General features: G+C 40.6%; 1 protein-coding gene across 2 annotated transcripts; it reads right to left on the bottom strand.

The window, feature by feature from the left end:
• Nucleotides 1-47,083: 47,083 nt before the first annotated feature.
• Nucleotides 47,084-70,572, bottom strand: LOC136870252 (signal peptide, CUB and EGF-like domain-containing protein 1). 2 transcript variants are annotated; one of them, XM_067144907.2, is made up of 6 exons: nt 70,431-70,572; nt 68,444-68,563; nt 62,425-62,556; nt 58,568-58,717; nt 54,142-54,276; nt 47,084-47,231 (listed from the first exon to the last, which is right to left on the bottom strand). In XM_067144907.2, the coding sequence occupies exons 1-6, from the start codon at nt 70,504-70,506 to the stop codon at nt 47,149-47,151; spliced, it is 696 nt and encodes a 231-aa protein (XP_067001008.2). In that variant the 5' UTR covers nt 70,507-70,572; the 3' UTR covers nt 47,084-47,148. The 2 variants fall into 2 exon arrangements, with proteins under 2 accessions (XP_067001008.2, XP_067001009.2); XM_067144908.2 differs by lacking the exons at nt 58,568-58,717; nt 62,425-62,556.
• Nucleotides 70,573-72,089: the final 1,517 nt, after the last annotated feature.

Genomic DNA, 72,089 nt, shown 5'->3' with positions numbered 1-72,089 from the left:
TAGTTGGCAGTCGCCTGCACTCATCATGACCTACTGCCTCATCCCTGGCGTGGAACTCAACATTCCCGAAGACCACATATATGAAGACCTCCAAGCAGACAACGTTCCAGTTCTCAACGCCTTCAGACTACAGGACGGCCAGACCACAGCACCATCTACTCACGTTTTAGTCCAACTAGAAGGAGAAGAAGCCCAACGCCGCCTGTTCACCACCAGAGTCAACATCCATAATAAAACCTACGCAGTGGTGCCACCCCCCCCCCCCCATGCATCCTGAACTAAATAAAAGCCGACCCTTATCACATCCCCATCATCCAGGTGCCCCCATCGCCCCTACCAACCTTACCCACATTCGGAACAACAACAACAACAACAACAACAACTACCCTCACAACCATAACTCCGTCAACATGTACCCCCTCCCCAGACATAGTCACCATCGTCACACCTTACCACCCATCCCCGGTAATGTCATCATCCTGCCTGATATCATCATCCCAGCAGACCCCAGCCACCCCACCACTGCTATTTCCGCCGGACGCCGTAGTCTCACCACCAGCAAACCAACAACAGACGCCCCCACCAGCCGTCTACGTGGGATGTCTCCAGAAGTCACCGAACAAGACATAATCCAAGAACTACGGAAAACTGGAGTCAATGTACTTAGAGCCATAAGAATTTACCACAGCCATGGACCTACATTCATGATGCGCCTCCAGATGTCCAGCAAAGAAGACGCCCAGCACCTCATCAGTACCGGCGCACAAGTCTATGGTCGCCGCCATCGAGTAGAGCCCTCCCACTCCCCACCCCTACCCCCACCCGACCGCCAACCATCGAACAATTCACACCGCCGCCCCCAGCCGACCCTCCCCTGTGTTCCCCCATATCCACAACAAACTCCGTTCCCTCTCACAACTGGACCCATCTCTCTACCTCTCCAAACATACGACCTTCTTCACCTCCTCATTCAATCTCTCCATAACATCACCACCACTCTCCAGTTCCTAACCTCCCATAGTTACCCCGGACCCTACTTCCGACCGACTTAGGCACATCATACTCATCGTTAAGAATTGTATCACCTCATCCATCACTCTGAATTGTAAAACTCACTAAAATATCAATAAAGTCTTATATACAAGCACTTAGACAAGACGCAAATCCTCTCCCATCTCCTACTTCTTCAAGTCTTATCCACCTCCTTCTTCCCTCACATCTCCCCAACCTGCCCGCATCTCTTGGCCAGAGAGAGGGCGACACCTCTAGGTGGCCCGCCCCACCCCTTCAGGGTGGGGAATGAAAGCATTTGATAGATAGATAGATAAACTCAATGTCTGAATAGTGGAAATCGGTTTCATTCACACAATGTCCTGAGTTCACAATTAATGTGAAACTATTTCACACGAAGGCTAGTACTGTCAAGTTAAGAAAGTTACTAGTATTTGAAAGTTTTATTCTTGAAAATTCTAAGTATCGATGCACTGTTTATAAATGTAAGAATTGTAAGTTATGAAACACCAAGTTTTAGTCACTTGAAAATGTTCAAAGTATCTCACTCGCTAACTACTCGGCTAAGTCGGTAGACAGATAAATATAACACATTTTTCCAGAGTATCGAAGACTTCTACTTTATAACTTCGCCGTATCGTAGCAATGACAACCACCAGCAGTCACCGTACAGGTTCGATTGTGCGATTAAACTGATATGTGTGCAATTCTTGCGTCTCTCTTATACTGGGGTCGCGGAGACTGCAGCTGTTTCATTCGCCTCAATCAATTTTTTAATCCATAGTGAATTTTAATTAAACTTGGTAGTACAGGAGGTATTAAAATGGGGTATACGGTGATGTTACTCTCATATTCGTACCATAATTAATGTACGAGTAATTAAGGGTAGAATGTATGGAAGGTTCTATGAATGACGTAACTTCGCCTTGGCGAGCTAGAGCTGGCTCCTACGTCACTTGCCACTTGTTCGCTGTAGCTGGCTGCTTGCTTGGCGCGCGTCGCATATTTTAAAGTTAGAAATACTTCAAAACCAATTCTAGATCAGAGTTTCTGGTACAATATATAGTACGAGTAATTAACAAATTATGGCTAGTTCTGGACCAATAGTACGAGTAATGGTGTTAATCTAATCTACACGCAACCTCATACTTGCAAGGTAAAGTCATGTGCCCGCTTCCGCATGCTCATATTGCGTACCGTCACACATCGCAGGAGTTCTTAGAACGGATCTGGATTTTATATAATTACATTTAGGAAACAGCTATTCACACAGTAGTAGTATCGAACATACCACAGATTTTGGCAGCCAGTCTATGTAACTGCGAAATCTTTTCTATAAAAGATTTGGTTGAAGTCGAGAAGATTTTCAGACGATAGTTATTTCGTATTTGCCAGTCATTTCTTAGAGTTTCGGATCTTGCATTCGGTCGGCGGAGAAGGAGGATCTGCGACTGCCATGAGGAAGGCAATGACGTAGCAGTAGATGCAAACGTGCAGAGAGAAGGAAATGATCCTGGGCTTGCCTTGGACGCCACGTTGCCCGGAATCGGCCAGCTGTGCAGATCTGATCTTGATTTTCTGCCCATCGAAACGCCCATGACTCTGGGTGGTACAAATATAGATTTAATTTTCGATCCTCATATTCACGTCGAGCTTTTCCCATAGACTATGTATGGTATTTTCACATCACGGATCCACTGCACTGTAACGGTTCAAATCCCGTTACAAGATGATATCTGTATTTTTATTATTGTATGATTTTATCTGTATTTTATTATTATTATTATTATTATTATTATTATTATTATTATTATGTCAGTATTATTATTATGTTATCTGTGATATTGTACTATTATTGTAATTATCCGTTTTATTCAATTTTGCAATTGCCTGTTGCTTGCAAGATTGCACTTAGATGTATACATATATACGTATGTGTAGTATAACACTCAATACCTGTACAGTGAGAATTGTTGTATATATCAGAGATTGGAAGTGACGTTGTTATATTGCGACACCACTGGCGATTCTGCCAAGTCATCGCCGCGCCTTGGCTACGTCATCGTATTTATTTAGCTATGCGCTCAGAAAGTCGATCGCCGCGGGGCTATTTCACCACTGTATGTAATATCTGTCGCGTAGGTGGGAGTATGTCATTGTTATTTTTGGAGATTACGTAGCTGTGTCAACCAACGTCTATATAAGGTGGATGCACATTGTAGCGTCAGTCATTACTTATACGGATGCAGTACAGTGAAGTAGTCTACTAGATCAAGAGGCCTTAGGTGGTCAGCCAACGAGTGTGAACGAGAGATGGAGAAGACTCAGTGAGCCATTAATTATTGGTCATTGAGAGAGTGAGACCAAATGGTTGGTCCGTCACTTAGTGGAAGACGCGGACGCAAGGCTTACCAAGGAGTCAGAGAGGGCAACCCTGGACCTGCCAAGAGGTCATACCACATTGACTTACAAAGAAGTCAGATGATATGGAGAAGAAGCAGTCTCAAGGATGTATCACCACGTTAGGCGTGACACATCTACAGTAAACACCAGAGCAATGGATTACGTCGTAATTACACTCAAAGTGTTAAAGGTACAGTCAAGTGAATCAGTGAGGGAAATATTTCGTATAAATTGTTAAATGTCCGGTCAAGAAGAATTCAAATTCATACCTAGTTTCTTTCAGTTGTAATGTCATAATTTCATATTCTCATCTGTTTTATCGCAACAAGACTCACTATTTTTTTGATATATTATTTAAAGAATATATATTGTTCTATCAAACGAATTCGTAGTTTCATTTCATTGACAGTAAAATCTCTTAACCTCAAAATTAATGGGGAAACCGAACGCCAATCTCCTTTTCCCAGAACTTATATGGTATGTTGTCAAAAGTAAGCTTATTACCCCACACCCTAGAGATGGTCAAGAGTCTCATTCTATTATTGCTGTACTGAGTGACAGCTGGCGCCCTTCAAATAACGTATGTGTAAGTAAGCAGGTAACAAGTAAGTGTGAGTACAGGGTTCGACGAGTGTGTATTTTATTTAATGAATGTTGATTTTCAGATTTTCCATTATAAATGCAGATATTCAGATTTTTCAATATAAATTCAGATTAACATGTTTGTAAATTTAGTCAGCAATTCAGGAACATCTCACAGCACATCGACCTATGCTTGAAGACTTGTGAATTTGTTTAGAAATGAAAAATGCAATTTCATACTCATGTAGAATAGATACTTTATGACGTGACTACCTATCACGCGATACGTATTCAAAGTCAAAACTTGTGACTGTGACCCCTGTGGGCATGTATTTAAATTTACCATTTCAGAGGTCATTTTTGGACGTTTATTAAGTTTTGAAAATCCGGGCCCTGCACATTACACTTTGTGATTCTTGTAAACTACGGAAGCTGAAATATCTGAAATATCTCTTGTTGTTTATAGACGAAAGAAACTACAATTCAGTTGACATCTAGAAGGCCTAGATGTTGTTAATGAATTAGTTTATCTTGGCTCCTTGCTGACCAATACCTCCTTGTGGATGGGGGCAGTAGAATAACACCCACGGTATTCCCTGCCTGTGGTAAGAGGCGACTAATAGGGACCCTAGGGGCTCTCAACTTGGAAGCGTGTGTTGGCGATCACGGGACTCTGAGCTGAATCCCGCCATTGCTTCCACTTACTTGTGCCAGGCTCTTCGCTTTCTTCTATCCTGTCCGATCTCCCTTGGTCAACTCTCGTTCTTTTCCGCCCCCGATGGTATTAGAGCACTCGAGACCTAGAGCACTCACGCCGTTCGTGCCTCTTCTCTTTCTCAAACTTTATATGTGCCCGCCCCCCCCCTCTCCAGTTCTGAATCATGAAATATCTAGCGCCACCCCATTCTTCTTTCCTTTCTTAGCGCTTCTCATCGGCTACTTCGCACAAAAACGGATCATGAGATCTATAGTATTTGCTTCTGTCTAATTACTGCACCTACCAGTTACAATAATAATAATAATACTAATAATAATAATAATAATAATAATATAAAACATAATTTACTATTCTTACAGCACTTCAGAGTTCAACAACTTTTTGTAAAATACCATTCAATTTTTTGTATTAGTACAAGGTGTTGAAAGTTAACTATAACTACTTGTTTATAAAAAAACAACAGCTGCAGGTGTAGTTATTGGAATTGAACAGATTTTGCTTATTTCACTAATTAGCTCTTTAGCTGTGGCGCTTGTGTTGCCTTTAGTTAATTTAGAGTGCTTTTCATATTTGGAAGCTCGTGACTTATAAATGACAGTAGCAAATTATATATACAATTTTCAATATTTGACTGTGAATTTGAAAAATGTTATGTTTTAACTCTTCACCCAAGGAAAAAGAAAGAGTAAAACAGAAGAATAAAATGGTACATGGTTCAGAATTCGGTAATGAAATGAAATGGCGTATGGCTTTTAGTGCCGGGAGTGTCCGAGCACATGTTGGGCTCGCCAGATGCAGGTCTTTTGATTTGACACCCGTAGGTGACCTGCGCGCCGTGATGAAGATGAAATGATGATGAAAACACATACACCCAGCCCCGTGCCAGAGAAATTAACCAATGATGGTTAAAATTCCCGACCCTGCCGGGAATCGAACCCGGGACCCTTGTGGCCAAAGGCCAGCACGCTAACCATTTAGCCATGGAGCCGGACTCAGAATTCGGTAATTCTCTGTTACTTACTGGGTTAGTGTGGTGGGTGAGCTTGAATTTGTGATGAAAGTAGATTCAGCCTTGGTTAGATAACAGCAAACCGCAGATTCCTTTCCAGCTGCAGTCGACACCGATGCTTCGTCTTGATGGATGCCATTGCGGAAAATATTGACTCACACAAGTAAGTTGAAGCGAAGGGTAATAACACGTCCATTGCTTTTATGACAAATTGTGATATTCATTCCGAATCTGCACCGAAAACGTTTCAAGGGACTTTGACTTGAATTCATTTCGAAGTGTTCTGTCACTTGAGAGTTCTATTAGTTCCTCCTGTTCTACCGTTGACAAGTGGGCTGTTACATTCGTATCGAACGGACTGCGAATCCAGTCATACTCAGCTGAAGGTTCTGGAAATATATCCTCGAATTGTAGACGGAGATTTTCGAGGTGTACCGCGGCAATTCCACTAATTTTACCAAAATCTAACTTATTTTCCTCCAGGAATTCATTCAGACAAGAAAACATCTTACATTTAGGCCTACCTTTGTCCATCTAGGTTCTCCAAAGTTCACGTTTCCTCTTAAACGCAAGCACTTTCTCGCTTAGAAAGACAATATTGTTATTTCGTCCTTGAAGTGGCATGTTAAGATCATTCAGTTTCTCAGATACGTCAGCCAGGTAGCACAGTATTAGGAGCCATTTTTCATCCAGAAACAGAGCTGCGAGTGTAGGAATGGTGTCCAGTAGGAAAAGACGAAGTTCATTCTTCAACTCCACAATGCGACAAAGGACGCGACCACGAGACAACCAACGTGTCTCCGTGTGCAATAGAAGCGAATCGTGTGGATCCCATCTTCTCGCAAAAAATGGAAAACATTCTACTGCTTAAAGCTCTTGCTTTCACAAAATTTACAACACTGACTGCATCGTTCAGCACTTTATTGACTTCTGGTTGTAATACTTTCGAAGCCAATGCCTCCCTGTTTATCATGCAATGTGTGAATTTTACGGAATTAGTAACAGCAATCACTCTTGCTCTGAACCCCTTTTTAGTTCCAGTAAATGCTGCCGCCCCATCGGTACATATACCGACACAATTTGTCCACGACAGATTGTTGTCAATGAAAAAGGAATTTACAAGAGAGAGAAAATATCTTCGCCTGTAGTTCTCCCTTCCAGAGCTTTACAAACTAGAAAATCCTCGTGTAATTCATTTTCATGACAGTAACGCACAAAAACAAGAAGCTGAGCACTATTTACGATATCAATACTGTCGTCAAGTTGCAGGGCATATTTTGCACTGTTATGAAGACGTGGTAACAATTGATGTTTAATGTCAGAGGCTATTGCATCAATACAACGAATCACTATGTCATCTGACAGCGGTATCGACTTCAGACACTGGCCGAACTTTTCTTCATGCATGATCGCGTACATCTTCACGGCTGCAGGAAGAAGTAATTTCTCACCAATGATAGGTGGTGATTTGGATTTTGCAATTAAATAGGATACCCCGTCCACGCTTCGAGGAGTCCCAGCCAGCTTCTCAGGGTTGATTCGATTACTTTTTACGTGGATTCCGAAAAAGGAAAGCGGATGCCGATGCGCCGTCTACTACGTTACCTATCATTCGCTCTGATGAATGCCCATCCAACCTATATGTGACTTAACTTAATGTAGCCGAAGACTTGCCATCTTAATACTAACGCATCTTATACTAACGTAGAATTCATAGACACCTCAAGATAAGTTTAAACTTAGAATTATTTATTATACAAAGTAGAAGAATAATATTTATGGAGAAAAGTAAAGTTAATATGGGTTATAAAACCCAGAATTGGTTAATAAATCGATGTCTCTTACATTAAATTCATTTGTAATGATCACCTCCATCCTGCCTCTCTCACTTATTTACATTGAAATTGCACTGAAATTAGCTAAAGTCTCTGTTATGTTCAACGTTAATGTTACAATATTAGATCTATACACTCTTCTCTTAAGAAAAAGGTAAATTAATTTACACAAACACTTGCTCAACTTATAACATTTCAATATCTGACCTATCTCTGTATGAAGCTAGCACAGGTCACTAATATGATATTTCACGGCTTAATTTTTTTCCTTTGGATTTGTGGCGTTATCTCATGCTCGTGCATGGTTTCACAAGCCGCAGGATATAAGGTAAGTTTCCATTTATTTCAGCTGAAAATACGCTGACAGTACCTATCTATCATAATATTTTAGAATTAGTATTGATGTGCACAACAACACAATTATAAAGTATCATCTAACATGTATCAAATTGAATGCATCTGAATAGAATAATAAGATCTCGCGTAAGACAACTAATGTTCATTTCTGAAGACATATTGACCTTCACCTACTTTCTTTAATCACAAACAGTTAGCCTAGTTCGATGCATAACCTTTATTTTGTGCCTTGGTTTGCTTATAAGAATACAGCTGTCTACCTCAAGTTCTATCTTACTAGTTCCAAGTCTAATAAGTTGCTTGTTCTAAGAGGGATATGCTGTTATTCGATGAATGTGGCCTATCTTCCTAATTCTTGCACGTTAACATACGTTGTAGTAACTCTACAGCATCTGGCTACTCGATAATACTCATGCCTTCTCAATTCAAAATTCCTGTGATCCTTATTTGCGTCATTTTTTCCAATACATATTCGACACATTCCATTTCTTGCTTCAACTAGACGTAGAATACCTTTATATTTACTCTTTAATTCATTTCCTTTACGTAACACATTACTGTCGTAAATCATCCATCTCCATTCATATTTCTTGAAATCTATACCTCTTCTTAATATTAATAACCTCTCTTGACGCATAAAAACCTTCCTACATATATATAAAACACTCTCAATTGGATCCTTAGCTTGTCAGTACATCGTAACATTTCTCTTCTCTGATGTTTTATATATCACATAACCTTCCTTAATACAACAACGTATTCCCTATATATGCGTTCTGAATCATATTGCCTACAATCATATGAGATTTTTACTTGGAGTATAATCCACTTGGTGCTGCATCTAGATTGGGATTTGCTTATATGTTAAAGAAGACTGCCTGACTCCTTACAAATCGATCTCTAGTGAAGTTACTCGCGAGAATATCTAGCACTGGTTAGATTTCTGACGACTTAAGTGGAACCACACCTAACTTTCAATCACATGAGGCCAGGACAAATATTATCTATAGACATGATACTCTATAGGCTTTTGAGCTTATGCCGTGTCAAGAAAATAAGGTGAAATTCTTAACGTTTCACGGAGAACTGTGCTCTGCGTCCTCAGAAGAAATCTCGACTATCCACGAGAAAGGCTTCTTAAACAAATATTGTGGCAAATATTATCTACTAAATATGTATATTTTGTATTAGAAAATCTTATTCCTGTTGCCTGGGGACTGGCCTAGGTCTGCTCCTTCTCCTTCATCTCTGAGCGACGACCATGGTTGTTATCTGGCCCTGCTGTCATCCACGGTTATGGTATCATCTTGGTTTGGCCCGGGTCGTCTCGTTAAGTCCACTCCCTCATCTTCTTATAGATTCGCCATGTTGTAGTACTCGGTCATAGAATCATAAAATACATTGGGAATCAGCTGACATAAGTCAAATATCTTCAAAGACTTCCAAGTAATTAATTCACTTTTTTAATGAAGTGCTTGGTTTGGTCTCTATTATAATATCATATTCTGCATATATCTACTGCCTTCACAAATTTTATGTGAGATATTCCTCTTTTCAGTAGATTTTGGTAATGTTAATCTGTATTACGATCTCTTTCTTCTTTTCAGCCGTCTCAATATGTTGGCGTTTCGTAGCTAGTTGGTCTTCCGATCTTGTTATTGATCTGCGTTGATATTAGTTATTTCTTGTGTATCCTTCACGATGTCTCGTGTTAGATTAATAATTCAGTTTCGCTAAGGTATTTCCTTTTAATATTCTACTTTTCTTGTCGCTATTTGGATATTAAATTTGCAGCTTCACTTTTATACTTCTGAATGCAAAGATTTCCAGTCGACATATTTTTTTCAGCGTTACTCCTCTTCAACAATTCGAATCTCATACTTTTGTTTTTTTATACACCGCCTTCATGATAACGTCTATTTCCGTACGGTATTAGCCCAGACTTGTGAGATTACTATGGTATGTCAATCTGCTTAATTTCGTCGCGGATAATTTCTTTTACTTTTACTCGACCGAAATATTACTTCTCTGAATACTGCAATGGCACACTCGAAGGATGCTCTGAGCGATTTTCTTTTAGAAACTGTTACGTGTTTTCAAGGAATCTGACGTTCCCTTTTAGATGTTGCTCATGACGCTTAAAAAATTCTATAGGTTTACTTACACGATCTGGATGTTTTGTCTGCAAATGTTTCTTAAGTTTCACAGGCTTCAAACTGTCGTTAGATAAAATCTTCAAACAAAGAACGTATTGAGGTAGTTCCTGATTGTTCAAAATAATGCTGGTAAAGCCTAATGTCAGAAAATCGTCATGATATTTACGCACTTTGCTTTTGAGTGTAGAATTAATGTTGCTGGTGGGAGAAGAAGTAGAAGCGGAAGAACAATGCACTTTGATTATATTCGAATCTTGTTCTTTATTAGGACGGAATATTTTCGAAGAAGGGCAAGCAGTCGATAAATCACTTTCATGGGATCTCTATTTACTACAGCTAATAAGCCATTTATCCATGGGTATGGCGATATTTGTAACAGTTTATTTTAAATCGGGTTAGTCACTTCCACTAATCGCACTAGAAGTCACTTGTTCCCTCACTGTCATTGAACTGACTGCAAAGGCCTGGCTGAAATCGAATCGACAATGGCAGAAACAGAAGAATCTATTCTTGTAAGGAAGTGGCGGTCACACTGTCAAGCGGCTTATTGTCGTTAGTGGTTGTGAAGTGTTTGTTAAGGTGATACCGATGCGGGTGGTGGGTGAAAGGGTGCTGTCCGGGAAATGTTATTCGCACATTTTCTCAGAATACGTGCTGGGCAGGATTACTGGTTAGTTCTTGTGAAATAACACAGCAAAAGTACTAGTTTACTAGCCTTGAATGGCGGTGAAGAGCTTCCTGCCGAGGTCAAAGGATGTGGGAATCTAAGGATAGCAATATTTGTTACAGAATGTCTGTATGTTAGGTCATCAGCCTACAGGCTGGTTGGATCCTCAAATAGCGCCATCAAAGGCTGTGCAGTTATAGGATAATTAAATATAAATATTTCAATCAGAGCCGGCGCCCTCCTTATCACTCTCTGCGCCCCCCACTTTGAGGACCACTGATATAGAGGATAGTTTATATAATGAGAATTATGTAAATTATACGTCAACACGGAAATGAAAATTATAACTTATGAAAGAGGATAGTTGCCTAGTTGTACTTCCTCTTAAAACAATAATCACCACCACCACCACCACCACCACAATCACCACCACCACCACCTACTGACCACGAGAAAGGGATCAGTAGAATTGCTCTTGGAAAAGTAGCTATGGACAAGCTCCGAAAGATATGGCATGACCGAGCCAGTAAAAACACAAACATCTGGTTTGTGTCTTGGTATTTTCATGATATAGATGTTGATTCCAGCTAACTCCTTCCTGGTTGCCAGCGTTTCGTCCCATTGTGCTAATTTGGGCTCATCAGTTGGTACATAGCACCAGTGGCGGCTGGTGTTTTAAAAGTTCAGCGGTGCACAATTTTTACCAATGATATAATATGATTACAGGCTAATTATCAAATCCAGATACATCAACAATACTTTTTTATTATTAAAAATAGAACAAACATTTTACATTTCTATTTTCAGGAATATTGCTATAACGCATTAACATTTTTCATTTAAAAATTATTTTACCATACTGAAATGAAACACTCTGAGGTAGCCTAATTCCTGTATGAAAAAATATCCTCTTGTAATGTATCTGGTTTCGAAATTAAACGTCGCATGGGCCTTCCCATTCGTTTCACCTCGGATTTTTCCTCGGCAGTCCGTTGCGGAAACGGCCTAGACATTAAAGACTGCACCGAATTCATGATCTGGCAAAATACCACTAACTGATAAAAACACACAATAATAAAAACACACATGCTGACACGAATGTTTGCACAATGAAATCAATAAGCTACTTAGCTTGTACGCACATAACAAAGCTCACGGCTATACTGAAAGAAATGGCGGTGTTTATTTTCAAATTCAGAGCCATTAGTTATATCAAATACAGTAGAGATAATACGCGACACTTACGGATTTCGCCTTGCTAAAATAGGAGACAATTCGACGGTGGCGCTCCCAGTGACTTGACCTGAACAAATCGAACTAAATTCAAATATCAATGGAAATGTATATACGGAAATGGATAAATAAATTACGTCTAGAAAGAAAGTGTTATTGAGATATTAACTTCGAAGTTGCTAAAGCAATTCTGGATAAATGAATGAAGAATTATTTAAAAGGTTATTATTCAAAGACTGAAATTAGACATATAAACAAGAAGTGAAATGGACTGGTGTGAAATGGCTTGATCTTTCATTTATACATTACTTTTTTAGCTTTAGCATTCCTGCCTGAACTCTTACGGTTGGATTTGTCTTTTTTTCTCATTTAAAAACATTGCATCATCACATTAAGACACTTGTTAATAAAAATATCGGCACATTCCTTACACATATGATGCAATGAATTAACATTTAATAATAATAATAATAATAATAATAATAATAATAATAATAATAATATTTTTTGTTTTACGTCCCACTAACTACTCTTTTACGGTTTTCGGAGACGCCGAGGTGCCGGAATTTAGTCTCGCAGGAGTTCTTTTACGTGCCAAATAAATCTACCGACACGAGGTTGACGTATTTGAGCACCTTTAAATACCACCGGACTGAGCCACGATCGAACCTGCCAGGTTGAGGTCAGAAGGACAGCGCCTTAACCGTCTGAGCCACTCAGCCCGGCGAATTAACATTTAATAGCCGGACAATTTTCCTCCTAACATGAAGCCTACTAACAGAAAGATAATCTATAAAATCCCGGCTTTAATCTGAGAAGAGGGATAAAGAAAGAAAAGTATGAAAATGTTGTCGATAGTGATGCTTTAAGGAATATTTACGTACAATTAGAGCAAAAATGTAACATACCCATGGCTGTCGCTGGCCTGGAAATGATCTGAACAGATCTTATAATTCTTATATAAGCGTAACGTCTCTTCTTTCTTGTACACCTTATCCAAATCGCTTCTGTGACTTTTCAAAAACCACAGATCACACCTACAACAACACATCGGTGTTGAAGGTTAACTGCTGCACTATAGAATAAAATATGCGTATTACATTTTATGCCAGTTAAAATATGGGTCGAGCAGGTCAGAAGATTATGAAGTACTATAAAAATCTCTGTCACTGGAAGAATATATATGCAAACACAATATTACTTACATGTTCTTGTCACGAGGGAATCTGAAGAACGACCGCGCATTTATCTCTACTTCGTAATTACTGCAGCCAAACACAGCACATACCTTTCCCCTCATGTTGAGAGGAGATATCAAGGAATGACACACACTACTGTTTATTTATGTCAACTCATTGAAAACGCATAAATAACACCAACAATTTCACACAAAAATGCACGTGCTCTTATGAGAGAATCAGTACTGTTCAGGTCTATCCGCTAGAGTGAGCTCCAGTAGCTGTCCCTCGATATCTCGCTCAGTGTCGCGTATTATCTCTACTGTATTTGGTCAAGACCGACTCCAATCCTCAGACCAGGACCAACTACAATTACATCAGACCGTAACCCAGAAGAAACATGGCGGACATCGGTGTGCGATATGAGAGGTTGAGGGGAAGGTTATGCATGTTTATTTCGAGTCACCTAAAGAAAATATCACAAGTCAAACGTCATGAAATGCAACTCACTGACTCAAAATACGAATAATTAAACACCAAAAGTAGCGTTATCGCGTATTGTAAGTCTAAATGTAATTTCAGGGGGGAAAATAATTGTATCAACGTCAGGTTGAAACAGACACAGAGTATAAAAATATTTCACATATGAATCTCCGGTCAGCAAATAAGATATATAGATGTCAACAAAGAACATTATTAACCTTACATGAAATACTATGTAACACCACCATTAACCACAGACCATTATGTAAAACATGCAAACAAATTTCTCCAATAAAATTTCAACCCCTCAGAATCCACCTGTATTGTTGGGTAGGTACAAGCGATATTTGTATGATACACATGACCATCTAAAACACTCGTTAACTTAAAACTAACCAGAATTGATGGCATAATTGTATTTTATATTTAAAAAAAAACATAATCCTCACGTTCACTCACGGGAAATGGGGTTAGGTTTAGTTTACGCATGTTCATTGTAAAACGTTGAAAATTAATTACATCATTCCTGTACCACCGTTTAAGATTAATTTAGTCTCTAAATCATAAATCTTGGTCATGTTTTTCCGGATCATTCTAGGACTGATTTAATTTTCTGTGTAGTAAGGTACGTTGGCTGATAGGGCAAATGCTAGGATAGGCATCATTAGTTTTAACTTCGGAAGTTTGCACGGCACTCGAATGAGATCACCACCTTCTATGGGTAAATACATATGATTTCAAAAATGATAAAATGATTAATGTAGACAACATTATTAGTCCTATGATTCGGACCGAAGTTTTCCTTACGAATGCTCTTAACCCAATTTTGCCGTAATACTAGGTCTTCTGGAAACGGGAACACTGACGTTCTTACTTACATCCAGGCACACAGCACATTAAACTATAAACATATTGCATACGAAACTAAAAATGAAGAAAATACTTTCAGAGAAGAACACGAGAATCAACATTAACCTATTGTTAGAATAAATCAGCTCTTTAAGAACAAACAACTTATTACGGCACTGAAAGAGGATCTATAACCTTCTTAAGACTAAAAATAAATATAATGTACATTTAATAATATTCAAATTTCCGTAAATATTTGGTAACAACACGGCATACACAAATCAAAACAAACGCATGCTAGTACTCCAGCTGCCGCCATTATGGACAGTTTCGATAGGTCGGTTAAGGTCTGAGATATTGTAGTTGGTCTTGCTCAGACCTTAATGCTACTCTCGATCGTTCAAAGATGGCGAATCGAGTAGCCGAAATTGTTGGAAATGTGGGTTTGTTTTGGTTTGTTGTTATCGTATGTAGTCGGTGTAATTTTATTAAATTTGACGATAAATATTAGTTTCTTTGTAGAATATGGGTGTGCGAGTATATTTATATGAGTCGGTGGGTACATAGGATCTGTAATTATACGCAGTAATGTGAGAATGTGCTTGTTTTGATCGTATTTTTACTCATTAAAAAACATGAGTGCACTAGGTGGACCAGTTTTTAGTCTAACTATGGCAATGCCTCTCATACAACTATTCTTAAGTTTCCTAAGAAATAGAACATTAGAAGAGAAATCGATTAGGAATATACATCGTGATTATTTTGAAGTCCATGGCAAAACCGTAGCGTGCATACATCATTTTGAGAATAAGTCTGAGGTTAGGAAATGTAGTCATCTACTTCCAAACTATTCGTGTTCCTCGAAAAATATTAACTTAGATAGAATATAATTGATATTGTGTTATTCCGTCAGTGTCTATGTGCTTCAAAGTGTCTAGTGATTTAGATGCAAGTGTATTTTACAATAATCTGTGCCTTGCCTGCGGAAATGTTTGGCTGGATCTTGGAGTATAACAAAACTTATAAGTCTGACGGATGGAGCAATCTGTATACTGATACACAAAAGAAATAGTGACTTAGAGGGATTAGCTGGGTTTGTAACGTAGGGTTTTACACTACCAACACCTTCCGATTCATGCTGTGGCTATCAGTTATTAAGCAGACTGTGCCGAACTGAAGCTCGCGCATGTGGTTAAATATCAATGTTTAGTCAATAGAGTTTTTCCACTCATGTTATTTAATGGGTAAAAACCTATTAGGCTATATCTTTAGTCTGAACGTTTCATTTGTTTTGCTAGGGGCTTTACGTCGCACCGACACAGATAGGTCTTACGGCGACGATGGGATAGGAAAGGCCTAGGAGTTGTAAGGAAGCGGCCGTGGCCTTAATTAAGGTACGGCCCCAGCATTTGCCTAGAGTGAAAATGGGAAACCACGGGAAACCATTTTCAGGGCTGCCGATAGTGGGATTCGAACCTACTATCTCCCGGATGCAAGCTCACAGACGCGTGCCTCTACGCGCACGGCCAACTCACCCGGCGAACGTTTCATTACTAAGGTTACTATCATTGCGTGAAGTGCTTGAGCCCAATTGGCTCATAGCATTGTCTTAAAATATTATAAATTACAGAAAAGTATAAGGGAATGGACTACAGTTTCATTAGAGGCCGGATGTGTGGCGCAATTTCGCATGTCCAAGCTTGGAGCTAAGTTCCACGTGTCAGGGTCATTTGATGACGCAATAGGAAGTAATGGAATATTCCGTGAGGTGTGTGATCAAGATACTCAGTTTTAAGTTGGCAACATTTTCGAGTAGCGAATAGCAGCATAGCAAGTTTGAAGTGATGGGGGAAAATTAAAGATGGATGCCGTACGAATGACCTCTAAAATTAATTAAATCCACCAAGGGACAATGTGAAATCAATGTTAAACTCTCCCGTGGACGAGAATTAAAGACGGCATATTTCTAATAATTTATAGTAATAAATGAATGCAGGCATACATGACGGGATATTACACCACTGTTGATGGGGTTCCCCGAGCTCCGTACCCGGAACCTCGTGTGCAGGAAGAAGACGCGTGCCTCTCTGAAGACTCTCACTTAGAGATGGGGAATCTGATTCTTTTAGAAGAACCGATTCATTTGAACCGATTCACTAAAGTGATTCGTTCATTTGATTCGTTCATGTAATTCGTTCACTCCAATACCACGCGATGGAGAGCCGAAAGCGAAACCATGGACTCAGATGAACCATCCCGTTATGTTCTTTATAACTGCTACTGCTTTACATGTTTACAGGTTACAAGATGTGAAATGCTCAAGGTATTAATAATAATAATTGATAGCATTTTAACAAGAGTAATATGCTTTTTAGAGGTTACAGTAGAAAAATGCTACACAACTGTCTGACTACAAACATAAGTAGCTACCATTCGAAACTATACGAGAATCGAATTTCAAATTTATAGTAGATATGAACATTTTTGTGGCCATGTTTCACGCGTTAGTTCACGAGAACAAGAACGTGAACGGGAACCTTGATTTAAACTTAACCTAACACTTCGCAACGAGCCGGAAATTGAGTGTATATTAAAGTTCCGAGAAGTGTGTGACTTGAAACTACGGGATAATTTCTTATTAAAAAATGTTTTTTCCTGTAAGGTTAGGTTAGGAGTATTTGACTTGTGGACCGACTTTTAGTTCAGGTTAAATAAAAAATAACAGAGTCGTTCTTCACAAGTAGTCATTGATTCAAAAATGGTGAATACCCGATTTGGCGATATGAATCAGAACGAACGAGGAACGAAGGAACGAATTGCCGCGTTGCGGCTGCCATCTCTCGATTCAGATTTCGATTCATAAACGAGTCGATTCATTTCGTTCACTGGATTGTGATTCAATCGTTCAGTGCAATGATTCGTTCATTTTGAATCACTCGTTCAGAATCTCCCCATCTCTACTCTCACTCTGCTACGTGAATTTGAATGGCTCGGACGGGAAGCGCATGGTAATCAACGCGGACTAACAATCTTGAGCATTTCTCAGTCCATTAACTATAATTGTCGATAGGATACAACGGGATCCGATAGACTACATTTTCAACTGAATAACGATGGAAAATTCTGTAGAATTTGGGAAGGCGATTTTACAATGGTAACTGTGACAAAGTAGAAAGACCGGAACGAGATCGATGCAAGGACGCTTTGCAGTGCTGCGTGTTAAACTCGTGAAAAGAGCAGAGACAAAGTATTCATTATTAGTGTAAATAAGTGTTTAATGTGCTATTATAAGTTACTTATATATGTGTTTGTGTGTATTTTAGTGTGTTAATGCGTGAAGCCTTCTGAATTCATTAAAGCCTGCAAGAATGAAGAACAGGGTCATGGAGAAAGGCATTGGTTCACGTGTTAAGGCCGCCTATATGATGGCTTAAGTTCATCATGGGGCCGACCTGAAACCATGAGGCCGTGGAGCTGAGTATGGAGCGTCGCCGAATCGATAAGTACCCTATTCATTATATCTGGCCTGTGCATGATTAGCTGTTAACTTGTAAATAATTTAATGCATCACAATTCATTTTATATTTTTTTCATTTTACTGTAGCAAGGATAGTTAGAGTTTTTAGGGCGTAAATTTTTATACTGATGCCTAGGGGGGAGTGAACATGTAAATAAGAGGCGTGTGTTAAATATGGTCTTCATAAATGGTGAAATAATGTGTGTGTATAAATAATGGTCTTCTATAGTGATAATACATGTGTGAAATATGGTTTTCCTTAGTGCGCGATCTTCTGATAAATACCAGCGTGTGTGTGAATATTTAAAGTGCTATAGGAGGCAATCAGCGGAAGTTTACGAATCAAGGGAATAGATAGATTAGCCTAGCATGTTGCATAACAACAAGATCGTCGAGAGGAATTTTATTGACCGAAAGATTCGAACCTTGGTTATTCCGGCACATTACAGTGAAATTTGAGAGTGTATGTCATTAGTAAGTAATATGTGTTGTTAACCAGTGGACGAAAAATGTGCTGTAGGGAATAGGTTTCATCATATAATTTATCTGAGATGTAGTTAGTCCAGTTTCGAAGTAGAGCCTTTAAGACATAAAATGCCAGCAGCAGGGGACGAACTAATGAGATTGTGTAGCGCAATATATGAATAAATACCGGCATAGTGATATACGTGTTTCTTAATAATGTTGAGCAAGGAATGTAGAATTAAACACGTGAGATATGGAACAAATAATGTGCATTGAGAGTGTTATATATAATGGTTACTGTTCGCCCAGAAAGCAAGGATACGAAAGAAGATTTAGAGGAAACATATGAGTTCATTATAGCGGAAAGAGAGAAATATTAATTGGGTGCGGACGAGTTGGAAATGAGCGAGGCGCTTGAGATAAGGTAGTCGCCCGGGTCGGCATGCTGTGCATTAGAGGAAGTCAGACAGCGTTGGCAGGGTCTTACAAGTAAAAGAATTAAAGTCATTCATAATATAGTCCTGTTTGAGGAATTTAAGACAGCACATTGAAATTAAAAAAATAATAGATATACTTCGTGACAGTTCATTGTGGTGAGTGGAATGATAGGTCACTGTAATGATGCTATGCTGAGGGTCGGAGTTCGATGCCCGGCGAAGGTCAATGAATGATGATTTTCCCTGTGATTATTTGGTTGACTGATGTTGTGTTTGTTTCAATGTTATATGTTCTACTGTGTGTTGAGCAATGCAAATTCTGGTTTGCAGTTGTATTATTTCTTGTTAATGTGTGAATTCAGTTCACGTATGGTTGATGTTATTTGCGACAATGAGGTTTTGTCCCATTGTTTTTAGAATCAGTGTAGATTAAGTTGTGTATTACAATAGTAGTGTAGGTTTCTTGCTACAGAGTAGGCATATGTTATATGTATTATGAAAACAGCTGATTATGTATGTGCGGGATATTTATTTTAAATGAATCAGAGTAGTAAATTAATTTATTTATGTCGGGGTTACTTTCGATTCGCGCGCGCGTTCCATATCATCAGCATTTTTAGGAGTGGAGGATGTTATGAGAACGAATAAGTCAGATAATTTTCGGACTTAAATAATATTAGGAATTATTTTATAAATTATTGAGACAAATAATTTAACAAATTTTGGAATTAAGGATTATCGGATTTTACAAAATGTAATTGAATAATTTAATTATTTCAGAGGTAACGATTATAATAACATGATAACCTCGAATTTGGTGAATAATAATAATTTAATGAATTTAATTAATTAGAATGAGGAGTTCACGAATTATACGGCGAATGTTGGATTTAATGACTTCATATAGCTTCATCAATTTCAGAATGGAAGATTGTAATAAAGTAAATAATTTGAAAGTATGGAAAGTAAATATGGATTTATTGATTCAAAGAATAAATGGATGAAGTTTGGTTTTATATTAACGATTTCAAAGGTCACTCTGACGAGCTAATGAATGTTATGATGGTAAATTATAATAACATTTTTTTATTATTAATAATTTTTGAAATATGGTGTTAACCAGATATGATTGAAATTGAATTGAATTAAAATTGGAGGTATTGAAGTAGAGTAACGGTGGTAAATAAAATGAGATGTAATATGAATCAGATTAAGTAATATGTTTGGAAGAAATTTTGAATTTATGAGTCATGTTGTTGATACCTCATAGTCAGAGTTGACAAAATTAACAAACATTATTTGGTAATTTACATTGTTGAATTCGTCACAAATGATGGCGTGAGGAGTGTCTCATAATGAATGATAATGAAATTTGAGCAGAATTCAGATGAATCGAATGATGTAGAGTGTGATGTACAAATATTTGGTCCGAAATTTTTGTTGATTTGTATAGGGATATTGCTCTGCCAAAGTTTAGAATTTCTTTTCAATAAATCTGTGTTCGTAAAAGGTTCTCATTCAGATCTCTTTATTTAATTATTTTTCTTCTCTTTTATCCTTCCTGCCTAATAATTTAAGGTTAGTTTATAACATTCGAAGATGTCTCTGTGGGTAGTACCCAGTCAGCGACCCTGTGATAGTCTTATGCCGGTGCCACATTTCAAAGGCTGGAAGGGTGAAGGGTTGATGCTGTTATGCCATATGTCAACATTATATTAACATCATGTTAACATAATCATTTCGGGTGTACTTGATCTGAGTGACACCGAGCTCGAAAGCTGCAGTCGCTTAAGTGCGCCAGTGTCCAGTATTCGGGAGATAGTAGGTTCGAACCCCACTGTCGGCAGCCCTTAACATGGCTTTCCTTGGTTTCCCATTTCCACACCAGGCAAATGCTGGGGCTGTACCTTAATTGAGGCCACGGCCGCTTCCTTCCCACTCCTAGACCTTTCCTGTCCCATCGTCGCCATAAGACCTATCTGTGTCGGTGCGACGTAAAGCAATTATCAAAAAACTAGCAATGATCTGAGTGACTCAGACGGTTAAGGCGCTGGCCTTCTGATCCCAAGTTGCTGGATTTGATCCTGACTCAGTCCGGTGGTATTTGATGGTGCTCAAATACGTCAGCCTCGTGTCGGTAGATTTACTGGCACGTAAAGGAACTATTGCTGGACTAAATTTCGGCATTTCGACGTTTCCGAAACCCGTAAAAAATGTAGTTTGTAGGACGTAAAACGAATAACATTATGATTTCGGGTGTACTTCCCATTCATTGGGTGGTGAATTTAAGAAATTATCTACCACTTCAAAACTAAGGCAACAAGTTATGTTTGTGTTTCACAGTTCTCATGAGAGCGAATAAATCGAGGAATTTTGCACCTTAATTTATTTTGAAATATTCAGAATGATGCTAGAAATATCATTTTAACAGTTTTATCACGTATTTTCATCTAACCAGCGAAGTGAAATCTAAGAGAAAACGTTATTTGACGAATTGAAATGTCTAAATAATCAGCTTGTTGGTCTCTTTTCTAGTAGAATATATGTGATTCTAGTTGATTATATGTGGTGCGTACTTGTTGGCGAAGCGATTTCATACGTGTAAAAGTGATTTTCCTTACGATGTTACATTTATCATATTAAATTACGGCCGTTTACATAAAATGCACGTGATATTTTCGTGTTAGCCAATACCAGCAATTCGGCTACTTCGGTCGCCATGTTTTTAATTGAGGATTGGAATCGGTCTTGATTTGGTTATATATCCAGCCGACTTGATGCGTCGCTCTAGCCAGGACGAATAGCTCCTTACGGATCGCAGCGAGGGATCCAACCGGCCGTGATCCAGCAGATGAACTTCCATCCGGTGTCTCTAGATGACACTCCTGTTCTATAACAGAATCTCACATTGAGCAGCAACGGTCTCTAGCGACTTTGCTAGTAGGAGCACGGCCGATTTGATGCTTCGCTCTGGCGAGCTCCTTAGCGCAGCGAGGGATCCAGTCGGCCGTGGTAGGAGGAGCCAGTTTGATAAACCTCCATTTAAGCAATGTATAAGAAGCCACGCCTATCTTTTCCTCCCCCCGCGCACCCCTCGAGCAGCCTAGGTTTCATCCTACCTCAGGTTGACTTCCCGCTGCAAACTTTTCGGCTCCTGCAGTGAACATCTACGGCTTGTAAAGTACCCTGTAGTCAATATTTGCTCTTTCAAGCTATTGAAAGGTTTGTCTTGTTGAATGAAAATACAGTAGTTGAGTAATCCAAATGATAAAACTTTACCTAAAATAAACATAAAAATTTAATGGGGGTAGCGCAAACCTGCAACCTTATGGACAAACCGCCCCTGCATACCACACCTACCAAGACGCATGGCTATTGCGTACCGTGGCGGCCACTGCGTAGGCTACTTGGAGACACCGGCAGTGCCAATGCACTGAGAGATTTTGTCTCATTTTCAAAAATTGATGCCTGCCTGGCCATCAGATGATATAGATACTGATTCTCATAGCGAACCTTTCATAGTGCATTGGCACTGTCGGTGGCTCAAAGTAGCCTACGCAATAGCCTCCACGTTATCCACTAGCCATGCGTCTTGGTAGGTGGGCTATTTACCAACTGATGAGCCCAAATTGGCACAATGGTGCGAAACGCTGCCAACCAGGAATGAGCTGGCTGGAAAATTTATAGTGTTCAATAACGGACCAATTATATTGGTATTATTGGTATTTTCAGTATTTGTCTATGGCTGTGAATCATGGACGGTGGAACCCAAGGATAAAAAGAGTATCGATTCATAATCGAAAAGCTGCTCCATGGCTAAATGGTTAGCGTGCTGGTCTTTGGTCACAGGAGTCCCGGGTTCGATTCCCGGCAGGGTCGGGAATTTTAACCATCATTGGTTAATTTCGCTGGCACGAGGGCTGGGTGTATATGTCGACTTCATCATCATTTCATCCTCATCACGACGCGCAGGTCGCCTACGGGAGTCAAATCAAAAGACCTGCAACTGGCGAGCCGAACTTGTCCTCGGACACTCCCGGCACTACAGTACAAGCCATACGTCATTTCATGTAATCGAAAAACTTGGTATCCCGAATCGACCTTCAACTCTTTTTAGATAAAGAACCCTGCAGTTCTTTGGACATGCTGTAAGGAGAGAAAATAGTCTTGAGAAACTAGTTGTCCAAGGAAAAGTAAATGGGGTCAGGCTTCGTGGAAGAGCTCCCAGAGGATGGATAGACTAGATCAGGGATAGCAAACCCTTTCCTACTAGCGTGTCAGTTAAGATTTTGTTTATTACTTTTTTAATGTCTAATGTGCCACCGGTTATTTTCCTTTAAAATCACGTATATATATATATCACATATAAATCCATTCCACTGAATGATTTTATTTTGCAAACACCACTGAAAATTGTGTTACAAAAAGCCTGTAGATTTTAAAAATATGATATATTTTGTGGAACTGTGTCCATATAATTAATTGTGAGATACATCTTTATTAAAGCATAATGCTGCACTATGCTATAATGGTAGATTTTTCGAACTATTTATTCTTTCTTTCTTTCTTTCTTCTTTCTTTCTTTCTTTCTTTCTTTCTTTCTTTCTTTCTTTCTTAATCAGTTTACCCTCCAGGATTGGCTTTTCCCTCGGACTCATCAAGGGATCCCACCACTACCACCTCAAGGGCAGTATCTGGGGCGTGAAACTTTGGGTCGCAGGAATTAAACTGGGAAGGAGGACCAGTACCTCGCCCAGGCGGCCTCACCTGCTATGCTGAACAGGGGCCTTTTGGAGGGATGGGAAGATTGGAAGTGATAGGCAAGGAGGAGGGAAGGAAGCGGCCGTGGCTTTAAGTTAGGTATCAACCCGGCAACTGCCTGGAGGAGAAGTGGGAAACCACGGAAAACGGCTGAGGTGGGAATCGAACCCCTCTTTACTCAGCTGACCTGCCGAACCTGAATGAATCCCATTCCAGCCCCCGTACCAATTTTCAAATTTCGTGGCAGAGCCGGGAATGGAACTCGGGCGTCCGGGGGTTGCAGCTAATCACACTAACCACTACAACGCAGAGGCGGACGATCTGTTTATTAGGTGTTAAAAGCAATCAAATGTGACAGTATATTGTGTGACGTGCCACAGAAGTAGTGTTCGCGTGTCACCTAGTGGCAACTCACTCATCTCTTTGAGTGACAAGCCAGAAAACTGAAGACAATGGCGACTGCTGGTAAACTCCATTGCAGAGTAAAATAAACATGAGATCACGATATCCCCCTGTGAGGTGGGGCGGTAGAACAACACCCATGCTATCCCTTGCCTGTCGTAAGACGCAACTAAAAGGGGCCCAGGGGTCTGAACTTGGGAGCGTGGATTGGCGACCACGGGGCGCTTAGCTGAGTCCTGGCATTGTTTTCACTTACTTGTGCCAGGCTCTTCACTTGTCACCTGTCCTATCCGACCTCGCTTGGTCACCTCTAGTTCTTTCCTTACCCCGATGGTATTAGATATCGAGGCCTAGGGAGTGTTTCATTTTCACGGTCTTCGTGGCCCTTGCCTTGCTTTGGCCGATACCTTCATTTTTTCGAAGTGTCGGATCCCTTCCATTTTTTCTCTCCGATTAGTGTTATATATAGAAGATGGTTCCCTCGTTGTACTTCCTCTTAAAACAATAATCACCACCACCACTCAGATCACGATACTCAGACATGAGTTATGCGATTGAGAAGAAGATATGAACACACCTACGAATCTTCTACTAGTGTGAGATTTGATGAGTTTGCGGAGTGAGTGGCTTCGCGGTTTGGTTCACGTTGCTGTCAGCTTGCACTTGGGAGTAGTGAGTTTGAACCCCTCTTGTCAGCAGCCCTGAATAATGGTTTTCATAGTTTCCCATTTTCACGAAAAGTTACGATCGCTTCCTTCCCAGTCCTAGCCCTTTCCTATTGCATCGTCACCATAAGACCTATCTGTGCAGCGTGACGATGAAAACGAATGGTGAACTTACATCAACACTTACATCCGTATCATACTGATTGGTACGTGCAAGTAGCCGGCTGAGTGACGTTCCTTTACTGAACTGTAAGGTCAAGTCAGGTACAAGCTCGCCGTACACTTCACTTCCTTTCCAGGAAACCCACGCACTACACTGCTTCACTTTCACGACTGCGTTTGGCCGGCCACAGAGCTGAATGCATACCGACATCTAGGTGAATGTTACACCTGAGGTCACCAAAATCATTTCCGGTAGGAAGTTATACATTATGCGCATATGCCCTTCATACATTGAGCTTGATCCAGGGTTTCTCTACAGCAGAGTTCTCCTCATTATCAATACCTACATTTTGTTTTCAGTGCATACATGCAAAGAAATACTGATAGAAAATGCCATTATAAAAATTGACAACGATGTTTTAAACGCTTGACGTCGTTTCGTCTCTCACACTTTTCAGTCCCCAAATGACCATTATTGAATTCGATGTCCGAATTAATAATAATAATAATAATAATAATAATAATAATAATAATAATAATAATAATAATAATAATAATAACAATTTTTAATAATTACTTCAGTTATCTCTTTTATTTCTGGGATCCTTGGAGACACAGATTAATTTTAGTGGAGGGTGGGGTAGCGGTTGAAAATTCCAATCTAGGATCCACCAGGGGTATTCGAACCTTAGCCATTCGAATGTAACGCTAGAAACTATGCTATTGAACTGATAACATCCAGCTAGCTCCGTGGCCTTATTTAGTTCCATAGCTATTATCTTTAAATAATTAAACCGTCGTCCCTTGATTTTCCATTCTTCTTATAATTTCCATGGCGGAGTATATTATTATCCTAGTTAATCTATCCTCTTCTATTCGCCTCGCATGACTCCCATCACCGAAGCTTATTCACAGCTTCATCCATCGAATTTATTCCTTATCCTTATCTCCTCATTGTCCGGTTCCATGGATAAATGTTTGGCGTGCTGGTCTTTGGTCCAGAGGGTCCCGTGTTCGATTCCTGGTCGGATCGGGGATTTTAACTTAATTGGTTAATTTCGACGGCTCGGGGGTTGGGAGTGTGTGCCGTCTCCATCATTAGAATTCGTCACAGGTAGGGCTTCATCCTCATAGATGCTCAGGTCGCCTATACGGCGTCAACTCGAAAGACTTGCACCAAGTCTCATAGGGGGCCACACGCCATTATTATCTCATCATTGTGAGAACCCTTAGGTTGATGCCATTGTTCCTATATGAGAGGATGATTTCCTAGATGAAACTCCTGTTAAAACAATCACCAAAACTATCACCACCACATTGTTCTCATCTGTTCATACCAGCAATCATTCTCACTGCATTTGTGTGCGTTACCTTGAGCTTGTGAATAATATACAGTATACTGAGTCCACCCAGCTTTCATTTCCTTTCAGCAGTTATGACAAGTACAAATACCACCAGAACGCATGCAGTGCAAACGTGCAGGAGAGAAGATGCAACAGCAGCAGGCTGAGCGAGTCAAGACAAAGTGTAGCCGGTACTGTTAGTCGGTGACAAAATGGCTATGTTCAAATGTAGAACTTCTTCCAAATGCTTTTATTCAATAAATGCAATCATAGGATAACGAGATAAAGGAAAAAAGCTAATATTTGATATACAGTATTTAAGTATAATAATAATAATAATAATAATAATAATAATAATAATAATAATAATAATAATAATAAATTACTAAACATATTACATATACGGCCCATTCAGGGCCGTGGCCTGCCAAGTTGACTGCTGTCTAGTCAGATGGCTTGCCATTCATGTAGTGGGTATCCACAGTATCGCCTGCCTGTAATAAGAGGCGACTAGAAGGGGGGCAAGGGGCTCTCAACTTGAAAGAGTAGGCTGGCGAACGCGGTTCCCCTAGCTGAGTCTGGCATTACTTCCATTTACTTGTGTCAGGCTCCTCACCTTCCTCTATCCTATTCGACCTCCCTTAGTCAACTCTTGTTTTTTATTGACCCCGACGGTGTTAAATTTACGAGACCTAGCGAGTCTTTCATTTTCACGCCCTTCGTGTTCCTTGTCTTCCTTTGGCCGTTCATTTTTCGAAGTAGGACCCCCTTTCATTTTTCTCTCTGATTAGCGTTAATAGAGGGCGGTTGCCAAGTTGTACTCCCTCTTAAAACAATAATTTAATCACCGCCACCACCAGCACCTTTCATAGCAGCTCCTTACGTAGTTTACTTCACGAGACTGATGCATCTTTCGTTTCATCCCTCATTCAAGGATTAAACCCGTGGCAATCAGGTAAGATGTGGATATCTTTCTTTCTTTCTTCCTTCCTTCCTTTCTTTCTTTCTTTCTTAATCCCTTTTTCCTCCAGGGTTGGTTTTTCCCTCGGACTCAAAGCGAGGGATCTCACCTCTACGACCTCAAGGGCAGTGTCCTGGAGCGTGAGACTTTGAGTCGTGGATACAACTGGGAAGGAGGACCCGGACCTCTATGCTTTTTTTTGCTATTTGCTTTACGTCGCACCGACACAGGTAGGTCTTTATGGCGACGATGGGATAGGAAAGACCAGGAATGGGAAGGAAGCGGTCGTGGCCTTAATTAAGGTACAGCCCCAGCATTTTCCTAGTGTGAAAATGGGAAACCTCTGAAAACCATCTTCATGGCTGCTGACAGTACGATTCGAGCCCACCCTCTCCCGGATGCAAGCTCGCAGCTGCGTGCCCCTAACCGCACGGCCAACTCGCCCGGTCGGACCTTCATGCGGAACAGTGGCCTTATGGGTGGGGATGGGAGATTGGAAGAGATAGACAAGGAAGAGGGAAGGAAGCGGCCGTGGCCTAAGTTAGGTAGCATCCTGACATTTGCCGGGAGGAAAAGTGGGAAACCACGGAAAACCACTTCGAGGATGGCTGAGGTGGGAATCGAACCCTCCTCTACTCAGTTGACCTCCCGAGGCTGAGCGGACCTCAGTCCAGCCCTCGTACCACTTTTCAAATTTCGTGGCAGAGCCGGGAATCGAAGCTGGGCCTCCGGGAGTGGCAGCTAATCACACTAACCACCACACCACAGAGGCGATAATCACACTAACCACCACACCAAAGAGGCGAAAATCACACAAACCACCACACCAAAGAGGCGAAAATCACACTAACCACTACACCACAGAGGCGATAATCACACTAACCACTACACCAAAGCGGCGATAATCACACTAACCACTACACCACAGGAGCGATAATCACACTAACCACTACACCACAGAGGCGATAATCACACTAACCACTACACCAAAGCGGCGATAATCACACTAACCACTACACCACAGGAGCGATAATCACACTAACCACTACACCACCGAGGCGATAATCACACTAACCACCACACCAAAGAGGCGTTTATCACACTAACCACTACACCACAGAGGCGATAATCACACTAACCACTACACCAAAGCGGCGATAATCACACTAACCACTACACCACCGAGGCGATAATCACATTAACCACTACACCACAGAGGCGATAATCACACTAACCACTACATCACAGAGGCGATAAGATGTGGACATGCTACACATAAATCAGAAGCCTGGATGATAATAATAATAATAATAATAATAATAATAATAATAATAATAATAATAATAATAATAATAATCTACTGTATATTATACATTAAATATTCATAGCTTACAAACCCAACTGAGGCTATTCTCGCTGAGAACCAGTAAAAAGTAATGTTAGTGTAGTGTAGCAAAAGTTTCGTAACCCATTGTCTCTCCACCACTGACCTGTGTATAAGTGGTGACACAAAATACGAAAGTTGTCCGTGACTCTATGTACTCTGATTACCGTCATAATCTTTGCTGCAAACAGCACCACTTTCACATTCTCGTTCGTTATTCACTCTTCCTTTCTCTTGAAGCAATTGCTAATTCTTTCTGGGTATTTGTGTTTGCTGGCTCAGTGTTTGCCAACTTGTGGGAATAAGACTCCGGGCAATTTTTTTGCTATCGGTTCTAGGTCATCCATGGGCACGTGATGTGTGTTAGTATTTGTAGTCTGGCTCCATGGCCAAATGCTGGCTTTTGGTTCAAGGGGTCCCGGGTTCGATTCATTAGTTAATTCCTATGGCTCGGGGGCTGGATATTTGCGACATTTTCTGCATTAGATTTCATCTTAGGTAGGGCCCTATCCTTACAGACGCGTAGGTCGCCTAAACGGCGTAAAATCCAAATTCTAAACATTCTCCGTTTGGCCGATACCTTCATTTTTCGATGTGATGGGCACTTTCCATTTTTTTCCCTGATTAGTGTTACTATAATTGAAGATGTTTGCTAAGTTGTACATCCTCTTAAAACAATAATCACCACCACCTACCATAGCAGCTTTATTTGTAATCTTCTTTCTTCTTTTATCGATTTTGGCCAGCTGTGGACCACGTAAATAACTCCTCATGATTTAAACTTTCTTTGGCGCCAGTACTCCTTCATCCTCCTGCTTGCTGCTTCTTTTCTTTCAGCCGTCCATTGTTGTTTCTTCTTGGTCGCTGTTTCTGGCTCTAGGAAACCCTTAAATGAGTGTAGCTTTTTTCTGAAGGTGGTTCTATATTTACTTGTAATTATTTATTTGTTCTGGATTAATCATTTAATCAGTGTATCCTCATTTGGAACTCCCATAATCAAATACGGTATTAAAAAAAAAGACTTATTCGTACGGAGGCAACGTCTGGTTAGATTCAGAATACCTTGTGCAGTCAGTCAGTTTTGTTTGATGCGTAATTCAGTCTAATCTCCCCCTGTCTCTTTCTATTTAAATATGTTGATAACGGTAGGATGTTCGACGCTGAATACCAGCAACGCCTCCGGGGATCTTAACTTGGAAACGTGGGTTGGCGACCACGGATCTTAGCTGAGGCCTGGCATTGCTTTCACTTACGTGTGCCAGGCTCCTCACTTTCATCTATCCTATCCGAAGTCCCTTGGTCAACTTTTGTTCTTTTCCGACCCCGACGGTATTAGAGCATTCGACGCCTAGAGAGTCTTTCATTTCCACGCCCTTCGTGGCCCTCGCGTTTGGCCGTTACCTTCATTCTTCGAAGTGGCGGACCCTTCCATTTTTTCACGTTGATTAGTGTTAATAGAGATTGTTGCCTAGTTGTAGGGCCTACTTCCTCTTAAAAGAATAATTACCATTACCACCATCACCTCTCTCTTTTTGTATATACTGTACATACACTTCTTTGTGACCTTTCTCCAGTTATCTAGATGTTTTCTGTGGTTTCCCATTTTGACACTAGACAAATGCTGGGGCTGTACCTTAAATGAGGCCACGGCTACTTCCTTCCCACTCCTAGCCCTTTCCTATCCCATCGTCGCCATAAGGCCAATGTATGTCGTTGTAACGTAAAGCAAATTGGAATTGAAAAATTACGGGCGTATGGAAGTGGTGTGATGGCGATCGCGCTGCTATTTTTGAATTTTTTATTCACCTTTCCAAAATTACAAATCACATTTCAAATTAAAAAATTGAAAAGGAAAACCAATATGACAGTTGAAAGAAATGTAGTGAGCCGAAAACCATAAGCACACCTGTATAATTGTATAAGAGTGTTGAGACACAAACCGCACTTTATAAGTTAACTCTGGAGTGGTCGCGATGGGTCTACGAGACCCGGGCGGACATACTTATTGGTGTTCCTGTTGTTGGAATGCACCGAGCGCTTCCCCATCCCTGGTAGCTTCTTGGCTCCCGACCTTCAACAGAACACAGCAGCCTGTTCTCAGTTTCCTTGGAATACTTTGCGCGTACAGGCTGTTCAGGGTCGCGCAGACCCGGTGCGACTGTTAACATTGGTCTTTGTTGTCAAACTTTGCATTGTTAGTTTAGTACACTTTTTCTTCTGTGTAACAATGGATGAAGCTAATTCTGCCTGGATTCGTTCCATATTGGAGGATTCTGAAGTTGAAGAAGCTCTTGGCCATTTCTGCCAACAAAGACAGGAAGACATCCTTCATCTGCCCCAAGTGCCAAAATTTCATTTGCGGAGAACATGGACAACTTGTCTGCAGAATGTGCATAGAAATTGATTAAAGTGATGTTTCCATGTACTTGGATGTGTTTCTAAAACTAATTTGATTTTGATTTTATGAATTATGACACATAATTCACACATATCTAAAAAAATCCATACTTTTGTACCAATAGTTCAAGTGTGAAATTATCAAAAATATATTTTATTAAGACTGTGTAGAAAATAGGTCAAAGTGTTTCTTTGTGCATGTAGATGGAGGAAGAAGTTTAAAAATGATGTAAAATACATTTTACCGTTCCCATGTTTTATCTTTCACAAGTTAACAGAAAACAATCAGTTTTCAGTGTAATTATAAAAATACATTTTTTGTTAAGAAACGGGATAGTTAAATATTGTAGTCATGTAAGCTGCATTAAAATAAACATTATTTAATGTCATATATTACTGTAACTGGAAATAAATTATAAAAATCTAATTGTAAAACACTGGGGTGAGAGACCCGGTGCGACCATTAACATTGACAAAACCCATACGACCACTCCAGGGTTAAAGAAAGAAAGAAAGAAAGAAAGAAAAATAGAATAATACTCTTTTGAAGAAAAAATACAAAGCCATCTCATTGTTGTCGATTCTCACATCACCGCGTAAAGTACATAAAATAAAAAAAAAAAAAATTTACATAATGAAATAAATGTTTCGCAAATTTTTCTAATTGCGGTTTTTTAACTTTAAATTTCCCAACGAGAAGTCTTGATTGATCTGATAAAGTTCACCAACGTACATCCATTCTCATCGTATGATGTCAAATTCCAATGCACTGCCACCGCCATCCACCAAGTTACAGCATTCACTTCTAATTTTTCCGCCAGTTGAAATTCTCCAATCATTAACTGCTCATTCGATAACGAAGACAGATCTCCTTGTATTTTCCGCGCTGTATAAAGGTCTATTCACACATATCCGTGACGTGTCAGTGCCGTGATATGTCAGTTCCGCGACATACGTGACGTCTCAGTGATGGCTATCCACACCTATCAGTATTGTTTCAATTCAGTGATTGCCGAGATGTCAAAGTTTACAGATGTGGAATTGGCGGCTATTGCTATCATTCTAGGTGAAGGTATCTTCGATTACCGCCTATGTCGCGTCAGAAGGATTGTTGAGAATACATTTGGCATTTTGGCCCACAAATTTAGAATTTACAACAGGCGAATTGAGGCCAAACCAGAAAACGTAGATTACGTAGAACTTTCAACCTGTATTCTACATAACTTCATCAAAAATATAATCCAAATACGTTTACAAGCGAATTAACAACTACAAATGAATGTACAGAAGACACAAGACTTGAAAATTTGCCTATGCAGGGTGGAAATGCAACAAAAGGCGCCTTCCATGTACGAGAAGTGTTCAAGGATTATTTCACTCCAGAGACTGGATCTGTTCCATGGCAAGAAGAGAGAACCAATAGGCTACATGATGGAATGTTACCTAAGACGGTGATATAGGTCTACTGGGAGTCAGACGTGTAAAAATATTGTGTGTGCGCAATTTGTAAGATTTGGTTGGTTGAGGAATTGCACAGAAGTGTGGGAAACTCCAAGTGATGAATATTGATCAAATTGTATTTTGATATAGATTGTACTTTCTATACATAACCTACTCAGTATATTATTTTATGGCTTCATTCAGTATGCTTAATTGAAAATATAAATATCTTATGCATATAACAATACTTAAATACAATATGTACTTACAATCTGCGTTCATTTCCTTTCCTATTTTATTCCAAATATCATTTTGGAAACCGCTGTCCATGTATTTCGGTTGTGATACATCATAAAGAACAGGACGATTGCGAACCAGTTGTTCGTCGCACATTTTATATTCACAAGCGCGTACTAACTTCACAGCAGAACACGTCCGTGAAACAGCAAAAATATCGTTGGCGACAATACTCAATATCACGGAACGGATACTGCACTGATACCTCTTCTTCTTCTTTCCCTTTGTGCCGTTAGGGAGTGGACCCCAAAGGCTAAGGGAAGATACCCTGACAGAAAACGGGCTGGCATGACAGCTAAGAGGGCAGCCCCCTCATCATGCTAGCTTCCGTAGGGCTAATAACCCACGTGGAGCGAAATTAACTATTCAGAGAGACATGAGAGTAGCCGGACTGCACTGATACTGACGCAGAAAATACGGCACTGTGCCGGACAGGTGTGGACACGACAGTCAGATTCAAAGGAACGATATGAATCATCACTGACACTGATGCATTTTCACGGAACTGACACGTCACGGCACAGACACGTCACGGATATGTGTGAATAGACCTTTAACAGTCCATGTCCAGACAGGTCGCTCTTCCCGACAAGATCTAACTCGGTGCACTGTGGTATCGAGCTCGCCGCAATGTCCACACTTGTTATCTTCAGACAAGTGGCGACGAAAGTGCTTTGTTGCTGTCGGAGCGATGTCATTACCGAATAGACTAATGATCTCCACTGTGTTGGTACTTGTTTATTGTTAGCATTTGACCACACCATTTTCCATTTTCTTTGAGATAATTTTTGTTCAGTCGGTACTGGTCTCTGTAATTCTTTCAGCAGGTAAGTGTAGAAATTCTTCGTCGAGTGAAATTCTTTTCTTTCTTTTCGGTCCTGAGGGAGACTGTCAAAGATACCAATGATGGTTCGAAAAGCAGGATGTATGTGCCTGTGTCGACCACCTCTTACATCAGGCTCAGGAGGTTGAAGAAATGTCAGTTCTGTTCGAGTTTGCAACCTTGGTAGTGGTTTAAGTATCGTTCTTCCCAATAGAGCCCTGCATTTCAGGTTTACACAAATTAGTAAACCTCCATGTGTAATCGGCAAGTACAGCTGATCACGTCTCACCCGAAACAGAGAACCTCTACAAAGATAGTGGCCTATACAAAGTTCTATACGCTGTGTTATTTGTTTTGTTGCAGGTAGAACTTGAGAAAAGTACCATATTTTGGATGAAATTCAAAGACCTAGTATGCTTTTGCATTAAGGCGTTTCTAACTTTATTAGTTTTCATTAATGGGAGAAGAGCGCACAATGTGCATAAAAAAATACATAAAATCACTCAGAGCAGAGCTCTCGTAATGGCATTAGTCTTTCTGTACAAAGAAGAGCATGATATCTATCACAGTGTCTTTTGCATAGGACACATATACACATATGCATGGGTAATGGTACATTTTCGTTGCGCAGATCTTGTGATGAAAACCGTGGATCGCAAAGCGTGTTACGGTGTGACGAAGCTCGTAGCTTGGACCTTTCCATTCTGTGGATGTCATTGCTGCCGTGGAGTAGAAATCTAAAGGTATTTCTTTCTTCTTTTGCTGGAGCTCTTGGAGCAGTTGGGAATTTTGTTCCGTTGATGGCAGTTGTAAAGTTGATCTCAGATCATCTACGAAGAAATATTTCCGAACTAGCTCATAAGTGAGCCGTGATGGAGTGCACTTTGACAAGCACAGCACTTTCTTTAAGTAGATGGCTTTAACCTTCGCGTTGAAAAAGTTTTAATGACATCTCTATTGACAAGTCACGCAATTTGCTATTATCTTGCATGACCTTGATAGCACCGACTACATTATCTTTGATGTGAAGGGTGAAAAGTTTGCCTTGCTTCTGTAATGTTATGCCTAGATATTTGAAGAACATTGCGAAGTGGTTCATCATACAGGTACAGTACATCTTCTTTGGCTATTTTCCTCCTCTTCTGAAGGTCATCGTGACTGTTTTAAAGGTATTAATTTCTAGGTCGTTTATATTGGCCCAGTCAGTCAGTTGATTCAAGCTGTTTTGTAATTTCTCTCTGGAACTTGAGAACATAGTTGCGTCGTCTGCATAACTCAGCCTCTCCCAGACTCTACCACTTGAGTAATGTCTGCTGTCGCTATGTCGCTTAATGGGTCACCCTGTAAGGCTCCATTCAGTTGCTCTATAGGTTTCGATTTGGTTACGCTATCGTCTATTTCCACCTGATTATTGCTTAGCATTTCGTTGACAAGGTGTACAATATAGTGATCTTTGCCAATCATTGATAATAGTTTTTCTATCACTATCGTTCTGTTGATTCTGTCGAAAGCTTTTGTAAAGTCAACGAAGACAACATACAGTTTATTTTTGAGTACCCGTAAGGTGTCCTGAATGTTCTCCAACAATAACTGTATTGCTTGCAGGGTTGATCTCTCTTTTTTAAATCCAAATTGCTCGTCTGGGATGTGACCATCGACTATCTTTGTCAGTATTTCCGTCAGTATTTTGGCGAAACTCTTGAAAAGTGTGTTTTTTAAGGAAATTCCTCTCTACGAGTTAGGATTACTAGGGTCACCATTTCCCTTATAGAGTATTTTGATAATAGGTTTCCTTCATGAATCGGGTATTCTGCCATGGCTGTCCACGTTTACAAAAGAATAAGGGCTGCTGATGTTAAATGTTCATTAAATATTGAATCAGGTCCGCATGCTTTCTTGACTTTACTATTGCGAATTGCCACGGAGACTTCTTCTGTTGAGATAAGTTCAAAGCCTCCCGCAGGGAGGACATGCGTGGGTCTGGTATATTTTTCCTGAAATACAAGACTCAGATGATTAGTCCACGTCTCCATGGGAATATCCCTGGGAAACCTTGGCTGTCGATGCTTCAGCGCTTGAAAGGGATAATTTTGTGCCTCCGCTATGAGTGTTAACTCTTTCCTTTTAAGGAAATCCACTTTTGTCTGCTTGAGGACGGTTTTGTATTCTCTTCTTTTCCTTGCGTAAGTTCCCAACGCCTCTTCTGTAGGAAGATTCCATACGTTAATGGAGGGCTTCTATTGCCATTTTCCTCATATGATAGCACGTCGCGTTGAACCACGGTTGAGCTTTTCTAAATTATTTCGTATTTGGTTGTATGGCTTGTCTTACCAAGTTCTCTAAATCTTTTAGTGCTGTACTTATATCACCGGCTCTTATGTCGTCTACATTACCTTTGATGTGAAGGGTGAAAGTTTTCCCTTGCGTCTGTAATGTTGTATGTTGTATGTTGGGTATTCAGCCCGAAGGCTGGTTTGATCCCCTGCAGCTCCGCCAACAGCTGTCATAAATAGCCTAGGCGTCACTGAAGAGGCGTACTAGGGAAATGAGGAGTGAGGTAGTTTCCCGTTGCTTTCCTCACCGAGCCAACCACTGCTATTACATATCAGTCTGCCAAGCCCACTGAAATGCATGCACTAACCGACCCTATGAGCGATATCTTCACACCATTCATAACAGGGACTGGCTGCATAAGCAATGGTATTACTAGCATCACTCATACCTCAGTCACTTTCATGTTGTCAAAGCCAAGGATGAGACTGAGACAGGTCAATGAAAGTAACAAATTTGATATAGCCCACACCAGAAGACATAGTGCACCGTAAACACTACATCTCGCCAGCAAGGTTATGCCTAGATATTTGAAGAAGCTAACATTGCGAAGTGGTTCATCATTCAGGTACAGTACATCTTCCTTGGCCATTTTTCGCGACTCTTGAGATACCGATTTTGATAGGGTCCAAATTCCTTGTCAATCTCGCCTTAGTCTGTGCATTTCTAAGTGTGATAGTCGTATCGAACAGTGTAGTTTCCATAGGTAACTGCTTCGTGATCGTGATAGTGTTCAGAATCCGTTGAAGTGTACAGCTGCAGCCTTCGCCACCAAAGAGGAGATCTATTGTGCTGGTTCCATTGTAGGATAGGTACGTCACTTTTTCCTTCCTATTAAGTAAAGTTAGGCCCTTTTGTTCCAGAAAATCTACAACAGCGATTGATTTATGCAATGGTATGTATATACGACAATTAAAATCACCTGCTAGTATTGGTGCTTTGGAGTCCTTTATGTTCTCAAGTGCTGTAGGCAGTTCGTCTATTATGTCCTCTTCCATTAACTGGGGTTGAAATTTTGTGCTTAATATAAAACATAGTTTAGTCTCTATAAGCAATATGCAATTAGACTTGTGTTTAATTTCGAAGGGTGCGAGGTGTGGCTTCAAAAGACACGATATACCTCCTTTCGGTCTTCCCAGGTTTCCTTGAGATGCGAAATTGTGAATGCAGTAGAAGTCTTGTATCCCCCAATCACCTGTGAGAAAGGTCTCTGTTAATAGAACTATGTCATAAACCTTGGGAAATTCTCCTGGCAAGAATGATAACGCGTTCTTTAATCCTTCTATATTCCACAAAAGTGTCCTTTTTTGTGTACCTTCGTTAGGTCTCTTACAATGTATATCCAACCGGATTAAATCTTTGCCGTCAAAAAATAAACCGTCCGACCACTAAGTCTTTTGGCCAGAATTCTTGTGTTTGTAACATGCTTAAATACTTGAAGGAAAAACCTACTTTAAAGGCTTTCATTTGGCTCTTGGTGGGCAGTTCCTCACATTCAATTACACGTTCTACTCCATTGTCTATCAGATGTCTTCTGATGTTTCCTTCTGTCATTAGTTATCGACGTCCAATTCTCGGTTAGCATATCTTTAAAATTTTGTTGGAAAACAAGTCCTAAGATCTTCAACTTAGTTGCAATGGCCAGTGATCTATTAGGCGCAGGTGATTGATGTCGACCACGAAGCAGCATTCCGGAATTTTTCTTATTTACCTTCGATCCTGAATCTTCCTCAAATTCGTGGATTATATTTAGAATTCACTATTCGTCGGATGGTTCAGTTAGGATAATAGAAACGTCGTCAGCATACGCACGTTTTGTGCACTGAGTGTCAGGCCAGTTATACACTGATTTTTTCGGTGAAGAAATGGTTCTAGTGTTACGATGAACAGAAGCATAGAGAGGGGACATCCTTGACGAACTGATTTCCGTATAGGTATTTTCACAGTTAGATGTCCAATTATAATGATTCGTGAGGTGGCTGTTCTATACAATCCTTTAATGTATTCAATCAGTTTAGTTGTAAAGCGAAATATTGCATCGTAGACCATAGATACGGATGTTTTATTCTGTAGGAGGCCTTACGGATGTCCAAACTTACGAGTGTCGTGGGAGGAAGGTTCGATGAGGCTTTGTCGTGTAACGGAATTATGTTTCTCAGCACTAACAGATTAGAGATAATATTTTGACCTGATGTCCCACACGATTGCCATTGCCCGATAATCTGTTGCAACTGCAGTTTTATTCGAGATGATATTATTTGAGTGAATATCTTGCAATCTGTATTTAGTGAGGTGATCGGCCTGAAGTCTTCCATTCCTAAAGGTCTTGTGGTTTTGGGAATTAAAATAATAATTCCGGACGTGAAATCTTCCGTTAGGATGTGTGGCCTCTCTAGTATCTCTTGGTACACTTTCTTCCCCTATTATATTCCCACATTATTTTGTAGAATTCATAAATTATTCCATCTGGTCCTGGAGAGCGATGAAGCTGTGCTGGGGAAAGTGCAGAGAGTATTTCCTGCGAGGTAATATCTAATAATAATAATAATTATTATTATTTTTATGTTAATGACTTTACGTCCCACTAACTACTTTTACGGTTTTCGGAGACGCCAAGGTGCCGGCATTTAGTCCGCGGAGGTGTGCTTTTACGTGCCAGTAAATCTACTGGCACGAGGCTGACGTATTTGAGCACCTTCAAATACCACCGAACTGAACCAGGATCGAACCTGCTTAGTTGGGGTCAAAAGGCCAGCACATCAATCGTCTGAGCCACTCAGCCCGGCAGGTAATATCTGCAATCAAACTTGACCCATCTTCTTTATTCAATGTTGGTAGACCGTGCTGTAGGATGCTGTAAATGTGCTGATTAGTGTGTGAGTCGTCATGGAATAGTGTTGTGAAGTAGTCTGCATCAATTTGGAGGACGTCCTTCATATCCGACTGTAAAGTATGTGACCATGCTCATTCCGGAGTTGAGTAATTGCTTTCCTCTTCCCTGTACATATTTCAGTCAAAATGTGAAATAGTGATGAACGCTCTTCTTCAACTACTGAGGGTACTTTTGCATGGATGAATGCCCCCTTCAGACGATTCTCTTGAATGTTAATGATTGTGTGTTTGATTTCTTTCATTTCATTAGTGACATTCTCTCCACTGGCTTGCTGTCGTTGAAGCTGGTATAAAACTTCATAATAAAAATGCAACGAATTTCTCTTTTCGTTTGGCCGTTGTTTGGAAATCTTTTGAAAAATCGTTTAATTTCTGGTTTAACAGTATCAGTCCAACATGTCGCGTGGTAATGGTATTTAGATTGTTTACTACGCAATTTCATACATAGTAAACGAAAATCATTTTGGACATCTTGGTCGTACAAGGGGAACGCATTAAGTTTCCAGTATCCATACCTATGTAGAGGTGGTCGTACTGTTGTTGAGTAACGAAAGATGAGAGCATGATGGTTACTGAATGACACCAGTATAACCTCAGAACTGTGTAGCCTATTTATCATATCTCGTGATATATATGCCCTATCGATTCTGGAAGCTGACCCTGTCCGGTAGAATGTAAATTGGACGTCTGTCCTATGTTTAAGTTCCCATACGACATGTAAGGTGTAACCCCTCAACAAGATTCTTTAGGCTGCGACAGTTATTGAAATGTCCAGTTTGATCGCGCGGATTTAATACACAGTTAAGGTCACCGGGCAAAATTATGTTATTAATAGGGCCCTGCACAAAATATCTGATGTCATCCTCAAATAATTGTTCTCTGTCATGACCCCCTTGAGAACCTGATGGAGCATTAACATTAATAAAAAGAGTGTCCTCATATTTCACAGCAACAATTCTACCATTGGGATGAAACTCCTCTTCAGAAACAGTCAGTCCTGTTCTATATATTATAGCCGTACCTCGAAGTGATGGATCAACGTTTACTTTATATTCGTATCCCGACAGCCAGTATAAGTTTGGATCATTAATTTCTTGAAGAAATAGGATGTCTATGTCATGAATCCTGAGAAAATTCTGAAGGAGAGCTCGCGTGGTCAGACTTTTGACGCCGTCTATATTCGAGGTGGTGACACAACGTAGGAGAGTGATCTGCAGAACCTAGGAGTTTAATTCCTTTTTATGAGGATACATGTGCCGGTATCTCAAAATTGAAGATGTTACAGTCGTGATAATTGGCATTTGGAAGCTCCTTTATAAATACACAAGTATTTTTGGTTTACGGAAAATTCACTTAAGGGGGGGAGGTTAAAACGAAATGAAAAAAATGTAATTCTTTTTATGGAGAAACTTAGATCTCAAAAAATTAAGGTTACACATGTGAAAATGTGTTTTTGGCATCTCCTTTAAAAATAAAGAAACACGCATTTGTGGGGGGGGGGGAATCAACTTAACGGGCTGGGGTGAAGAAGGTGTTGAATTCTTTTTATGAGGATACTTATATCTCAAAAACTGAAGATGTTAGAGGCATAATTTCGTTATAATTTCAGTGAGCTTGGCGGAGGCCAAAACAGAACATGTGAAATTTTTCTGTATGCCAAAAAATCATAACTAGGGTTGCACAAAATAAGGCACGTGATTTTTTATGTTTCATGCATTTTTACCATACGAGGTGTAATAATGGAATTTGGGGCTCAGAACTAAAACAACATAATTACTGGCTAACGAAAGTGAAAAGGATGCTCGACATAATAGGAATGGGAAGCTACTGGGGTAAAGAGATTCGGTATAAAGATAAGGAATTCAGTAAGAAAGTAATGGTCAGAGTGAAGGATATTGAGAAACATACGATTATGGCAGAATGTGGAACTAAAAGGACACTGCTGGAAGTTTGTAAAGTGATACGAAATATAGCAATAAGGGGAGAAAGGCTTTCTAACAGAGAATTGAGAAGAATTGTGTGGTGGCTTATGGGACTTTATGCAAATAAAGGTCAGAGAGGGAGAGATAATGAAAATCAATGTCTACTCTGTGGAGAAGCAATGGAAGAAGTGCATCTATTAGCAGTTTATAGGGCAACCAAAGGACTGAGTGTAAAATATCTGGTAAGTGAATATAAAACAAAAATAGAAAGAGAGAGAATTCTATACAACTGCTAAAATATTAAATAAAGTGTGGATTACACCGGGAAAAAGACCAAATATATTTTTGTATTTTAAAAAGTATGTGAAAAAAGGAAATTAAAAACGTCAAAACAAATACAAACGAGAGTAATGAAGGATAAGGATATGAGGGATAAGAAGCCTAGAAATCCTGGAATAATGAATATAATAAAAGAAGGTTAAAAATTAATGTCACATGTAATAATATGTAAATGGTTGTATCATTATCTTCTATTCATAATTCAGCCGTTAAGAAAGGCATGTTGTTAATGGTATACTCCAAGAAGACTTGTGACACAAAAGTAAGCATTAAATAAGCTAAGGAAAGATAGCCTACATGTTGTCCTAGACCAGGGATGGCGAACCTTTTCCAATTAGTGTGCCATTTGAAGACTGGTTAATTATTCTCAACTGTCTACTGTGCCACTTGTTATTTTCGTTCGTAATGACCACCTTCCCCCCACCACCACCACCACCACCCCCACCACCATCACCACCGACTTCCATCCCTAAATCAAAATTGTGTTTCATGTTATTACTTGTACCTACATGTATACATTGTAAAAATAATACATTTTATTGCATGTTTCGTGGTCGTATATTTTTCCAGTACCGCAAAAATACTTACACTAGTAGCCATATCATTTATGTTAGGTTCACTTCTTATTTTCAATAACATACGAGAAGCACTTAGATCTGAAGCAAAACGGTTTCTAACTGTTGACTTCCAAACATTCATTGTAGAAAACAGCTGATCGCAGGCGTATGCTGGCCCAAACAAGATGACTAGCAAGTTTCTTCATGGCCCAAAACATTTGTGGCAGGCTATTCCACTGTTCAAGTATTATATTCTCCGGTGTCTGAGAGAATATTCATCATCAACAGCACACTCGATTTTTACCATTGCTTCACCAAGGTATACGAATTTGTTTTCCCATGCACTGCTTTCTTGAAATTCAGTTAACGCCATTTCTAAATTGTCAATATCTAACCACTCAAAAAAAAAATGACATTAGGCCTAATATCACTAATTTGTGTAATATGAGGTTTTGAAATAAAGTGCGACAGTTTCTCCAAATCTCGAAACTGGGATAATCTCTTGGCAACTATTTGTCTTACTAAATTGAAAATAATAAACAGTTACTCACGAAGAATAAGTACGCGATGCTGGCAACCACACACATGCCAAACTTCACTAATCGACCTATGTAGTTCAGCGAATGGCTCGTTCGCCGCATCTGACGTTTATTTCACTTGGCTCGCCATCCCTGTCCTATCATTGTTAACGTCTAGGACAAAATCAAAGTAATTGTAGTAGAAGGTTACGTGAATGATGTTGATCCACGAAATGTCTCTGTAATATTGTCACAAATGAAAGATAGTAATTGCTTTTACTCAAATAAAGTCTCAAATCGGGGGTTGATTAAGAAATAATATGAAATATTTTATTTTAGAGAATACCTTACAACTACTATTTCTGCTACGTCGCAGCGCTTCCATAAGTGTTTTGTTTGTCTAACACTGTGGTGTGTGATGTCTTTGCTCACTGAAGTTATTTGGTGTCGTTTTATTGATCTTTCTCATTCGATGTAATTTGAAGGGCTGTCACTTCATGTGCCCTAACTGATTCATTAAAGGATTTATTGGTCCAGGGATCATGCTGTTTTCCTTTCTACAAAATACATGCACTCCCATTCATCGGTGCTAGCCCTAGACCTCAAGAAAGAAACAAAAGACGGCGCGAGCAGCGGAATGCAATGTAATGGAGTCCTGTATGCAGCCAGTAAATACGTATACATATTTCTTGCTAGTTACGACGGTATTTCTTAATCAACCTCCGATTTGAGACTTCATTTGAGTAAAATAAATTATTATCTTCCATTTGTGACAAATATTACGTGACAAATATTACAGCGATATTTCGTGGATCGACATCATTCACATAAGGAGGATTTGATTAAGCTGATGTGGTCAATACACTTTCACGCCGGGAATTGAACCCGGGACCCTCTGAACCGAAGGCCAGTCAGTAAGATGTCCATTCAGTCAACGAGTCGGACGAAATATTTTCTTCAGCTTATCCCAGGTATTTATGTGGAAGCTAGAACCAAGGCTCATATTTTTTTTTTGAATGGTAGTTTAAAGCTAGACTCCATTTCTGACACCATGTTATTTTTCAAGTGGAAATTCAAATCGGTGATTGAGAGGGAGTCGAAACTCAGCCGTTTTGTAGAAAGCCAGCAGGTAGTCCACTGCGCTAATCACGCTAAATTAAAGGGGCACTTCCAGCCACCATAGAACCTGATTCTCCAAAGGTACCTATAAGGATTGTATAAAATGAATTTCATTATAAGCCCGTGTTGTCGTACGTATACTTAAAAGGTATGGTCAAATGTTCCACCTTTAAAATACTAATTTTTTATTTAATTATTTAAGTAACATTTAAAAAAAATAACGGAACATGTTTCACCTATCTTGTAGACAACATCAGCCGAAAAGTTTTAAGATTAAGCACAATGGACAAGGACAAAAACACGTTTAAAATACTTCGGACTGCTGAATGCGCCAGTTAAAAATGTTGAAGAATGTGCTCACATTCCAGTACATTCTTCAACAGTCCGACTTATTTTAAACGTGTTTTTGTCCTTGTCCTTTGTGCTTAATCTTAAAACTTTTCGGCTGATAATGTCTACAAGATAGGTGAAACATGTTCCGTTAATTTTTAAGTGTTACTTAAATAATTAAATAAAAATTATTTTTAGTATTGAAAGGTGGAACATTTGACCAATACCTTTTAAGTATCCCTATAAGGATACAAAATTCCCAAAGTCCTCGATGAAGCTGAGAACCGATGGGTTTCGAAATTGGGGCTTAGAAGGGAAACACTAACGAAAACATTTTTTTACTCAGTGCCATTTCTTTCTTTTGCTAATTGCTTTACGTCGCACCGACACAGATAGGTCTTATGGCGACGATGGGACAGGAAAGGGCTAGGAGTGGGAAGGAAGTGGCCGTGGCCTTAATTAAGGTACAGCCCCAGCATTTGCCTGGTGTGAAAATGGGAAACCACGGAAAACCATCTTCAGGGCTGCCGACAGTGGGGTTCGAACCTACTATCTCCCGAATACTGGATACTGGCCGCAATTAAGCGACTGCAGCTATCGAGCTCGGTCCATTTCTTTCTAAGGTGTAAGTTACTCTGAAAACGTGCTTAGGAAGAAAGCACGTGTATTGGCACTTGGAGTAAAAGAAATGGTAAATCAATCAATAGGAAAGTAATAATATGTACATATCATGTTCGCCTCTGTGGTGTAGCGGTTAGTGCGATTAGCTGCCATCTCCGGAGGCTCTGGATCGTTTCTCGGCTATGCCACGAAATTTTTGAAACGTGGTACGAGCGGTGGAACTGTGTCCACTCAGCCTCGGGAGGTAAACTGAGTGAAGGGGCCATCGATTCCCACCTCATCCATCCTCGAAGTGGTTTTCCGTGGTTTCCCACTTCTCCTCCAGGCTAATGCCAGTCTGGTACCTAACTTAAGGCCACGGCCACTTTCTTCCCTCTTCCTTCTCTATCCCCTCCAATCTTCCCATTCCTCAACAAGACCCCTATAAAGCATAACAGGTGAGGTATTGGTACCGTTCCTCCTCCCTAGTTGTATCGCCGATCAAAAGTCTCATGCTCCAGGACACTGCACTTGAGGCGGTAGAGGTGGGATCCCTCCCTGAGTCCGAGGGAAAATCCAAACCTGGATAGTAAACGGATTAAAAAGTTTTTTTTTACAATTAACTTTTTTTTGCTAGTTGTCGTACCGACTCAGATAGGTCTTATGGCGACGATGGGACAGGGAAGGGCTAGGAGTGGGAAGGAAGCGGCCGTGGCCTTAATGAAGGTACAGCCCCAGCATTTGCCTGGTGTGAAAATGAGAAACCACGGAAAACCATTTTCAGGGCTGCCGACAGTGGGGTTCGAACCTACTATTTCCCGAATACTGGATACTGGCCGCACTTAAGCGACTGCAGCTATCGAGCTCGGTTTACAATTAACTTTACGTCGCACCGACACAGATAAGTCTTATGGCGATGATGGGATAGGAAAGGGCTAGGAGTTGGAAGGAGGCGACCGTGGCCTTAATTAAGATACATCCCCAGCATTTGTCTGGTTTGAAAATGGAAAACCACAGAAACCATCTTCAGGGCTGACGACAGTGGGGTTCGAACCCACAATCTCCCGAATGCAAGCTCACGGCTGCTCGTCCCTCACCGCACGGCCAACTCGCTCGGTGATTAAAAGAAAAGATTTACTATCATATTGAATTTTAATAATGCAGTGGATATGGATTTATGGATCTCAGACGTTCAGATTTTCCCGCGACTGTCCCGGTTTCTTTCGTATGTTTGTAATGTTGTATCGGTATCGGGAAGAGTTTTTACCCGGGCGCTAAATGTCCCGGTATTCGAACGTATTATAATATTCGTAAAATCATAAAACTAATTTATTTCTGCCTGTAAGCAAAACTGCCAAAAATGACTAATTTTAATTTGCTTGCCACAAGATGGAGCCAAGAAAGGTGCTGCATCCTGTTTGCGCACGGGCGAAGCAGTGTATATTTTCCAATACAAACTATTTTCTTGAAACACACTAAGATTTGTACGTGCAATAGTTGATAATTCCTTCCTGTGCTTCTCTTAGTCTCCTTTACTCCTGTATCAATATCCGACTCCATGAACTCATTCGACACAAGTTATTCTTTTTCCCGTGTTTCTCTTATTCTGTTACCGCTAATATTGGGGATATGATTAGTTTGCAATTTGTTTCAAAATATTACCTTACCTATAAGCTTTGTTGTTCTTTTTTTTTTGTAGTTGCTTTACGTCGCACCGACACATACAGGTCTTATGGCGACGATGGGACAGGGAAGGGCTAGGAGTGGGAAGGAAGCGGCCGTGGCCTTAATTAAGATACAGCCCCAGCATTTGCCTGGTGTGAAAATGGGAAACCACGGAAAACCATTTTCAGGGCTGCCGATAGTGGGCTTCGAACCCACTATCTCCCGAATACTGGATACTGGCCGCACTTAAGCGACTGCAGCTATCGAGCTCGGTCTTTGTTGTTCTTACTTGAGAAACTCTTTGACAATTATCTCATCTGACTTATTTCTGCAGAGCCCTGTCAAGAAGTGTCGCTGAGGCATAACATGCGAGTGTTTTAACTTGTTAACTGCTGACGTTTTAATCATGGTAGCGCCCATCAGAGAAATAGGGAAAACACAGGCAAGTTTGGTAACTTGTCGATAAATTAATTTTTAAAAAACCGGTTTCATTAAGATTTGTAAAACAGAGCAAGTGCCTGCGCGGTTTGGGTCTCGTAGATATCAGCTTGCATTCAGGAGATAGTGGGTTCGAACCCGACTGTTGGCAGCCCTGAAGATGCTTTTCCGTTGTTAACCATTTTCACATCAGGCATATGCTCAGGCTGTACCTTAATTAAGGCCACGGTCGCTTCGTCTCGGCTCTTTCCTATCCCATCGTCGCCATACCACCTACCAGTATCGGTGCGATGTAAAACAAATTGTAATAAAAGTGGTAAGGTAAGGGTGTATTCTGCCCAAAGGCAGGTCCGAACCTCCGCAGAGTATACGTACGGTAGGGTGGCCAGTTCCTTTCCGCTCCTCCATTCCCTTACCCACCACCAAAAGCGCGTGGCAACCCATCCAAATCTTGACCACGCCCAATGTTGATTAATTTCGGAGATCTCACGGGATCCGGTGTTTCAACACGGCTACGGCCGTTGGCATAATAAAAGAGAGATGAATAATTTAAAAGGTGAATGAAAATGTTCTGTCTCGTCTTATACAGTACCTTGGGGATGGGGGTGGTAGAACACATCTAGGACATACCATGAATGTTGTAAGAGGTGACTAAAAGGGGTAAACCCTCAGGGCCTCTCAGCTTGGAAGCATAAGTTAGCAATTACGGGGTTCCTAGTTGAGCCTGACATTGCTTCTACGGTACTTACCTGTAACAGGATACTTCGTCTTAAAGCAGTACTCACCACTTGCCGTTACATTAATCTGGAAATCAGACTCAAGTTCAGAGAAAGGCTATACAAATTAAATAATTTATTTTACTGTTAGATGTATACAACAGTTTTCTACACAAAACAAACTAATTAATAAATAATTCTCGTTATCACGAACATAGCAAGGAGAATGACTCCTGACGTCAACTGAGCGATTATTCCAGCATCACCGTCTAGGAATAAAGAGAACAAATACATTATTAATGAAATATGTGTAATAATAATATTAACTAATAATTAATAACTTCCCCAACTGGATATTGCCTCGGGGGACAAAGTATATAGTAAAATAAGATAAAATTTAAAGGTAATTATGAGAACTTGATTATGTCATGGTATATTAGATTATTATACATATTTGTTTAATTACAGCATAGGCGTAAGTTATATAGTTTCGTTAAAAAAGGTTTGGGACATATGGTACATCAGAATTTGGATTGGATATTACAAGGCAGTCACTGCAACTTTTCTTATTAATCCCTGATCGAGGTTAAATAATAATAATAATAATAATAATAATAATAATAATAATAATAATAATAATAATAATAATAATAATAATAATAATGCCAGGCTGAGTGGATCGGACGGTTGAGGCGCTGGCCTTCTGACCCCAACTTGGCAGAACTTGCCGGTGGTATTTGAAGGTGCTCAAATATGCCAGCCTCGTGTCGGTAGATTTACTGGCACTAAAATAACTTCTACGGGACTAAATTCCGGCACCTCGGCGTCTCCAAAAACCGTAAAAATAGTTAGTGGGACGTGAAGCAAATAGCATAATAATAATAATAATAATAATAATAATAATAATAATAATAATTAGGTGAAACTCGTCAAGCAATGGCGGTCAATGGGGTAAATATTTATTGAAGGATTTCCTTACATACGACAGTCTTGTACTTAATTTTTTACAATTTTCCTTACGTCGCACCGACACAGGTAGGTCTTACGGCGACGTTTGGATAGGAGATAGCTAGAAATTTGAATGAAGCGACCGTGGCCTTAATTAAAGCACGACCCCAGCTGTTGCCTGGTGTGAAAATGGGAGACCACGGAAAACCATCTCCATATCTGCCGACAGTGGGGTTCGAACCCACTTTCTCCCGAATCCAAGCTAATAGCTCCGTGACCCGAACTACGCTGTGACTTGCTCGGTGCTTCCCTTGTACAGTTACCTTGCAACTTTAAAATATCGCTCGCTTGACATTGCAACATTTAACTGGCCATGGCTAAAAACTGGCTGAGGTAAGTAGAGACCTTCACATCCCTTGAAGATTTTTGGTCGTGATACAAAATTCCAAGCGAATTGGAAAATGATGCCCCTTAAAAGAAAATGGAGGTGTTTTATCGTATATTGTTAAGTCAGTTCGAGGGATTAGAGCTCTTTTTCCAGCTTTATCTCCACTTATTATTTCCAAATCTAAACAATTTTCGTACATAATACTTAGAATTAGGCCCTAACCTGGTTCCGTTTAGGAGCCGTTGGAAAACGTTCTGAATTTTAAGGAGCATAACTGTAGATCTAATTTTTAGAATACGAATATGTGGAGGCAAAGCATTAATTCGAATGAATGCAACAAATTAAGTAGCTACCTTTCATCTTCAGTATTAATCTGTTCACGCTAGTGCATGGTTTTGAACTACCGGGTATAAGCCCGATGACTTTTAAAATTAATTAAGAACGGCAACTTTCGTGAAAATGTTTTCATCTCTCGCAGAAGTGTACGTTTTGCTGTAAGTTTTAATCAGGATATCAGTCGCCGTTGCTGACTTTTTTAAACAAAAAATCAGCGAATTCTATTTTTATGTTTTGCGCGCATATTTTTTATGTAAGCGGCGTGTTTTGATCAAGGGTCGAAGATGAGACTGTTTAATATAATTATAATTAAATAATTGTTTCCCGATAAGCATGTGGCAAAACAGGCAAAACCTTTATGAATCTCCCCCACGAACAATAATTTTCGCACCAGAAGGAACGGAAAGCTGTTACCTATGATATATTTTAGAAGACGATTCACACACATTAATGAATATTTGCCATTGGGGCTTTATCTCATATTGAGCCGTGCTCATCGAATATCGTCAGCTGGTTTGGAATTTATTTTTGATCCAGACACCGAACTTTAATTTAAATTTAGAGGAACTTTGAATGTAATGTTCACTGCTCAACAGCTGGGCAGCAGAGCAGCGGATTCCTGTCCACGAAGTACAGTACAGTTGACCAGTAAGACACTGACTGCGCACGCGTGCCTTCTCCCCTTCCACTTCCCCTGTCGTGCCCGCTGCTTAGCGCTCTCACAGTTCAGGCGAGCTTGAAGTACCGGCGGGCGCAATAGCCAATCAGAATGCTACATTTTTCTTTAATATGCGACAAGAAATGATTATGCTTTTAAAGCCACTTTGCAAATCTACAGGACAAGAGCTTTCGTCAGAACGCTTTACGATGTCAATCGGTTCAGCCGTTCTCTCAAAATCAATGCAACAAAAATCAGCCTGGTGTTTTAAATATATAAATAATAATAATAATAATAATAATAATAATAATAATAATAATAATAATATGGCCCGCCTGGTGGCCATGATTTTTAAGGCGTTGAAGTCTAAACGGTCTGACATCGAGGTTAGCCGGTTCGAGTCCCGTTGGTCGAAAAAAATTCGCCATCAGAATGTTGGCTGGCAGGGTAGGGAACGTGGTGGTATACAATTTCTAATCACTAGATTGCGTGCCAAAATCGTGGAATAAATTCCAAACCTCTCCGCAGTGCTCATATGGAGTGAAGGCATATGAAGCTGTTGATGGTGATTCGTCCGTCGGATGCGGACGTTAAGCCTTGAGCAGACCCCTTGGTGCTATTCGACAGGAGTAGGCTACGTGCCGGCACCGAGTTTCACCATCTCCCTTCCTAGTATCATATATCACGTCATTCATTTCATCTCATTAACTCTTCTGCCGAGGTTGACGTCAGGAAGGGCATCCGATCATAAAAAGACCCACCACGGCAGATTCATCTCTCCTTACCTCATACCCGACCCCGTTGAGAAACAGAACAAGGGTTAGATAAACGATAATAACAATAATTGTCATGTTTATGACGATGGAGTGTCACTGAAATGTTGATTGGTCTCAGAGCAAACGTTAATCAGTGAGCTCTGGGAAAGGCATCTAGAACAATGTAAACCTACTGATCACGTTCTCATTTCAATATGAACAGTTCTTGTACAAACAGCTGGGCAGCAGAGCAGCGGATTCCTCTCCATTAGAAATTAAAAGCCCCCTCCTCCCGCCGGGAAGAGGGGTTTGTTTCGGTTGCTAGTACCGGTGCGTAATTACGCTCCTCACCTAGCAGTTTAGTGGATGTATTTTATAAGAGAAATTATATAAGGTTTGAATTTAAGTTCTTGTGAAATAGCTATTGATTCAATAGTATAATAAAGATAATAAGAGTTTTTATAAGAGTAATAAGGAGTTATAAGAGTAATAAGGAGTTTTTATAAGAGTAATAAAAGTTTGTAGTCGTGTGGTCACCCATCCATTGGGTGACCACGCTTAATGTTGCTGGAGTTTAAGTGATCACAGTTAGTTAGTGCGATTAAATGGAGCAAAGTAAAACGATTTTCCACTAAATGTGTGGCTGACACAGTAGTAAGTGTTTCAGATACGCAGCCAGTGTTGGATGGTTACCCAACCAGCACCAGCCACGCCCAGAATTTACCTGTTAGTGAGGTAATGGGCATTTATCTGATAAAAGATGCAGTGACTACACATTTCAAGCTGTGGTGCTTGGATTTATGTGAGTTTGCGGGTGTAATTTAAGAAAACAGCATTATTATTGGGCAGCATGTCGTTATGTGCACCGCCTCGTCTCCGAGAAACCAGTGCTTCACCTTATTAAGTGTTTTCAATGCTTGTAAAGGCTGGTGTAGTAAGGAAGTGAGGACGTGGTTGGTTGGTTCTTGCTGACTTGGTGGGGATTGGGGGGGGGAGGTTTACTGGTTTGGCTTTCCAGGGTCTCGGCTACTCAATCCACCGAGGGGGCCCTGAGTTTCTTGGAGATGGTTTTGGAGTAGGTTAAGTATTAGGAGTAAGAGGAGACTCTGTCCACGAAGTACAGTACAGTTGACCAGTAAGACACTGACTGCGCACGCGTGCCTTCTCCCCTTCCACTTCCCCTGTCGTGCCCGCTGCTTAGCGCTCTCACAGTTCAGGCGAGCTTGAAGTACCGGCGAGCGCAATAGCCAATGCGCCAACTTCGTGCTGGTGGATTCAGAACTTCCGTGGCATAGGACTCCGGCACCTCTCCGTTTCCGGAAACCAAATAAGTAGTTAGGGGAACATAAATCCGATCTTATCATTTTTCTTTCTGACGTTTTACAAATTATTTGAGGTCAGAACTAGATTTGGAATTAACCCAGTTTTAAGCCAAGGGTAACGCTCGGGAGGATTCGTCGTGCCGACCACAAGGCAGGTCTTCGGACAGAGTAGCGGTAGAGTTGCTAGCCTTCCAGGCCCAAGATGGTGGATTTGATCCCGGCTTTGTCCAACGGTAGTTGAAGGTACTCAGATACCCAACCTCATGACAAAATTCCGGTACCTCAGCGTCTCCGAAACCGTGAATATAATCCGTGGGACGTAAAACCAGAAACATTGTTTATTAAAATTTCGCGGATAAGCACACCTCCCTGGCGTTTTACATGGAACACGAGTCATGCTGGTATGAAAGATGATGTTCAGTGTTCTCTGGTTTTCGAGTTGTAGAAGTGGAAACTTGAATATATCCCAACACTGTAAAATCTGAACGTTATTTTACATATCAGTTTGATACAACGCTGCTATGTGATAGGCCCTACTGTTGCCGAATGGCTAACTTACCTGCTTCTGAAGAGGTTGCTTATGAGGATATACACAGACACCCCCCCCCCCAATGGCAGTACAGCCCTTGAAGGGCCTTGGCCTACCAAGCGACCGCCGCTCAGCCCGAAGGCCTGTCATCTGGTCAGAATGACGGATCCTCTCGGCCGTTATTCTTGGCTTTCTAGACCGGGGTCGCTATCTCACCGTCAGATAGCTTCTCAATTCTAATCACGTAGGTTGAGTGGATCTGGAACCAGCCCTCAGGTCGAGGTAAAAATCCCTGACCTGGCCGTCAATCGAACCTCGACCTCCGGGTAAAAGGCAGGCACGGTACACCTACACCACGGGGACGGTGGATGTAGACAGAACCCATAGTTTAATGACGACTATCCCTTATAAACAATTTAGCAAATCAGAAATTGCTTAAAAAGTACACGAGCCACCAGCCACCCAATTCAAAATTCTCTTGTCATGCATACATTGTGTGCTTAGCGTGATATGAAAACCATTATGTAGCCCACTCTTACATTCATTTTCTGTTCCTGAATTAAGTGGTTTAAACGATGGATCGCTGGTCTTCTAAGCTCATGTTGGAGGGTTCGATCCCGACTCAGTCCCGTGGTATATAAAGTTTTCAAATGCGCCAACTTCGTGCTGGTGGATTCAGAACTTCCGTGGCATAGGATTCCGGCACCTCTCCGTTTCCGGAAACCAAATAAGTAGTTAGGGGAACATAAATCCGATCTTATCATTTTTCTTTCTGACGTTTTACAAATTATTTGAGGTCAGAACTAGATTTGGAATTAACCCAGTTTTAAGCCAAGGGTAACGCTCGGGAGGATTCGTCGTGCCGACCACAAGGCAGGTCTTCGGACAGAGTAGCGGTCGTTTGGTAGGCCATGTCCCTTCGGGGCTGTTGTAACTCAGAGCTGGGGGGGGGGGGAGTGTTTTATGGCCGGATGCCTTTCCTGACGGCAACCATATGTGGAGGAATGTATTCACTAATGCGTGTCTCTGGTGGTTGTGTGTGCATAAAGATATGTATATTAAGACGACACAAACACCCAGTTCCTGAGTCAGAGGAATTAACCAGACTTGGATAAAACCTCGGGCCCGACCGGGGATGGAACTCGGGACCCTCTAGCGCTAGCTCATATCTCCATATAAGGTTGCCGTCAGAGTGGCTACCCATCCGTGTAACTGGGCCAAATCGAAATGCCGACCTGGTCCAAAAAGAATAGGGAAAAGTGGGAAGAAGAAGAAGATCGTTTTCGGTTGTCGGTCATACTTCTCATACAACCTACGCTTTGAGGGAATCTCAAGTATGTGATGTTTCACATAGGTTCTTAAACATAAATAATCAACTGGTGTTCAAATCTCTGCGATAAACGTGTTCATTCTCCTTTGCAAGAGCGATTTAAGGGGAGTTATGACTGAAAGATTGTGATTTTTGACACACACACACACACACACACACACACACACACACACACACACACACACACACACACACACACACAAGACAAAAGACAAAAAATAGAATTTTCAATTTTAACCTTAAAATATCCCCCAATTCTTCCTCTTTGAAATCCCATAATCAGTTTTTCTCAAATGCATTTTTAAAAACTCTAAATTCCGGATTTAAAGGGTGGTGGTGCGGCGTTTATAGAACAAGCCCACACCCCTTTCTCTGACGTTGTCATATAACATTAGCTAAAACTTGTATAAAATGCTCCTTGTGACAGAGTTCTTATCAGATAATGTTTCAATATGTACAGGAATTAGAAACAGTTCTCCATTTAAATATCAGTTGAACGTTACCTTCATATTTTTGCTCCTCAAATAGCACTACACTAAATTTTTGCCTACTTTATGAATAATCAGAAATTTAAAAATTGAATCTCCAACAGTTTACATCTGACTACCAAACCCAGAGTTGTTAGTAAATATTTGAATAATTTTGACTAGTTTTCAAAATAATAGGCCAAAAAAAATGAAATTTTTTCCACAAGGAGCATTTTCCATGCAACATATAAAAATATAAATTATTTGTTAATAATTTTGCAGTAAATTAACCAATGAAACCAAAGTTTTGTATGTTATAATATCTTATTAATATGTGCTTGTGTTTTAAATTTGTTTGTGATAAGTATTAAATTGTATAAGTTCCACATTTCAGTAATAACTCCCCTTAAGCAAGTAATTCTTTGAATAAAACATAGTATTCTTACTGCAGTATAAGCTGTCAGCGCTCGCCACAAATCCTCTTGTGCACGTGCATGTTTTGTTGAATCTGTTGCACTCAACTCTGTTTGGATGATCGTGGATGTAGCACTCGTTCGTGTCTTTACACCTCTGCCCCAGGCCTGTGAAAGTAATGATAAAAATGAGAGAAATTATTCAAGGTTATAATACCATGGGTGACATATCTATTACACAAATTATCGTACCACATTGTGATTTTCATCACACAATTTCATAGGAGTCTCTCGTGGAATATTTTCTGCGTCACTCTCTAAGATAAGATAGGTATTTGAAATACTCCTCTTTTCTCACAAAATATCGGTTGACGTAAGGAAATCAGTAGAATTTATCTCATCCTTATCTATCGCTTTGTACTTTGAGCCCTTTATGCAATATCTTCCTCTTTGTGAATGATTCACTAGTTCAGATCCGCACTACTGGATGGGTTGCCCTAGAGTAGTCATTCCCAAACTGTGATCCGCGTCGATAATCCAAAGAGTCCCCAATAATAATGTAAGTTGTAAGTACTTAAGGAGCATAATTCTATTGAACACACACAGTTCATAGATCATGAACATATGCTATTGCATACAGAGGTTAGGTGGTTATCGAGAGACAGCATGTTGACTCGCTCGTTTGAACTGAGAGAAGAAGTTAGACTATTTCTTGTGGATGGGATATGCAATTTCAAAGACTTCTTCAAAGGACTTGTTGTCACTTGCGAGATTTGCTTATTTAGGAAATATATTCCGTCAGTTGAATGGACTGAATTCAAGCTGCAAGGAACACAAGTCACATTCTTCACAGTCCAAGACAAAATATATATAATATAGTGAACATTTCAATATGTACAGGCCAAGTCAGCAAAACCGAATTTGATTACTTCCCAACACTTCATGCTTTCCTGTCTGCAAATGAAGAAATGAAATGGTGTATGGCTTTTAGTGCCGGGAGTGTCCGAGGACATGTTCGGTTCGCCAACTGAAGGTCTTTTGATTTGACACTCTTAGGAAACCTGCGCGTCGTGATGAGGATGAAATGATGACGAAGATGACACATATACCCAGTCCTTGTGGCAGCTAAACTAACTAATGATGGTTGAAATTCCCTATCCTGGCGGGAATCGAACCCAGGACCCCTGTAACCACAGGCCAGCACGTTAACCATTTATCCATGGTCCCGGACTGCAAATGAAAAATACTGCCAAACAGCGTAAGTGATGAAATGGTATAACACTCGAAATTGCTAGGATCCACACTCAGATAATATTTGACGCCCCTGACTGAGGAAAATCTCATGGATCAGAAATCCCTTCTCGGAAACTGAATATGAACTGCCCTCCCTTGAGGAAGATCAACTAAATCAAATATCTTGTGACTCTTATATAAAGACCCTGTATCACAATTACATGTCTAGGATCAATTTCTGCATCCATGCACGTCCCTTCTACCCTGACATTTCTAGAAAGGTAGTACACAATAACCTTGTTTATCCGAATTAAGTGGGACCGGAACTGATCCGGATTATAGAAAATCCGGATAATATGGAAAAAGCTATAAAAACAAATACAGTACATGCTATGCAATCTATTAACATAAATTGTATAGTAACACCTTTTTTCAATTTTACAAAAAGTATAAGAACACTTTTCGTACATTTACGTCTCTGTTTTATGCACTAAAATAATGCGTGAGGCTTTTTTCTGTTTTACATTTGTATAGCGTTTGCGCGCATCATGATAACTAAGACGTTTTACTAACAACAGTTCAGCCGCTGTGGTTTCAGTCAAGGATTCTAAATAGGCCAGCAGTTTGTCCAGCTGCATTTTTGCCTCTCCATGAGTCATTGGTTTTTTTTTTTTTTTGATGGAACACCTGTTTCATTTTCGAATTCACCATCAGGGAATTAATAGTGGGTTGCATTCAGAAGAGCGTGGGTTCGAATCCCACCTCGGCCCTCCAGAGAATGGTTACCCACGGTTTCCCATTCTCAATTCCAGACGAACGCCGGAACGGTACCTTTGATAGACCGTGGCCGAATTACTTCCAATTCCTGTCCTTGACTATCCTTGGCGGAGAAAAAAACATTCAAGAGGAGTCGACGCCGTAGAAGAAATACTTTTTCTTTACCTACCGCTTTTCCCAAACATGTCGGGTCGCGGGTGCGAACTGCGTTGCACATGTGGATTTGGCCCTGTTTTACGGCCGGATGCCCTTCCTGATGCCAACCCTATATGGAGGGATGTAATCACTATTGCGTGTTTCTGTGGTGGTTGGTAGTGAAGAGTGTTGGGATGGACACGAACACCCAGTTCCGGAGCAATATGAATTAATCAGAAGCGATTAATATCCCCGAGTACGAGTAAAAATAAATTTTTATTATTTTCGATCCGGATAAACCGGAGATCCGGATTAATGAGGACCGGATAAACGAGGTTCTTGTATACTGCCTTTAATGCTTTTAATGAGGACTTACCTGTATGAGTGTTCCTTTTCTGCTCTCGCACAAATGAAAACAAAGTACAGAACCAGAGCTAATAGAGTAATCTTCGGCCTCGAGTGACAACGCTAAAACTCTTGGTCTCTGGAAAACAGCATCTGTCCTATTGATCCAGGAGTTAGTATCCACATCAACAGTACTGTAGTTATTAGCCAAGTGTCATATTGTTTTATAACTGTTATGTTAATAGTAAGTATGTTTATCTACTGTAAATGAAGCTAAATAAAACTTTAAAGTTTAAAGGAAAGTAGATATTTGGCCTATATTATACGATAAAATTAAACTTGGTAACATTACAAAATTCTGTCTTTTGCTCACTTAGTTATTATGTTCTGTGGCTAGGGGGCTTCTTGGAAATGTTTGTGATATGCTGACGGGGCCTCAGATGGAAAAAAAGTTTTTTTTTACAAGTTGCTTTACGTCGTACCGACACAGATAGGTCTTATGATGACGATGGGATAGGAAAGGCCTAGGAATGGGAAGGAAGCGACCGTGACCTTAATTAAGGTAAAGTCCCAGCATTTGCCTGGTGTGAAAATGGGAAACCACGGAAAACCATCTTCAGGGCTGCCGACAGTGGGGTTGGAATCCACTGTGTCCCGGATGCAAGCTCACAGCTGCTCGCCCCTAACCGCACGGCGAACTCACCCGGTCGAAAAAGTTTGGGAAACCCTGCCGTAGAGCAACAGCTACTAGCAGCAGTGTGCCATGCGGTCCAAGCCCACACAGCACTGTCTCGTTAGTTCACACTGAGTCTGAACCTTCAGGGATTATAGCCCTTCGGCCCAATGAGGCCGTGAGTTTTTAAGTAGTGACTGAATTGTTGTTGGGTAAGGTAGTATCAGAATTTGACCTGGTGCCACTGGGCGAGTGCGTGTTTGGGGCGAGGGGTTGGGGGGTGTTTGGTGATGATCACTTTGGTTCTCTTGCGACGGAGTCTCAAGCTCCCTGATGAGGGAATTTTTATTTAAATTGCGTTTGGCAAAAAGTACTTGTGCTTGCTTCCTTACGCACTGAATACGTTCTTTTTTTGAACATTTTATTTACGTCGCACTGACACAAATAGGTCTCATGGTGACCATGGGTTAGGAAAGGGTTAGGAATGGGAAGAAGCGACCGTGGCCTTAATTAAGGCACAACTCCAGTATTTACCTGGTGTGAAAATGGGAAACCACGGAAAACCATCTTCAGAGCTGCCGACAGTGGGGTTCGAGCCCAGAATCTCCCTAATGCGAGCTCACAGCTGCGCGCCCCTAACCACACGGGCAACTCGCTCGGTTGCTACTAGTTCTGCGGTCTCGATTAGTTCCACACTTTTTAATCATCACATGATTAAAATCTAAGTCTAACCATAATTAAGGCACAGCTCCAGCCAGCCTTTGCCTTTGCCTGGTGTGAAAATGAGAAATCACGGAGAATCCTGCTCAGAGCTGCCGACAGTAGGGTTTGAGCCGACTATCTCCCGAATGCAATCTGTCTACGAGAGCTTTCATTTTCATGCTCCCTCATTTCTTTCAGGGGAGGACGGGAGGGGTTTGGGTTGCTGCCTAGCTGAGGTGATAAAGACATGCTCGGTTAACCCGGAAGGACGTGAGTGGGGTTTTCCATGAAGAAATCGAAAAAATCGGATAAGGGGCTTCTACTCCGGGCCCTGGGGTTCGCTCAGCTCGCACCATGAACGAATATAAGGTTAATTGCTGGGGGCGAAGATGACCGGGCAACATTTTAGAGCAAGATTAGGAATAGCGGAAATCTTAACTTACAATTCCTCCAAGGGCTTTCATAACCTATGGTTTTGACGCTCCGTTCCTTTAGCTCATAAGAGTCGGTACTCTTCCTCGTCCTCTTTCGATTAATTTGAGAAGAGCTGAAGTCCCTGTTGTTTTGCCCTTTTAAACAACCACCAATACTTACCTTTTATATACCAGCATTTTCCAGATACAAAGTGTTGAGATTTGTAATCACATTCACATTCCCACGACGTCTGATTGCAAAAGGCTCCTGCTCCAAACTGTGTACAATTTTCATGGCGAGTACATGTGGAATTCATTATTCTGGTGATACCTGTAAAGAGGCACAACTAAACTTAATATCTGTACAAAATTTATTTGAAAGTAATGAAAAATGAGACGATGATAGGTATGAATGCTAAGGAGAAACATGAAACTGTTACATTTTGTCCCATACTATTTGATTATCTTCAGTGTGGCTGGAAACATCTCCTAGGACACATAATATGTTCTCAATACTACTACAGTACTTCCTTAAATTTGATATGGTTGACTTTCCAAATTCTCTATTTTGAGCCACGTTATCACCTTGGTAGGTAACACATTGTCACCTAGCATATTATCTGCTGATCTATACACATATTCTTTTTCGGACACTAAGCTTTTTGCAGTATAAGAATTTTTCAAATGCAGCAACAGTTCAATACATCTGTTTCAAACTTAATTGAATAGACAAAGGAAACAATGTTGAATGCAATGATTCTAAAAATTAATAATCAATGCGAAAATTTGATATAAAATATTCCTTCCACGGAAGGAAAGTAAGCAAACGTCCCCATGGCACTTGCAGCATTCCATCCTCTCTCCCCATCCTTTAATAGCAACACCAATGCTCTGCCGGATACATTCAGTAGCACGGAAATCATACGTGATATCCTGTAGCAGGTTCTCAGTTGCAGGAACGAGGTTTTCTATTCTGTACACTACAAATTTGGAAAACCATCTTCAGGGCTAATGACGATGGTGTTCCAACCTACCATCTCACAGCTACGTCAACTCGCACGATAAATAAATAAATAAATAAATAAATAAATAAATAAATAAATAAATAAATAAATAAATAAATAAATAAATAAATAAATAAATAAATAAATAAATAAATAAATAAAATATGTACATAAGTAGTTGTAAATGTCGTTGGCAGGGTACTTTTGTACAATTGTAGAAAACGTACCTTTATCATCCTTTCAGTAGTCATGCCATCTAGTGGAAGCAGGTTGCAGCAGAAGAGACAGAGAACATCGGGACTAATAATAGAGTCAGTGTAATGCGGTTGTTGATTACGTCACCAGTTAAGTTTGTGAAAAAGTAATAATCGCGAATAACTTCGGGATTATTCCTCGTACAATAAAAACACACGAAACATACAAGATTGGAAATTATACAAGGTGTATCAAAACTCAACGGCAAAATTTTGGGAATAGGTTCCTCAAATAATTAAAAAATAAATATAAATAAGAAATAAGAAATATGGCAATATACGCCCCAAAATACATAATTGGAGAATACACGGCAGACTTTACGTGTCCCCACAGGAAAAAATCCTGGGGGTTAATGTCAGAGGAGTGTGTTGGCCAAGCAATTGGTTCACCTCTACCTATCCAGCGCCGTGTTAATAAACATTAAGGAGACTACGGGAAAAACAGCTGAAATGTGCAGGAGCACCATCATATGAAGTAGGTCTACAGCTGTCGACGGGATGCTGAGAATGGAACCAGCATGTGACATTCGTTTTCAGCTCTTCAGCCGTGTGAAAATGGTGACAGGAGGACAGGAATTTATTGAGGTACCAAAAAGTAAGATGAAAATCAGATGGAGCAAGATCAGGACTGTACGGTGGATGATCAAACAACTCCCAGCTGAATTCCTGAAGAACAGTTGCTGAGCGCCGAGCCGTATGTGGGAGGGCATTGTCATGGATCAGCACATCACTTTGCACTGAGCATTCGACGCCTTTTGTTTTGAATGGACCATTGCAATTTCCGTGGAAACTTTTTCACAGACCGAATCTCGCAGGTGGCAGCAGAAAGAATACGATCCGCCACTTAGAGCCACTGCTGCTGCGCTACTGACACCAGGCGGGACTTGTACGGCCGGTATACGATTGCTACGTCACAGATCTGTCGCGCATGCTCATATTTCTAGGTTAAATACGTTTACTTAATAAGAAAATAAATAGGGAAGCTTAATTTCTGTGTGTTCACTAATACTGTCCGGAATAACGCAGGGTCCCAATAAACAATCACCAAGAACTGGAGAGGGTAAGATATCATGTGCGGGGGCCTGGAGATAGGTCAGGCCCACATCAAAATTATTCGCAACGATACATATGTAACAATTGTAACCGGTGTGTCGCATTTTATCCTAGCAATCAGGACATGTCGGCGTGCACTCAGTAAATACAATCTCGGCCGACTCTGTAATTATGCACGTTATCATACTCTTAATTTTTTCCCTTCTCTCTGTATGAAGAATTCATTCCTGAATTTCGCCGTTGAGTTGTGATACACTCTGTACATTTAGCACACCTTTTATAATGTATAATTTTTCGATATACCTAATATTAAAATAAAAATTTCAACATTTCTGTTTTAGCTGTCTTAATGAACCTCATTTCAACAATTTTATACCTAATCGGAGGTCATAACGAAGTATGAGGCAGAAGTTTGAAGTCTAGAGACAAAATCTTATTTTTATTTACGTAGATATGGAACAATATTGACCGATTCCTTGGCTGAATAGTCAGCAGAGTGGCCTTCGGTTCAGAGGGATCCGGGCTCTATTTACGGCTGGGTCGGGGATTGTAACCATATCCGGTTCATTTCTCTAGCTCACAAAAACACGCAATAGTGAGCACATCCCTAGACATAGGCTAGACGTCAGGAAAGGCGTTGGAGGTCAAACTAGGCTTAATCCACTCATAGTGCAACCTCAGTTAATTGGGATGAGGTCAAGAAGATATGGAACAATCAGTAATTTCTTCTCAGTTTGAATTCGAGATTAAACCCAAGGATGGCACGAAAGTTGAAAGTGTACGGACATGCTACAGAGCAAGCAGACAGCAGGATAGTACCAAACACAATCGCTGTTTAGACAACGAAGTGAACTTTCTGGTTACACGGCGAGGTGAGAGTGATGATGAGACTTTTTAAAATATATTTTTAGGCTATTTTTATATTTTACTGATATTTTCTTCTTTTTCTCATTGTTTCCTTGTTTTCGTTTCATTTTTTCTGATTAAGGACGACACACACACCCAGTCCCCGAGCCAGCGGAAATAACCAATTAAAGTTAAAATCCCCGACCCGGCTGGGAATCGAACCCGGGGCTCCTTGAACCAAAGGCCAGCACGCTAACCATTCAGCCATGGAGCCGGACAGACATTCGCAACGGAACTGGGTGAGGTATTGCTGGCTCACGAGGAAAGTTGCTGAACTCTTTTTAATATGGATATGTTTTTGGTCTGGGGGTCTATCCTGAACTAGCGTGGACAGTTTCACGTCAACAATTTTCCGATATCACGGTAACCATGGCAACCGATATACGTCATCTATGTATTCTAGGACAGGAAAAACATATCCATACTTCTCTGTGTAGCGGAGGAACTTACTTAATTATTGTTTCGCTTCTCTCCGGCCATGAGACGGTATGACTCAATTTTAATACTAGCCAGTTTAATAAAAATACGGATTAGCAGTTTTACGTTTATTCAAACAAACAAACAAACAAACAAAAAAACAAACAAACAAACAAACAAACAAACAAACAAACAAACAAACAAACAAACAAACAAACACAATATTTTCAATGATATGTGCTGATACGACTGTATATAATTAATAATAATAATAAAATGTATCACCTCGGCATCTTGTACACAATCAATCCACCCGGAATCGCGTTATAAATGAGTGTACGCGTAGCAAGTACATGCTCATCATATTAGTAACATAATTTATTAATTATGGCAATTTTACTTACGGTTTCTCGTTAATTTGCAGGTGAGTTTATCATTTGATACCTCCAGTCCAACGTTGCACATGCAGGAGGTTCGTTCGTGACAGAAAGCATCCAAAATACATTCTTCATCGTAGTAACAGGAGTGGCCAATACCTGGTAATAATAATAATAATAATAATAATAATAATAATAATAATAATAATAATAATAATAATAATAATAATAATAATAATAATAATAACTGCATAGATACAGTCAACGTAAACACCCTTCTAAAACTGGCAAACTCAAACAACTAATTGACATCCTGAATAAATTTGATGTTCAAATTGCAGCAGTACAGGAAACAAGTTTCCAAGACGAGAACCATTTTGATTCGGAAAAAGTTAAATGGCGTATGGATTTTCATGCCGGGAGTGTCCGAGGATATGTTCGGCTCGCCAGGTGCAGATCTTTTGATTTGACCCCCGTAAGCGACCTGCGCGTCATGATGAGCCGTCGTGTCAGCGAAATTAACCAAAGATGGTTAAAATTCCCCACCCTGACGGGAATCGAAGCCGGGACCCCTGTGACCAAAGGCCTGCACGCTAACCATTAATCCATGGAGCCAGACTTTGATTCTGAAAAAAAGAATATATAAGGGTAAAACAGCCATAAAAATTGGAGAGAATCTACCTTAATTTGGAACAGCCCTTTTGATAAGGCAAATTCAATACTCAGTTTTACATCCCCCTCTAAAATGATCTCTGTGCTCACAGTGAAATCAAATAACAAACAATATTCTTTGATTAATGCTCTTGCACCAATTATCAGTGACAATAAGGGAAATTCTTAGAAAGTTGAAAACTTCTGGGATGGCCACTTGAGGAAATCATCAGCAGCATACCTAAACATCTTGATCTTGCTAGGGCCTCAGAATTTCAGAGGGCATTTAGACTGAAATGGAGTCACTACAATAAACGAGCTAAAATCAACAGCCTGTTTCCAGTTATTTGACTGGGTCAGAAATGGAATGAATGAAGCCCCTATCAAGCGACGAGGATAGGAAATGTGCCGGCTGCCGAAGCCTGTCGCACTCCTCTGCGGCAATGATAAGTGGCTGACAGATGAAAAGAAATGTTAATGGAGAGTGTTGCTGGAATGAAAGATGACAGGGAAAACCGGAGTAACCGGAGAAAAACCTGTCCTACCTCCGCTTTGTCCAGCACAATCCTCACAAACAGTGACCGGGATTTGAGCCACGGTATCCAGAGGTTAGAGGCTGGCGCGCTGCCGCCTGAGCCACGGAGGCTTCACACCGCAATTAACGAGTAATGCCACGTAATGCTAAATTGAAACATTACAAATTACAAAACAGTAAGTTATTCTACCGGAAGATCTATATGCATCAGAAACCTTAACTTTATGAGGTCATTCTAAAATTGCAGATATTGAAAACAAGAACATGAATTTTTTAGAAAAATGTTCTGCCCCATACAAGATACAAGAAAATGCAATTTGTTCAAACGGCGAACTGCAGTTTCATCAGCACTCTACGGAGGAGACATTTGACATTTTTGGATACATTTTTAGAATGGATAATAATAGACGTCCGCCTCTGTGGTGTAGTGGTTAGCGTGATTAGCTGCCACCCCCGGAGGTCCGGGTTCGATTCCCGGCTCTGCCACGAAATTTGAAAAGTGGTACGAGGGCTGGAACGGGGTCAACTCAGCCTCGTGAGGTCAACTGAGTAGAGGTGGGTTCGATTCCCACCTCAGCCATCCTGGAAGTGGTTTTCCGTGGTTTCCCACTTCTCCTCCAGGCGAATGCCGGGATGGTACCTAACTTAAGGCCACGGCCGCTTCCTTCCCTCCTCCTTGCCTATCCCTTCCAATCTTCCCATCCCTCCACAAGGCCCCTGTTCAGCTTAGCAGGTGCGGCCGCTGGGCGAGGTACTGGTCATTCTCCCCAGTTGTATCCCCCGACCAAGAGTCTGAAGCTCCAGGACACTGCCCTTGAGGCGGTAGAGGTGGGATCCCCCGCTGAGTCCGAGGGAAAAGCCGAACCTGGAGGGTAAACAGATGATGATGATGATGATTCTAATAGACTCACAAAATGGTTATACAGCGTAATAAATTCCCAAGACAGGAGAATAAATTGGCTAGAGGAAACAAGAGGAGACCTGAATGAATTGAACATCGGGGAAGACATCATGAAAAATCGCGAAGTCTTCAGGACCTCAGTAAATAAAAGCACATTTGTGGTCAAAAGTAGCAGCAGGACTGGTACAAAGTGTCAGAAGAGCGGAAGAGAACACATTGAGTTCATGAAGAGATTTTGGAAGAATAGGAAGGGGAAAGTCAACAAGCCAATGAACAAGTTCCAACGCGCTTTATGAATGGGCATAACGTAATAATAATAATAATAATAATAATAATAATAATAATAATAATAATAATAATAATAATAATAATAATAATAAAGTATAAATTGAAGTACCAACATTCATTCCAGACTTAAGTAAATGTGAAGAGACGTATTTCCTGCGGATGTCCCGCAAGAGCAATGTTTTAAAGTGTATTATTATTATTATTATTATTATTATTATTATTATCTGTTTACCCCTCAGGTTTGGTTTTTCCCCTGGAATCAGCGAGGAATTCCACCTGGAACGTGAGACTTTTGGTCGGGTATACAGCTGGGCAGAAGGATCAGTACCTCACCGAGGCAGGCTCACCTGCTATGCTGAACAGGAGCCATGTGAGGGGTGGGAAGATTGGAAGGGAGAGGCAAGGAAGAGGGAAGGAAGTTGCCATGGCCTTAAGTTATGTACCATCCTGGCATTTGCCTGGAAAGAACGGGAAAACCACTTCAAGGATGTCAGAAGTGGGTAAACTCAGTTGACATCCTGAGACTGAGTGGACCCCTTTCCAGTCCTCTTACTACTTTGAAAATTTCGTGGCGAGCCGGGGATCGAATACCTGCCTCCGGAGGTAGTAGATCATCATACTAACCACTACACCACAGGCGTGGACTGTTCTTAAAATTATTCGACATAATTCTTAAAATTCCTTAGTAATATGGAGAATCTTCTCTTCCTGTACATCTTGACCTCCCTGTTATTAACAGGAAGATACTTCGCTCTCGCCACCCTCGCCGGCCTGTCACCCGGAGGCTCCGGGTTCGATTCCCGACCAGGCCGGTTTTTTACCCGGACCTTTAAACAGGTTCGAGGTGTACTCAGCTTATGTGATTACCAGACAACGGATATGTATGCAAATGCATATTTTGTTTGCCGATATGTAGACCTCCGAAACCGGCAAGGAAGTGCGTTTGAAGGTGAAATTCGACGAATTATTTTAATAGTGCATATATATATATGCATATTTGCATAGGCCTATATTTGCATATATTTAATGCCGGAAACTCTTAAGGAATGAGTAGCCTTGTTTTGAATGAACATTACAGCTGCAGTAAGATTTCAAGGAAAAATTAAAACAAGAACGCAGCATGCGTTCCCGATTTCAAGCACTGTCCTCTCACATCCGTGGATGTAGAGGGATAATTCTTCTCATTGCAGCTAATTTTAACTGAAAAATACCACAGATGTCAGCCTCTGTGGTGTAGTGGTTAGTGTGATTAGCTGCACCCCCGGAGGTCCGGGTTCGATTCCCGGCTCTGCCACGAAATTTGAAAAGTGATTTGAGGGCTGGAACGGGGTCCACTCAGCCTCGGGAGGTCAACTGAGTAGAGGTGGGTTCGATTTCCACCTGAGCCATCCTCGAAGTGGTTTTCCGTGGTTCCTCACTTCTCCTCCAGGCAATTGCCGGGATGGTACCTAACTTAAGGCAACGGCCACCTCCTTCCCTCTTCCTTGCCTGTCCCTTCCAATCTTCCCATTCCACCACAAGGTCCCTGTTCAGCACAGCAGGTGAGGCCGCCTGAGCGAGGTACTGGTCATTCTCCCCAGTTGTATCCCCGACCCAGAGTCTGAAGCTGCAGGACACTGCCCTTGAGGCGGTAGTGGTGGGATCCCTCGCTTAGTCCGAGGGAAAAACCGACCCTGGAGGGTACATAGATTAAGAAGAAGAAGGTGAAGAAGAAATACTACCTAGTTAAACAACAAAACTTGAATAATATTGCTGTAGTGTACTGCAAAGTAAATTATGGACAGGAAATGTAGGGTGTGCAGTGTAAAAGGAAACAGAAATGTGTATTTAATTGTGTTTCTTCACGTTTGTGTTTTCTCCCCCATGGTTTTCTTACAGAATTATGATTCATCATGTGTGTTGATTAACAATCTGTCTCTTATCTGGGAGTCGTGTGCATATGTTTTAACAATAAACACTGATAGATTGATACGTCTCACAAACTATGCACGGATTGTTTGTACTAGTGGAAGAGCAGCAGCTGTAAGTAGAGTGCGATTTTTTGTTCACAATTAGCTGTTTTTTCATAATCACGATTTTAAGCATTGGTGTGAATGAATCGCGTGAGTCTACCAGTGGAATCTTACGGTTTTAATAAGTGTGTTCAACAGCATGAAAATAGGTGCCTACTTAAGTGCACATTTCACCACTTTTTGCAGAATAATTGCATGCCTATATTGGTGATTTATACAGCATATACGAGGCGTGTATTTAAGTAGGGGCCGTTTGAAAATAACTACACGACGAAAGACGATTTCCAAACACCACATTTATTTGCAGATTCTACATACTTTATTTTTCAACATAGCCGCAAAGTTTGTTTACAACTAAGTTTTGAATACCCTCTTCATAGAAACCTGCCGCTTGATCCGAAAACCAATAGTTCTTGATCTTGATCTTGCGCTGAGACAGAGTCTGTTTGGCCTTCACCTTTACAGGCGAATGTGTGGGTTTCCATTCCATACTCCGTTGCTTCTATTCGGGCGTGATATGCGGAAACGCATGTTTCGTCTCCCGTTACGATCTGACTCAACTCAACACCTTCTTCACCATAACGAGTCAAAAACGTCATCGGACATTCAGATCCTAACGAAGGACCACAAAAACATTGATTTGAGTGTTCGATGACGTTTTTGACTCGTTATGACGACATGTTGAGTCAGATCGTAACGGGAGACGAAATATGGGTTCCGCATATCACGACCGAATCGAAGTAACGGAGCATGGAATGGAGACACACACGTTCGCCTGTAAAAGGTGAAGGACAAACAGACTCTGTCCCAGCGCAAGATCCAGATCAAGAACTATTGGTTTTCGGATCAAGCGGCAGGTTTCTATGAAGAGGGTATTCAAAACTTAGTTGTAAACAAACTTGCCGGCTATGTTGAAAAATAGAGTAAAGTCTGTAGAATATGCAAATAAATGTGATGTTTGAAAATCGTCTTTCGTTGTTTAGTTATTTTCAAACGGCCCTTACTTAAAAAGCTCGCCTCGTAAATTCGATGTCTAGCGATTACAATTCAGGATCTATCTGACTGTGAGATGGTGATCCCGGTATAGAAAGCCAAGAATAACGGCCGAGAGGATTCGTCGCACTGACCATACGTCACCTAGTAATCTGCAGGTCTTACACCGCGCTCAGAGGAGTAAAGCATATTTGTTCAGTCTGTACTATGAAGAGCTGAAGACAACTCCGGGTGGAAACGTCTTGTTAGGGATTGTTAAAGGTGACAACGTCTCGTTAGGGATTGAAATGAAAAAATGAAAACCTACAACCTGTTTTCCAGTCATTGACCGGGTCAGGGATGTAATGAATGAAACATATAGGCTGTTATTACAATGGGGTCGCCACTCCCAAGGTGATTTATATTAATGAGTGATAAATGCTATGAAATGATAATGGCGAGTGTTGCTGGAATGAAAGATGACAGGGAAAACCGGAATACCCGGAGAAATACCTGTCCCGCCTCCGCTTTGTCTCGTTAGGGATTATTAAAACAAAAGAAAAAATGAGATCTCGACGCTGGACTGATGATGGTGATGTTCATGGAGCCATTTTAATAATTCAAAAGAATCAAAACTCTCAAATTCCATTTTTGGACCTTCAAACTCAGTTCTTACGTGTAACTTACCGGCACGACACTTATTGAGTTGCGTATCCAATTTGTATTCTGGCTTGCAAATGCACTTGTTGTTAATGCACGTGGCGGATCTCTGACAGTCTGAGTCAGTGGCACAATTCTCTCCAGGATCTAAAAAAAAAAAAGAAAAAAAAGTGAACAATCGGGTTATATTTCATGCGAGAATTTCGATTTGGATACAGGTTACAGCTAATTCAAGCAATTTTATTTAATTTTACTTGCTGGAAAATTTCTAAAATTGTAAATCGGTCAATCTGGTGGTTTTGAGCTGCAGTTACTATTGAATAGTTATTTCATTTAAATACAACAGCTGTAAAACCCTCTCATTTTTAACACATCTCTCGAGTTCCATAAGAAATTATTATTCTATGGTTACTTTGTATGCACGCAGTTACCTACACATGACAAATGACGCCCACCCTCATCGGAGGGTCTGGCTTACAAGGGCTGCACTCGGCTAGAAACAACCACACGAAATTATTATTATTATTATTATTATTATTATTATTATTATTATTATTATTATTATTATTATTATTATGAGAAGTCCACCTTGACGTCATATATGGATCCAGAAGAAAACTAAATCTTTGGTCTACTATGTCCTATTATTATTATTATTATTATTATTATTATTATTATTATTATTAATATTATTATTACAAAATTTAAAATCTTTGCGGAGTTTGTAATTTTCACTGATAAAGAAAATGTTTCTAATTCGATCGTTTGAAGAAAATGTTCGCCACAGTTTCGAGGTTCAATTACAGTACTTTCTATTTCTTGATTATGGACATACATTATTGAGTTGTCATTATTCAATTTTCCTTACGTCGCGGTACTGCGAAGGTAAGTTTTTAATTGTATCAGAATGGAAAAAGGAACTTTCTGATGTACAGTAAAAATGGAGATAGTTAACCCGCAAGGGGTCGCGTGTCGAATGTAACGTCAGGAGTCACGTACGGTCGTTTCGACCGGAAATCATTAAAACACCAAACGCTTACATAATACTCTATTTATCGTTACAATAATATATTGCTATCTAAACACAGACAAACACCTTTTAACATATTAGTTATAATAATGTGATTCCCTTTAGCTGATGAAATTGAAAATAAAGATTCAAGTTCTGTTTATGGAATATACTGTTAGAATGGTGTTTAATTTCATTTAACACACTACTAGACAATGCTCCTTCTCAACAATGAATGATAACAGTGCACTTTCTGCATTATAAATAAGTCTACGCCATGAGTCGTGTATGGTTGAATAGAACCGAGACGGGTAAGGTGAGGAGTCGCGTGCGAACGAAACGACCGGATAGTCAGCTTGTCACTCACTGAAGGAGTGAAGAGGGTTAACAGTGGTGTGACAGAAATGTGAACGAGTCCATTGAAAGGTACTGAGGAGTAGGAAGTATAATAAACAGTGTTCGCGGAAGGATTGATCAATATGAACAGAAATGGTTGAAACGACCGGACGCGACCCCTCACGGGTTAAAGCGATCATTAGCAACTACTTTCTGGAATCAATTAACCTTGATGAAGTTTTGGATGAATCAGATCAAAGTAATAAAATAAAATATCCATATCCACTTGTGGTTGAGAATAAAGTAAAAAAAAACAAAAACAATAAAATATTTCTTTGTGGAATCCTCAGCCTAGCCATTGGTAATGCACGGGACAAAAATACCTTGGCATTGCTAGGATTAAGAACTACGACGAAAAATTAAGATTAACCCCTTTTCATTTCTTTCTTTCTTTCTTTTTCTGTTATCTCTTCTTGATCTTTCTTCCCCCTCTTTGTGGGGGCTGATAAACACCCCCCAAACAAATTTTGCGGGGTGCTCGAGCTCCGTAGCAGCCCCTGACTCGGCGCTCCTGATAACACAACACTGACTGTTGTTAAGTGAAGTGCAAAAACTAACCCACCAATACCGAGTACACAACAGCTAGTATAATCTATAAACACCACTCACCCGCTTGAGCTGTGGTATCCTTCACTGAAACACTCAGTAGAAGACACACAAAAGCAACCGTTACACTCCTATCCATGTTGTTCGGTAGATGTGCTCGCCTTCATCTGCTAGCGATGACTATTCTACATACGCTTATCTCACTCTTCCCGTACATGACGAACGACATCAGACACGCACTGTTATTGACAATTCCTTTCGATATGATAAAAGAAAGCTTACTCGGAATTTTACGTAACTCAGGGCACCTGCAGTTTTACATGCATTCCTAACTACGGGAACGTGATATCATACTTCGGTACCATCCTTTCATGCATAAATATACTTTCAGAAAATTCTAAATTCTAAATTTTACTTTTTTTTAAAAAATTACCATCTTGACACTGGAGCCTCCCTGGCTCAGGCGGCACCCCGCCGGCCTCTCACCGCTGGCTTCCGTGGTTCAAATCCCGGTCGGTCCATGCGAGATTTGTGCTGGACAAAGCGGATGCGGTACAGGTTGTTCTCCGGGTACTCCGGTTTTCCCTGTCACCTTTCATTCCAGCTACAATATTATTTCATTTCGTCTGTCAGTCATTAATCATTTCCCCAGATGAGTGTGACAGGCTTCGGCAGCCGGCACGATTCCTATCCTCGCCGTTAGATGGGGGCTTCATTCATTCTATTCTTGACCCGGTCAATTGACTGGAAACAGGCTGTGGATTTTCATTTTCATCTTGACACTGAGCTTCCGATACTGATTTTCTTTCTTTTGGTGGTGGCTTAACGTCACATTACTTCAGGTTTTCGGGGCGACGTGGACGATGGGATAGAGAAGGAAACGAAATGGCTGCGGCGTTGTTTAAGGCACAGTTATAGCATTTGCATGCTGCGAAAATATGACACCACGGAGAACTACTTTCAGGCCTGACGATGGTGGATTTCGAACCCACCATCTCCCGAATGCAAGCCCACAGCTACATGGGTCGTACCACGCAGCCAGCTCACTCAATGTATCTTTTGTAGAAGGTCGTATTGTTGGATATGGCGTTATCTCTTTGTATGTACGTTGAAGGCCATAACATGATGGAAGTCTCTGACTCAGTTCACTGCTTCCTCATTGCGGTATTTTCTATGAATCACTTCCGTCTAAGTACATAGACGGTGACTCAAAATACAGTAGATAGGCACGGTAATTGAGTGATAATTATACGGATACACAATTGGAGGAGCAACACGAAAATATATGCTATAGTACTTTTAATGATGCTTTGTTGTATGGTTTGAATATGTGGAAATGCATTGTTCACATTGAGTGAGACAATAGATTTTGTGAATGTGTCTGTCAAAGTCATCTCCGTACCGGCCATGAAGGCCCAGGGAGGGGTGAAAGGTAAAGACTTCCACTATCCGTTACTTCGGCACTTGGTAGGGCAGTGTTTTTAGCTCTATGTCCGGCCACCTTTGCTTCCAGATGTAGACTGAGTGAACCACAGGGCCATATGCACCCTCGGAAGTGGAAATATCTTTTCTGAAATTTGTCGACTTTTAACAGCGAATTGAACCCACCTCCTTTCGGGTGAGCAGAGCACGCCTTTACTGCCTCAGGCAGGCGGCCCCTGAATGTGTCTGTATCAATATGTATTTCCTTCTAGCGTATTCATTGTCACCTTCCCATATTTC

This window comes from Anabrus simplex, chromosome 1, assembly GCF_040414725.1.
Source record: "Anabrus simplex isolate iqAnaSimp1 chromosome 1, ASM4041472v1, whole genome shotgun sequence".
NCBI classification, from domain to species: domain Eukaryota; kingdom Metazoa; phylum Arthropoda; class Insecta; order Orthoptera; family Tettigoniidae; genus Anabrus; species Anabrus simplex.
Note: the sequence above shows the minus strand (reverse complement) of the source record. Positions and strands in the feature narration are given on the sequence as shown.

What these genes read in the sequence shown, in the direction of transcription:
- LOC136870252 (XM_067144907.2), bottom strand. Translation starts at nt 70,506, where the DNA reads ATGGATAGGAGTGTAACGGTTGCTTTTGTGTGTCTTCTACTGAGTGTT. An exon ending in GGATACCACAGCTCAAGCGG is followed by an intron (nt 68,564 to 70,430) that starts GTGAGTGGTGTT and finishes TTTTTTTTTTAG; the next exon opens with ATCCTGGAGAGAATTGTGCC. An exon ending in CTGCAAATTAACGAGAAACC is followed by an intron (nt 58,718 to 62,424) that starts GTAAGTAAAATT and finishes GCCTCTTTACAG; the next exon opens with GTATCACCAGAATAATGAAT.